The sequence below is a fragment of the Anser anser genome, assembly GCF_964211835.1.
Source record: "Anser anser genome assembly, chromosome: Z".
Lineage (NCBI taxonomy): Eukaryota > Metazoa > Chordata > Aves > Anseriformes > Anatidae > Anser > Anser anser.
The window spans coordinates 36,393,763-36,465,607 of record NC_139723.1 but is presented as its reverse complement, the minus strand read 5'-3'; the positions used below and the strand labels follow the sequence as shown (position 1 = coordinate 36,465,607).

Below are 71,845 nucleotides of genomic sequence, written 5' to 3'. Positions count from 1 at the left end.
GCTTTTGGCATAGCTGCCTTGGAGACAGAGGACATTAAACAGTTGTCTACCTTGCCTGGTCTCTCAGAGGACCCTTCTGTTGTGGGGTTGCTGAGGGTTGAAGAACAGCAAGTGCCGATCGCTACCACAACTGTGCACCAGCGGCAATATCGCACCAACCGAGACTCCCTGAGTCCCATCCATAAGCTAATTCGTCAACTGGAGAGCCAAGGAGTGATCAGCAAGACTCATTCACCTTTTAATAGTCCTATATGGCCAGTGCGAAAGTCTAATGGTGAGTGGAGACTAACAGTGGACTATCGTGGCCTGAACGAAGTCACGCCACCACTGAGTGCTGCAGTGCTGGACATGCTAGAACTCCAGTATGAACTGGAATCAAAGGCAGCCAAGTGGTATGCCACAATTGATATCGCTAATGCATTTTTCTCCATCCCTCTAGCAGCACAGTGCAGGCCACAGTTTGCTTTCACTTGGAGGGGAGTCCAATATACTTGGAATCGGCTGCCCCAGGGGTGGAAACACAGCCCTACCATTTGCCATGGACTGATCCAGTCTGCGCTGGAGCAGGGGGAAGCTCCTGAACACCTGCAGTACATCGATGACATCATTGTGTGGGGTGACACTGCAGAGGAAGTTTTCGAGAAAGGGAAGAAAATAGTCCAAATCCTTCTGAAGGCCGGTTTTGCCATAAAACAGAATAAAGTTAAAGGACCTGCACGAGAGATCCAGTTTTTAGGAATAAAATGGCAAGATGGACGTCGTCAAATCCCAATGGATGTGATCAACAAAATAACAGCTATGTCTCCACCAACTAGCAAAAAAGAAACACAAACTTTCCTAGGTGTCGTGGGGTTTTGGAGAATGCATATTCCAAATTACAGTCTGATTGTAAACCCGCTCTACCAAGTAACCCGTAAGAAGAATGCTTTTGAATGGGGCCCTGAGCAACGACAAGCCTTTGAACAAATTAAGCAGGAAATAGTTCATGCAGTAGCCCTCGGGCCAGTCCGAACAGGACCAGATGTAAAGAATGTGCTCTACACCGCAGCCGGGGAGAATGGTCCCACCTGGAGCCTCTGGCAGAAAGAACCTGGGGAAACTCGAGGTCGACCCCTGGGGTTTTGGAGTCGGGGATACAGAGGATCTGAAGCCCGCTATACTCCAACTGAAAAGGAGATATTGGCAGCATATGAAGGAGTTCGATCTGCTTCGGAAGTGGTCGGTACTGAAGCGCAGCTCCTCCTGGCACCCCGACTGCCGGTACTAGGCTGGATGTTCAAAGGAAGGGTCCCCTCTACACATCATGCAACTGATGCTACATGGAGCAAGTGGGTTGCACTGATTACTCAGCGGGCTCGAATAGGAAACCCCAGTCACCCAGGAATCTTGGAGGTGATTATGGACTGGCCAGAAGGCAAATACTTTGGGATATCATCAGAGGAGGAGGTGGTTCGTGCTGAAGAAGCCCCACTGTACAACAAGCTACCGGAAAATGAGAAGAAATATGCCTTGTTCACTGACGGGTCCTGTCGTATTGTGGGAAAGCATCGGAGATGGAAAGCTGCTGTATGGAGTCCTACACGATGAGTTGCAGAGGCTGCTGAGGGAGAAGGTGAATCGAGTCAGTTTGCAGAAGTGAAAGCCATTCAGCTGGCTTTAGATATTGCTGAACGAGAAAAGTGGCCAGTTCTCTATCTCTATACTGATTCATGGATGGTAGCAAATGCCCTGTGGGGGTGGTTACAGCAATGGAAGCAGAACAACTGGCAGCGCAGGGGCAAGCCCATCTGGGCTGCGGCATTGTGGCAAGATATTGCTGCCCGGGTAGAGAACCTGGTTGTAAAGGTACGCCATGTAGATGATCATGTGCCCAAGAATCAGGCTACTGAAGAACATCAAAACAACCAGCAGGTGGATCAGGCTGCTAAGATTGAAGTGACTCAGGTGGACCTGGACTGGCAACATAAAGGTGAATTATTTATAGCCCGATGGGCCCATGACACCTCAGGCCATCAAGGTAGAGATGCAACATACAGATGGGCTCGTGATCGAGGGGTGGACCTGACCATGGACACTATAGCACAGGTTATTCATGACTGTGAAACATGTGCTGCAATCAAGCAAGCCAAACGGTCAAAACCTCTTTGGTATGGAGGACGATGGCTGAAATATAAATATGGAGAGGCCTGGCAGATTGATTACATCACACTCCCTCAAACCCGCAACGGCAAGTGCCACGTACTTACAATGGTGGAAGCAACCACCGGATGGCTGGAAACATATCCTGTGCCCCATGCCACCGCCCGGAACACTATCCTGGGCCTTGAAAAGCAAGTCCTATGGCGACATGGCACCCCAGAGAGAATTGAGTCAGACAACGGGACTCATTTCCGAAACAACCTCATAGACACTTGGGCCAAAGAACATGGTATTGACTGGGTGTATCACATCCCCTATCATGCACCAGCCTCTGGAAAAGTTGAACGATACAATGGACTGTTGAAGACTACACTGAAAGCAATGGGTGCTGGGACATTCAAAAATTGGGATACACATTTGGCAAAGGCCACCTGGTTAGTCAATACCAGGGGATCTGCCAACCGAGCTGGACCTGCCCAATCAAACCTGTTACGCACTGTAGAAGGGGATAAAGTTCCTGTAGTGCACGTAAGAAACATGCTGGGTAAAACAGTCTGGGCTACTCCTGCCTCAGGAAAAGGCAAACACATTCGTGGAATTGCTTTTGCTCAGGGACCTGGATGCACTTGGTGGGTAAAGCAAAAGAATGGGGAGGTCCGGTGTGTACCTCAAGGGGGTTTGATACTGGGTGAGAATAGCCCATGAGTTGAATTGTAGTATGTTAATTATTATATAATACTGTATGTCATCACTACCACGATTGCTATATATCATAGATGAAAATGGCGATTAATTAGAATGTATTGGAAAGAGTGTAACCTGAGCATGACATAAATGGTATGGAATAAGGGGTGGATATCTGTCCTGGTTCCAGTTAGGACAGAGTTAATTGTCCCCTCCTAGTAGCTGGTAGGGTGCTATGTTTTGGATTAGGATGAGAAGAGCGCTGATAACATGCTGATGTTTTAATTGTTGCAGAGCAGTGTTTACACCAGGCCAAGGACTTTTCGGCTTCTCGCTCTGTCCTGTCAGCGAGCAGGCTGGGGGTGCAGCAGGAGCTGGGAGGGGACAGACCCAGGACAGCTGACCCAAACTGGCCAAAGGGGTATTCCATACCATCTGACGTCATGCTAAACAATATATAGGGGTGGCTGGCCGGGGTGGGGGGCCGGCTGCTCGGGGGTAGGCTGGGCATCGGTCAGCGGGTGGTGAGCAATTGCGTTGTGCATCACTTGTTTTCTTACACATTATTATTATTAATACTATTATCATTATCACTATTATTATTATTATTGTTATTATTATATTCCTGTCTTAATAAACTGTCTTTATCTCAACTCACCGGCTTCACTTTCCCGTTTCTCTCCCCCATCCCAGAGAGGGAAGGGGGAGGGTGAGCGAACGGCTGTGTGGTGTTTAGCTGCCAGCCGGGTTAAACCACAACAGCCCTTTTGGCACCCAACGTGGGGCTCGAAGGGTTGAGATATCGACAAAATTTGACCAGAGTGTGTTAAACTAAAATTGGTATAAGTATTGGACCTGCTTAATAGTTGCTAGTCACGATGTTGATTGCCTTAATCTCCAGTCTGCTGTACCTGTATTCCAAATTGAGTTTTATAGTGCGTTACTTTCTGTATGTGCTCCCTGTTGCACTGTTTATCCTTTCCGGGCCCTGGTTTAAGATTGTTATGGTACTGTGCGGTGCAACAATGGCTTATGAAATGATGAAATATCTGGTCACGACTTTAACCTGGTATTTGTACTCAGCACTGACGTCGACTCTATACTTTGGAACCCATATCTCGGAAACTATTAGCAATTACACCTATTGCCTGTTTTCGTTAGGGAGACAGTCTGTGAAGGGGACAGGGGAAGACATGTTTCCCTACCTGTTCACTCTCCCTTTCTCCTTCACCACTCTCTTATCCCCCGAGCTAGTTACGGTGTTTCTCCGAGATGTTGAATATCCTTGGGATACTCAGACCAGCCTGCTCTTGTTGTTATGTCTCCTGAATGCGCTTCAGGTTTTGTTGAGGGTTAAACAACTACTTAGGAATCTCATCCGGAGATCTGTCTTGAGGCGGGATAGTTGCGAGTGGCAGGGAGTGTGGGAGGATATGGGCAGGTTTCTAGAGCAGTGGTCACCTCCAGTGTTTTGGACATTCACCCCTGAACAACTGCAAAATCCTAAAAAGCTGGCAGAATGCTTGAAAAAAAGGTGTCATGACTCTGGCAGTTCCAAAGTGACACAAATCACTGTAGCGTGCTGGGGTCTGGCTTGTGCCTATCGAGCTGCAATTGATGCTACTAGCAACCTAGCTCCCGCTCCTGCAGCCGCTCCAGGTCCAGCTCCTGCAGCTGCTCCAGCTCCAGCTCCTGCAGCCGCTCCAGCTCCTGCAGCCGCTCCAGCTCCTGCAGCCGCTCCAGCTCCAGCTCCTGCAGCTGCTCCAGTTCCAGCTCCTGCAGCCGCTCCAGCTCCTGCAGCCGCTCCAGTTCCAGCTCCTGCAGCCGCTCCAGCTCCAGCTCCCGCAGCCGCTCCAGCCCCTGCAGCAGCTCCAGCTCCTGCAGCTGCTCCCACTCCTGTGGCTGGGTCAGAGAAACGAGCTGTAGCAGTGCAAGTTGACCCCGCAGAGGGTATTCCAACCCCTTTGGCAGACCCTGTGTCTGGGTTAGAGAAACGAGCTGTAGCAGTGCAAGTTGCCCCTGTAGACAAGGTGAAAAAATGGTATAGAGGCTCAGGTCGTTTAGAACGCAGACAGTCTTCTGCTAAGTCTGGGCATAGTGAAGACGAGGCTGGGCCATCAAAGGTGCAGGAGACTGAAGATGAGGATGAGGATGTCGAAAAATCAACAGTAACTACCCGGACTCTATACCAGCGTGAGCTACGAGAAGTGCGAAAAGATTTTGGTCGCTGTATAGGTGAGCAGCTTGTCACCTGGCTGCTCCGGTGCTGGGACACGGGAGCCAATTATGTGGAATTAGAGGGCAAGGAAGCCAGGCGGCTGGGATCCCTTGCTAGGGACGCATGCATTGACAAAGCAATTGGAGATGGAGCACGACCTCGCAGCCTCTGGAGGCGTCTCCTGTCAGCTGTGCAGGAAAGGTATCCCTTCAAGGAAGAACTTGTATGTCTACCAGGCAAATGGACCACCATGGAGAAGGGAATTCAGTACCTGAGGGAATTGGCCATACGGGAAGTCATTTATAAGGACCTAGACGACGCACAAACATCCACAGATCCAGATGCAGTCCGGTGTACACCACCCATGTGGCGGAAGTTTGTACGGAGTGCACCATCATCATATGCCAGCTCATTGGCAATACTAGCCTGGAAAGCGGAGGAGAATCCCCCAGTGAATGACGTGGCTAAATTACTCCGGCAGTACGAAGGAAATCTCTCCTCTTCCCTACAGGCCTGTGTCTCGGCTGTGGAGAAACTCTCTGAAGAGGTCCACCAACTTAAAGAGAATTTATCTTCCCCTCCACCTGAACGAACCAGTGTCCACCAGCTAAAAGAGAATGCTTTGGAGAAAATTTCTGAAAAGATCCACCAACTTGAAGAAAGATTATCTTCCCCTCCACCTGAACGAACCAGTGTCCACCAGCTAAAAGAGAATACTCTGGAGAAACTTTCTGAAAAGATCCACCAACTTGAAGAGAGATTATTTTCCTCCCCACCTGTACAAACCAGTGTCTCAGCTATTAGGGGTAAACGTTCATCTGTGCAAGGAAGACAATATGGTGGGCACACACACCGCGCCACCCTGTGGTTTTACCTACATGACCATGGAGAGGACATGAGAAAATGGGATGGAAAATCTACTGCGACCCTAGAGGCACGGGTACGTGAGTTGCAAAGGAAAACAATTGGGAAAAAGGAGTTCTCTGAAAAGTTTGCTGCTCCAACTTCCAGCAGGCAGTCCTTTAAACACAGAAACGAAGATTCTGACCAGGACTAGAGGGGCCCTGCCTCCAGCCAGGGGGAGGAAAGGGACAATCGAGTTTATTGGACTGTGTGGATTCGATGGCCTGGCACATCAGACACACAGAAGTATAAGGCTTTGGTAGACACCGGTGCACAATGTACTCTAATGCCATCAAGCTATAAAGGGCCAGAGCCCATCTGTATTTATGGTGTGACGGGGGGATCCCAGCAGTTAACTGTATTGGAGGCTGAAGTGAGTCTAACCGGTAATGAGTGGCAAAAGCACCGTATTGTGACTGGCCCAGATGCTCCGTGCATCCTTGGCATAGACTATCTTAGAAGAGGATATTTCAAGGACCCAAAAGGGTTCCGCTGGGCTTTTGGCATAGCTGCCTTGGAGACAGAGGACATTAAACAGTTGTCTACCTTGCCTGGTCTCTCAGAGGACCCTTCTGTTGTGGGGTTGCTGAGGGTTGAAGAACAGCAAGTGCCGATCGCTACCACAACTGTGCACCAGCGGCAATATCGCACCAACCGAGACTCCCTGAGTCCCATCCATAAGCTAATTCGTCAACTGGAGAGCCAAGGAGTGATCAGCAAGACTCATTCACCTTTTAATAGTCCTATATGGCCAGTGCGAAAGTCTAATGGTGAGTGGAGACTAACAGTGGACTATCGTGGCCTGAACGAAGTCACGCCACCACTGAGTGCTGCAGTGCTGGACATGCTAGAACTCCAGTATGAACTGGAATCAAAGGCAGCCAAGTGGTATGCCACAATTGATATCGCTAATGCATTTTTCTCCATCCCTCTAGCAGCACAGTGCAGGCCACAGTTTGCTTTCACTTGGAGGGGAGTCCAATATACTTGGAATCGGCTGCCCCAGGGGTGGAAACACAGCCCTACCATTTGCCATGGACTGATCCAGTCTGCGCTGGAGCAGGGGGAAGCTCCTGAACACCTGCAGTACATCGATGACATCATTGTGTGGGGTGACACTGCAGAGGAAGTTTTCGAGAAAGGGAAGAAAATAGTCCAAATCCTTCTGAAGGCCGGTTTTGCCATAAAACAGAATAAAGTTAAAGGACCTGCACGAGAGATCCAGTTTTTAGGAATAAAATGGCAAGATGGACGTCGTCAAATCCCAATGGATGTGATCAACAAAATAACAGCTATGTCTCCACCAACTAGCAAAAAAGAAACACAAACTTTCCTAGGTGTCGTGGGGTTTTGGAGAATGCATATTCCAAATTACAGTCTGATTGTAAACCCGCTCTACCAAGTAACCCGTAAGAAGAATGCTTTTGAATGGGGCCCTGAGCAACGACAAGCCTTTGAACAAATTAAGCAGGAAATAGTTCATGCAGTAGCCCTCGGGCCAGTCCGAACAGGACCAGATGTAAAGAATGTGCTCTACACCGCAGCCGGGGAGAATGGTCCCACCTGGAGCCTCTGGCAGAAAGAACCTGGGGAAACTCGAGGTCGACCCCTGGGGTTTTGGAGTCGGGGATACAGAGGATCTGAAGCCCGCTATACTCCAACTGAAAAGGAGATATTGGCAGCATATGAAGGAGTTCGATCTGCTTCGGAAGTGGTCGGTACTGAAGCGCAGCTCCTCCTGGCACCCCGACTGCCGGTACTAGGCTGGATGTTCAAAGGAAGGGTCCCCTCTACACATCATGCAACTGATGCTACATGGAGCAAGTGGGTTGCACTGATTACTCAGCGGGCTCGAATAGGAAACCCCAGTCACCCAGGAATCTTGGAGGTGATTATGGACTGGCCAGAAGGCAAATACTTTGGGATATCATCAGAGGAGGAGGTGGTTCGTGCTGAAGAAGCCCCACTGTACAACAAGCTACCGGAAAATGAGAAGAAATATGCCTTGTTCACTGACGGGTCCTGTCGTATTGTGGGAAAGCATCGGAGATGGAAAGCTGCTGTATGGAGTCCTACACGATGAGTTGCAGAGGCTGCTGAGGGAGAAGGTGAATCGAGTCAGTTTGCAGAAGTGAAAGCCATTCAGCTGGCTTTAGATATTGCTGAACGAGAAAAGTGGCCAGTTCTCTATCTCTATACTGATTCATGGATGGTAGCAAATGCCCTGTGGGGGTGGTTACAGCAATGGAAGCAGAACAACTGGCAGCGCAGGGGCAAGCCCATCTGGGCTGCGGCATTGTGGCAAGATATTGCTGCCCGGGTAGAGAACCTGGTTGTAAAGGTACGCCATGTAGATGATCATGTGCCCAAGAATCAGGCTACTGAAGAACATCAAAACAACCAGCAGGTGGATCAGGCTGCTAAGATTGAAGTGACTCAGGTGGACCTGGACTGGCAACATAAAGGTGAATTATTTATAGCCCGATGGGCCCATGACACCTCAGGCCATCAAGGTAGAGATGCAACATACAGATGGGCTCGTGATCGAGGGGTGGACCTGACCATGGACACTATAGCACAGGTTATTCATGACTGTGAAACATGTGCTGCAATCAAGCAAGCCAAACGGTCAAAACCTCTTTGGTATGGAGGACGATGGCTGAAATATAAATATGGAGAGGCCTGGCAGATTGATTACATCACACTCCCTCAAACCCGCAACGGCAAGTGCCACGTACTTACAATGGTGGAAGCAACCACCGGATGGCTGGAAACATATCCTGTGCCCCATGCCACCGCCCGGAACACTATCCTGGGCCTTGAAAAGCAAGTCCTATGGCGACATGGCACCCCAGAGAGAATTGAGTCAGACAACGGGACTCATTTCCGAAACAACCTCATAGACACTTGGGCCAAAGAACATGGTATTGACTGGGTGTATCACATCCCCTATCATGCACCAGCCTCTGGAAAAGTTGAACGATACAATGGACTGTTGAAGACTACACTGAAAGCAATGGGTGCTGGGACATTCAAAAATTGGGATACACATTTGGCAAAGGCCACCTGGTTAGTCAATACCAGGGGATCTGCCAACCGAGCTGGACCTGCCCAATCAAACCTGTTACGCACTGTAGAAGGGGATAAAGTTCCTGTAGTGCACGTAAGAAACATGCTGGGTAAAACAGTCTGGGCTACTCCTGCCTCAGGAAAAGGCAAACACATTCGTGGAATTGCTTTTGCTCAGGGACCTGGATGCACTTGGTGGGTAAAGCAAAAGAATGGGGAGGTCCGGTGTGTACCTCAAGGGGGTTTGATACTGGGTGAGAATAGCCCATGAGTTGAATTGTAGTATGTTAATTATTATATAATACTGTATGTCATCACTACCACGATTGCTATATATCATAGATGAAAATGGCGATTAATTAGAATGTATTGGAAAGAGTGTAACCTGAGCATGACATAAATGGTATGGAATAAGGGGTGGATATCTGTCCTGGTTCCAGTTAGGACAGAGTTAATTGTCCCCTCCTAGTAGCTGGTAGGGTGCTATGTTTTGGATTAGGATGAGAAGAGCGCTGATAACATGCTGATGTTTTAATTGTTGCAGAGCAGTGTTTACACCAGGCCAAGGACTTTTCGGCTTCTCGCTCTGTCCTGTCAGCGAGCAGGCTGGGGGTGCAGCAGGAGCTGGGAGGGGACAGACCCAGGACAGCTGACCCAAACTGGCCAAAGGGGTATTCCATACCATCTGACGTCATGCTAAACAATATATAGGGGTGGCTGGCCGGGGTGGGGGGCCGGCTGCTCGGGGGTAGGCTGGGCATCGGTCAGCGGGTGGTGAGCAATTGCGTTGTGCATCACTTGTTTTCTTACACATTATTATTATTAATACTATTATCATTATCACTATTATTATTATTATTGTTATTATTATATTCCTGTCTTAATAAACTGTCTTTATCTCAACTCACCGGCTTCACTTTCCCGTTTCTCTCCCCCATCCCAGAGAGGGAAGGGGGAGGGTGAGCGAACGGCTGTGTGGTATTTAGCTGCCAGCCGGGTTAAAACACAACAATCTTCTATCACGAAAGAAGGAATGGTTATTGTCACGGGGGACTCCCTTCTGAAAGGGACAGAGATTTGCCGTCTGGACCCAACCCACGGGGAAGTCTGCTGCTTCCCTGGGGCTCGGCTAAGAGACATTGCCAGGAACGTCACTCGCCTGCTACGGCCCTCTGACTACTACCCTCTACTGGTTTTTCAGGCTGGTAATGATGACGTAGGAAGGAGAAGTCCAAGAGCAATCAAAAGGGACTTCAGGACTTTGGGGTGTCTGGTTGAAGGATCAGGGGCACAAGTCGTGTTTGCCTCTGTCCTTCCGATAGGAGGGATCACCAAGGCTGTTGGAGTTTAAGAAGCATTTGGACTGTGCTCTTAGTCATATGGTCTGAATTTTTGGGTAGACCTGTGTGGTGCAAGGAGCTAGACTCGATGATCCTTATGGGTCCCTTCCAACTTGGGATATTCTATGATTCTACGATCCTACGATCAATGTTGACAGGCAGACTTGGCTCATCAAAACGTGACTTTGAGACTGGTGCCACCGGCAGAACTTTCGGCTTGTTGATCATGGGAAGGTCTCCGTGACACCCGGCCTGCTGGCACCAGATGGGATGCACCTCTCTCAGAGGGGGAAAAGGATTTTTGCCCAGGAGTTAGTGGGGCTGATAGATAGGGCTTTAAACTAGAGTTGAAGGTGGAAAGGGATAAAACCAGGCACGCCGGTGATAAGCTAAGGGATGGTGCGCTAGAATCAGAGGGACCGTGGGCTAGTGAGGTCCTTCGGTCTGCTCCATGAGGTGCTGCGTCCAATGAAGCACATTTGAATTGCTTCTACACAAACGCACGCAGTATGAGGGATAAAGTGGATGAGCTAGAAGTCTTGGCCCAGTCCCACAGCTACGACATCATCGGCATACGCGAAACCTGTTGGGATGAGTCCTGTGACTGGTGTGTTGCAATGGATGGTTACAGGCTCCTCAGGAGGGACAGGCAGGGCAGGCGAGGCGGTGGGGTGGCGCTGTACATAAAGGAGGGGCTGGACTGTGTGCGGCTTGCCGTTGGTGATGGCAAAGTTGAGAGCCTCCGGGTAAGGATAAAGGGACAAACAATTAAAGGGGATGTCGTCGTGGGAGTCTATTACAGACCACCCGGCCAGGACAACAACGCCGAAGAATTATTCCTTGAGGAACTAAGAAATACCTCGAGATCAGCTGCCCTTGTCCTAATGGGGGACTTCAACTTGCCAGACGTCAACTGGCATTACCACATGGCCGGCCCAAGCATGTCCAGGAGGTTCCTAAAGCACCTCTATGATAACTTCTTGGTGCAGGTGCTAAGGGAGGCAACTAGGAAAGGTGCCCTCCTAGATTGTTGCTGGAGACCAGAGAGGGTCTTGTGCGGGGTGTGGCAACTGGTGGCCGTCTTGGTCATAGTGACCATGAAGTGGTTGGGTTTAAAATTTTTGGTGACAGGAGGAAAACTGCCACCAAAACTTCAGCCCTGCATATGGGGAGAGCAGACTTCAGGCTGCTCAGGGAACTAGTCAGCAAGGTCCCCTGGGAAACTGCTTTTGAAGGCATTGGCGTCCATCAGGGCTGGTCAGTCTTTAAGCCCTGCCTCCTAAAAGCACACGATCAGGCAATTCCAAAACATCGCAAGTCAAGCAGGCGGCGCAGTAGGCTGGCTTGGATGACCACGGATCTTCTTCTGGAGCTTAGGCATAAAAAGAAAGTGCATGGCTGCTGGAAGCAGGGTCAGGCAACGTGGAAGGACTACAGGGATGCTGTTCACACTTGTAGGGAGAAAATTTGTGCGGCCAAAGCCCAACTGCAGTTGAAGTTGGCCAGCTCTGTGGGAGACCATTAAAAGGGCTTTTAAAAATATATGAATAGAAAAAGGAGGACCAGAGAAAACATAGGTCCACTACTTGTTGGGGATGGTCACCTCACAGACAAGGACACAGGCAAAGCAGAGACGTTTAATGCCTTCTTTGCCTCTGTCTTCAACGCTGATGATGGGCTTTGGGACCCCCGGTGCCCTGCGCTGGAGGACCATGACGGTGGGAACGATAAACTGCCAACCCACCCTGAACGTGTGCAGGATTTGCTGCTCCACCTGGATCCGTATAAGTCCACGGGTCCAGATGGGATTCATCCCAGGGTGCTTAGAGAGCTGGCTGACATCATCGCGGGCCCTCTCTCAATTATTTTTCAACGGTGTTGGGAATCTGGAGAGGTCCCAGTTGAGTGGAAGCTGGCAAATGTTGTACCAATTTTCAAGAAGGGCAGGAAAGAGGACCCTGGTAACTACAGGCCTGTCAGTCTCACATCAGTGCCTGGTAAAATTACGGAGCAGTTCATCCTGGGAGTTATTGAAGGGCACCTGGGGAACAATGCAGTCACCGGTCCCAGGCAGCATGGGTTCACGAGGGGTAGGTCCTGTTCGACAGATTTGATTTCCTTTTATGATAAGATCACCCATCTAGTCGATCAAGGGAAACCAGCTGATGTGATCTTTTTGGATTTCAGTAAAGCTTTTGACACAGTTTCCCATGGGATCCTACTGGACAAAACATCTAGCATACACCTGGACAAAACCATCGTACGATGCGTGAATAATTGGCTGATGGGTAGGGCTCAAAGATGTGTGGCAAATGGTTCCACATCAGGCTGCTGGCCGGTCACCAGTGGGGTCCCCCAGGGCTCCATTTTAGGGCCAGTTCTCTTCAATGTTTTTATAAACGATTTGGATGTAGGACTAGGTGTTTTGAGCACATTTGCTGATGATCCTAAACGTGGAGGAGTTGTTGACTCTGTTGAGGGTGGAAAGGCCTTGCAGAGAGGTCTGAACAGGTTGGAGAGCTGGGCGATCACCAACCGCATGAAGTTTAACAAGAGCAAGTGCCAGGACCTGCACCTGGGACAGGGAAACCCTGGCTATATGTACAGACTGGGCGACGAGACGCTGGAGAGCAGCCCCGCAGAGAGGGATCTGGGGGTTGTGGTTGATAGCAAGTTGAACAGGAGCCAGCAGTGTGCCCTGGCAGCCAGGAGGGCCAACTGTACCCTGGGGTGCATCAAGCACGGCATCACTAGTCGGTCAAGGGAAGTGATTGTCCCGCTCTACTCTGCGGTGGTGCAGCCCCACCTCCAGCACTCTGTGCAGTTCTGGGCACCACAGTATGAGTGTGAAAGACTCATGAGAGAAAGAGTGTGAAACCATGGCTTTTTATGTTGCCCTTTCCCTAAATCAAGCACCACGGCACCTGGCCCTCTGCTCCTACAGGGCTCGAAAGCCCTGCTCTGAACCCCACAGAGAAGGGAAGTGTGCTCGCCCAGGGGCTCTGGCCCTGAGGAGAGAGCCCAACGGGGCTGGGCCTTCTGCATCTGTAGGGCCTCTGCGTCTTGCTTTGGCTGCAATGAGCTCATTTGGAAACCCTGTCTCCATTTCACACTGGCGACGCTTTCCCTCCCTGGACTTCCGCATGTGTCCCTTTGCAGGCTTGTGACCCTTGTGCTCTGGGCTGGCTCCACTCGGGTCAGGAAAACCTCCATGCTCAGGGGTGACACCACCTTGCTAGAAAACCCACTCCTAAGCCTGACAGGACTTCTTGAGTGTCCTTTGGAACCCTGGGAGGACTTCTCTGTTTTTCCCTATCACCAGCCTGGACTTCTCCAGGCCCAGATCTGCCTCCGCTCCTCCTGCCAGCTACTGCTGGGAAGATCTCGTCCCCGTTGCAGTCATCCCATTCCCACAGGCTCCACGTTGTGCCCCTAAGCGTACTCTGCTCCATGCTGAACCAGTCCCGGTCCCACACCCTCCTCACGGGGTGAGTGCTCCAGCCCCACCGCATCAGTGCTCTCCCCTGAATTCCTCCAGCTTGTCGATGTCTCTCCCGCCCAGGACCCCAAAGAGGACACGATGCCCAGATGAGGCCTGATGGGTGCTAAGCAGAGGGGAACGCCCTGCTCCCTCCAGAGAGGGTCAAAATCAAGGAGATTCCTGAGGGCAAGGCAAGGGCTGCCATTAGCCTGCTGTGGGGAGAACCAGGGCAACGCGAGGGCTGGCCAGCTGTGCTGAAGTGTAGCAAGAGCAGTGTGAGGACTGTGTCGTGCAGCTTCAAAGGCAGGCACGAGGTTTTATGGAATGGACGCTCTTGCTTTATGGGCCCGGATGTGTCTGCCATGGCCAGGGTGATCTGATGGTGCACTGGGAAGACACGGCCAAGGCTGCAGTGACTGGTGGATAACACCAACGCCAAGATGAAGGCAAACATTTTGTTGGGCAGAGTGGTAAGTGACATTGTGCTAGACACAGACGCATGTGCTGGGGCCAGAGCGCTGCCAGAGCGAGCGCTGCGGGGCAGGACAGCCCATTGTGATGGCTCCGAGCGACGCACTGTGAGAGCCTGGAGCGACGGATTGTGACTGCGTGGCCCTCGCTGCTCATATGCGGGCGCAGAGTCCCACCCCGCCGGCTAGTGCCCGCACTCCAGCTGAGCGTTTACGCGAGGTCTGGAGTGAGGAGCAAGGTTGGCCTTGGTGCTGGTGTCGTGCTCTGGGAGTTGCTGCAGCAGCTCTCAGTGCCCTTCCCAGAGCCATCGGAGCTTCTTCCGCGGCCCTGCCTCGTTCGGGCCGTCGGGAGACCCAGGAGGAGTGCTCGCGGCAGCAGAGGTGAGCGCGGTGGGGACACCTTCCCCTGGGCAGCTGGAAGGGTTTCCTCCTTGGGGGACCTGCACAACTCTTCCAGCCGCCCCTGGCTCAGCCGATGACCATGGCCTCTTCTCTGCCTTTTGCAGCGTGACACCTGCTGCTGCAGCGCCGGTGAGAGGGAGCGGCTCGTCATCGCCAGTTCTCCCCAGCTCACCTCAGCAGGTGGAGAGCATGGCCACGGCACTGGACACCCGCTGTCCCATCTGTCTGGACAGCTGGGTGAACCCCAGCTATGTGGTGCCATGCCTCCACCGCTTCTGCTTTGAATGCATCCAGCGGTGGGCTGAGAGCAAGCCCGAGTGCCCCCTCTGCAAGAGGAGGGTGAGCTCCATCGTGCACTCGGTGCGGGCAGACAACAGGTTCAAGGAGCTCGTCATCCCACCACCTGCGGAGGCACCGGTCACCACCCAGCAGGCAGACGGAGCTCCTGCCCACCCAGCCTCCCGACCAGAGGCTGCAGGCCCAGTGCCCACAGCCACTGTGGGCGGCCTCCACCCCTTCGCCTGGGCGTCCCTGTTCCGGCTGTACCCTGCTGTGCTCCAGCCCCTGCTGCCCTGGCTGCGCCACGAGCTGGGGCAGCTCCTCGGGGATGACGGCAGGGCAGCCTCAGAAGCGCAGCGCAACGTCATCTCAGGCCTGCGCTTCTTTGGCCTGGACGAGGGGGCCCTCACCCTGCTCCTGAGGACCTCCCTGGGAAGGCAGACGGCCGGCTTCGTGCAGCGGCTCATTGCCACCGCCGTGCAGCGGTGCAGCGGGGAGGCCCAAAACATCCTGGGCCTGGGGGCCTCCCGCGCTGCCGGAGGACAGGGGGGCAGCCCTGCAGCAGTCCCCAGCCACACTGCCACATCGGTGGGGACACCATCAGCTGGCCCAGAGAGCTCGGAGGGAACCAACACAGAGGAGCTCCCTGGGACCTCAAATGCTGCCTTCCACGGGAGACCGAGCCGCCTTCCATCCGTCCCGGTTCCTGAGCCTAGAAATCAACAAGTGCCAGCGGAGGAACCAGAGGAGGCTGTGGCCGGTCCCTCCACTGCCGGCCAGGGCAGGGACCAAAGACGCAGGGGGCCCCGGCGAGCTGCAAAGAGGAGGGCCCCCACTTGCCAGGACTCTGCCCCACCCGCAAAGAGGCCACCCCGCCGGCGACACTAGGACAGTGCCCCAGGAGCTGGCCAAGCTGGGGCTGGGCCAGCAGATGGGGCACACGCCGGCAACCGGGGGGGGAGGGGGGAACAGGGAGGCTCACAGCAGTCTAAGGCTTTTAGACAAAGCAAATAAAGCCATGAAAACTGCAGAAAATGTCTGAGTATTTGTAACAACACACTTGGTGTCCCTGTCCCTACCCTCGCTGCTTTCTCCCCCTTTTCCTCCTGATACTCCCACCGCTTCCTCGTGTGTCCGCTGGACCCGAAGGCCAATGGGTTCAGACAGGTGGGAGAAGGGTACGTCGATGCAGCCCTTTGCAGGGCCAGCTGGGGTGTTGGTGCTGGCGTGCTTTTTCCCCACTTACAAGGCACTATTGAGTTGCTTCCCCAAAAACACATGCAACCCATTTCCAGGCCTGCACGTCTGCAGCTACGCTGTGTCCGGCCAAGGCAGGAACCCCAAGAAGTTCAACGAGGTGAAGGGCAAAGTCCTGCACCTGAGCAGGAACGACCCCAGGAAGCAGCACTTGCTGGGAGCTGTCCAGCTGGGGATAAGTGCTTTGCTGGGAAGGGTCTGGGGTCCTGCTGGACACCACCTTGGAACCATAGAATCACAGAATGGTTTGGGTTGGAAGGGACCCTCACGACCATCCAGTCACACCGCCCCTCCCACCATGCCCCGCCATGGGCATGAACAGTTTCCACTATGTCAGGAGGCCCAAAGCTCCATCCAACCTGGTCTTGTCCGCTTCCAGGGAAGGGGAATCCACAGCTTCTCTGAGCAACCCATGGCAGTGCTTCACCACCCTCTGAGCAAAGAATTTCTTCCTCAAGTCTGATCTAAATCTACCCCCTTTTAGCGTAGAACCGTCACCCCTTCTCCTATCACTGCCCTCCCTTGTAAAGCGTTTACCCCTCCAAAAAAATAAACAAATAAAACCCTCAGCAACCGGCACCGGGCAGAGCAATGCTGAGCAGGGAAGTGTATTGGGTTGACATGGCAAGGCCATGAAGGGGAGCGGCAGGGACGGCTTCTGTCAGAAGTGGGACGCAGCTGGCTCCCCCAAAAGGGACCCGCTGATGGCCAAAGCTGAGCCAGTGTGCAATGCGTAGGGTGCAGCTCAAGTTGCACCAGGCTTGCCTGTTAGGAAGAATTTCTTCATGGACAGGGTTCTCAAGCCTTGGAACGGGCTGCCCAGGGAAGTGGTGGAATCCCCATCTAACGGTCTTTTCTAACGGTCTTTTTCATCAGTGGTTGTATCCTGCTCGTGAAGAGCCCAGCCATGGTATCCACCCAGCAGAAAGCCATGGCCTCTACTTCTCTTGTGGCCTCTCCAGCCACAGCTACCAACGTGGCTACCCAGACGTAGGTCTTGGGGAAACACGCGGCCATCCAGGTCTTGGGTGCAGGGTGTGCCCGAGTCTTCTGTCAGTGTCTGACAGCAGCAGCGGTGGGTATGCCTGTGGGAGGTGTGCCCAGGTTGAAGAATTGCTCAGCTTGGTGGCAGAGCTTTGGGAGGAGGTGATGCTGAGGAGCATCAGGGAGTCAGAGAGGGAAATTGACTGGTGGAAGCATACTCTACCCACCCTGAGACAGATTCACGAGCCAGCCACCACACAAGAAACAAAGGTTCCCCCATCCCACCAGGCAGCCACTACACAAAAGACATAGTTTCCCCCATCCCACCAGACAGTAGGAGGGGACCTAGGTCAAGGGGGGGGAATGGAAGCAGGTTTTTGCTCGGGGTGGTAGGTGAGCCCTCTCCCTGCCCACCTCACCTTCCCGACTACCCTTCCGTAGGAGGTATGAGGCTCTAGAACTTGACGGTCAAAACAACGATGTAGATGAAAGCCCATCCCGGTTGGAAGGGGTGCCAAAGATAAGGCAGCCTACCCCCCGCGTCACTACATCTTTGTCCTGGTTCCAGTTAGGACAGAGTTAATTTTCCCCTCCTAGTAGCTGGTAGGGTGCTATGTTTTGGATTAGGATGAGAAGAGCGCTGATAACATGCTGATGTTTTAATTGTTGCAGAGCAGTGTTTACACCAGGCCAAGGACTTTTCGGCTTCTCGCTCTGTCCTGTCAGCGAGCAGGCTGGGGGTGCAGCAGGAGCTGGGAGGGGACAGACCCAGGACAGCTGACCCAAACTGGCCAAAGGGGTATTCCATACCATCTGACATCATGCTAAACAATATATAGGGGTGGCTGGCCGGGGTGGGGGGCCGGCTGCTCGGGGGTAGGCTGGGCATCGGTCAGCGGGTGGTGAGCAATTGCGTTGTGCATCACTTGTTTTCTTACACATTATTATTATTAATACTATTATCATTATCACTATTATTATTATTATTGTTATTATTATATTCCTGTCTTAATAAACTGTCTTTATCTCAACTCACCGGCTTCACTTTCCCGTTTCTCTCCCCCATCCCAGAGAGGGAAGGGGGAGGGTGAGCGAACGGCTGTGTGGTGTTTAGCTGCCAGCCGGGTTAAACCACAACAGCCCTTTTGGCACCCAACGTGGGGCTCGAAGGGTTGAGATATCGACAAAATTTGACCAGAGTGTGTTAAACTAAAATTGGTATAAGTATTGGACCTGCTTAATAGTTGCTAGTCACGATGTTGATTGCCTTAATCTCCAGTCTGCTGTACCTGTATTCCAAATTGAGTTTTATAGTGCGTTACTTTCTGTATGTGCTCCCTGTTGCACTGTTTATCCTTTCCGGGCCCTGGTTTAAGATTGTTATGGTACTGTGCGGTGTAACAATGGCTTATGAAATGATGAAATATCTGGTCACGACTTTAACCTGGTATTTGTACTCAGCACTGACGTCGACTCTATACTTTGGAACCCATATCTCGGAAACTATTAGCAATTACACCTATTGCCTGTTTTCGTTAGGGAGACAGTCTGTGAAGGGGACAGGGGAAGACATGTTTCCCTACCTGTTCACTCTCCCTTTCTCCTTCACCACTCTCTTATCCCCCGAGCTAGTTACGGTGTTTCTCCGAGATGTTGAATATCCTTGGGATACTCAGACCAGCCTGCTCTTGTTGTTATGTCTCCTGAATGCGCTTCAGGTTTTGTTGAGGGTTAAACAACTACTTAGGAATCTCATCCGGAGATCTGTCTTGAGGCGGGATAGTTGCGAGTGGCAGGGAGTGTGGGAGGATATGGGCAGGTTTCTAGAGCAGTGGTCACCTCCAGTGTTTTGGACATTCACCCCTGAACAACTGCAAAATCCTAAAAAGCTGGCAGAATGCTTGAAAAAAAGGTGTCATGACTCTGGCAGTTCCAAAGTGACACAAATCACTGTAGCGTGCTGGGGTCTGGCTTGTGCCTATCGAGCTGCAATTGATGCTACTAGCAACCTAGCTCCCGCTCCTGCAGCCGCTCCAGGTCCAGCTCCTGCAGCTGCTCCAGCTCCAGCTCCTGCAGCCGCTCCAGCTCCTGCAGCCGCTCCAGCTCCTGCAGCCGCTCCAGCTCCAGCTCCTGCAGCTGCTCCAGTTCCAGCTCCTGCAGCCGCTCCAGCTCCTGCAGCCGCTCCAGCTCCAGCTCCCGCAGCCGCTCCAGCCCCTGCAGCAGCTCCAGCTCCTGCAGCTGCTCCCACTCCTGTGGCTGGGTCAGAGAAACGAGCTGTAGCAGTGCAAGTTGACCCCGCAGAGGGTATTCCAACCCCTTTGGCAGACCCTGTGTCTGGGTTAGAGAAACGAGCTGTAGCAGTGCAAGTTGCCCCTGTAGACAAGGTGAAAAAATGGTATAGAGGCTCAGGTCGTTTAGAACGCAGACAGTCTTCTGCTAAGTCTGGGCATAGTGAAGACGAGGCTGGGCCATCAAAGGTGCAGGAGACTGAAGATGAGGATGAGGATGTCGAAAAATCAACAGTAACTACCCGGACTCTATACCAGCGTGAGCTACGAGAAGTGCGAAAAGATTTTGGTCGCTGTATAGGTGAGCAGCTTGTCACCTGGCTGCTCCGGTGCTGGGACACGGGAGCCAATTATGTGGAATTAGAGGGCAAGGAAGCCAGGCGGCTGGGATCCCTTGCTAGGGACGCATGCATTGACAAAGCAATTGGAGATGGAGCACGACCTCGCAGCCTCTGGAGGCGTCTCCTGTCAGCTGTGCAGGAAAGGTATCCCTTCAAGGAAGAACTTGTATGTCTACCAGGCAAATGGACCACCATGGAGAAGGGAATTCAGTACCTGAGGGAATTGGCCATACGGGAAGTCATTTATAAGGACCTAGACGACGCACAAACATCCACAGATCCAGATGCAGTCCGGTGTACACCACCCATGTGGCGGAAGTTTGTACGGAGTGCACCATCATCATATGCCAGCTCATTGGCAATACTAGCCTGGAAAGCGGAGGAGAATCCCCCAGTGAATGACGTGGCTAAATTACTCCGGCAGTACGAAGGAAATCTCTCCTCTTCCCTACAGGCCTGTGTCTCGGCTGTGGAGAAACTCTCTGAAGAGGTCCACCAACTTAAAGAGAATTTATCTTCTCCTCCACCTGAACGAACCAGTGTCCACCAGCTAAAAGAGAATGCTTTGGAGAAAATTTCTGAAAAGATCCACCAACTTGAAGAAAGATTATCTTCCCCTCCACCTGAACGAACCAGTGTCCACCAGCTAAAAGAGAATACTCTGGAGAAACTTTCTGAAAAGATCCACCAACTTGAAGAGAGATTATTTTCCTCCCCACCTGTACAAACCAGTGTCTCAGCTATTAGGGGTAAACGTTCATCTATGCAAGGAAGACAATATGGTGGGCACACACACCGCGCCACCCTGTGGTTTTACCTACATGACCATGGAGAGGACATGAGAAAATGGGATGGAAAATCTACTGCGACCCTAGAGGCACGGGTACGTGAGTTGCAAAGGAAAACAATTGGGAAAAAGGAGTTCTCTGAAAAGTTTGCTGCTCCAACTTCCAGCAGGCAGTCCTTTAAACACAGAAACGAAGATTCTGACCAGGACTAGAGGGGCCCTGCCTCCAGCCAGGGGGAGGAAAGGGACAATCGAGTTTATTGGACTGTGTGGATTCGATGGCCTGGCACATCAGACACACAGAAGTATAAGGCTTTGGTAGACACCGGTGCACAATGTACTCTAATGCCATCAAGCTATAAAGGGCCAGAGCCCATCTGTATTTATGGTGTGACGGGGGGATCCCAGCAGTTAACTGTATTGGAGGCTGAAGTGAGTCTAACCGGTAATGAGTGGCAAAAGCACCGTATTGTGACTGGCCCAGATGCTCCGTGCATCCTTGGCATAGACTATCTTAGAAGAGGATATTTCAAGGACCCAAAAGGGTTCCGCTGGGCTTTTGGCATAGCTGCCTTGGAGACAGAGGACATTAAACAGTTGTCTACCTTGCCTGGTCTCTCAGAGGACCCTTCTGTTGTGGGGTTGCTGAGGGTTGAAGAACAGCAAGTGCCGATCGCTACCACAACTGTGCACCAGCGGCAATATCGCACCAACCGAGACTCCCTGAGTCCCATCCATAAGCTAATTCGTCAACTGGAGAGCCAAGGAGTGATCAGCAAGACTCATTCACCTTTTAATAGTCCTATATGGCCAGTGCGAAAGTCTAATGGTGAGTGGAGACTAACAGTGGACTATCGTGGCCTGAACGAAGTCACGCCACCACTGAGTGCTGCAGTGCTGGACATGCTAGAACTCCAGTATGAACTGGAATCAAAGGCAGCCAAGTGGTATGCCACAATTGATATCGCTAATGCATTTTTCTCCATCCCTCTAGCAGCACAGTGCAGGCCACAGTTTGCTTTCACTTGGAGGGGAGTCCAATATACTTGGAATCGGCTGCCCCAGGGGTGGAAACACAGCCCTACCATTTGCCATGGACTGATCCAGTCTGCGCTGGAGCAGGGGGAAGCTCCTGAACACCTGCAGTACATCGATGACATCATTGTGTGGGGTGACACTGCAGAGGAAGTTTTCGAGAAAGGGAAGAAAATAGTCCAAATCCTTCTGAAGGCCGGTTTTGCCATAAAACAGAATAAAGTTAAAGGACCTGCACGAGAGATCCAGTTTTTAGGAATAAAATGGCAAGATGGACGTCGTCAAATCCCAATGGATGTGATCAACAAAATAACAGCTATGTCTCCACCAACTAGCAAAAAAGAAACACAAACTTTCCTAGGTGTCGTGGGGTTTTGGAGAATGCATATTCCAAATTACAGTCTGATTGTAAACCCGCTCTACCAAGTAACCCGTAAGAAGAATGCTTTTGAATGGGGCCCTGAGCAACGACAAGCCTTTGAACAAATTAAGCAGGAAATAGTTCATGCAGTAGCCCTCGGGCCAGTCCGAACAGGACCAGATGTAAAGAATGTGCTCTACACCGCAGCCGGGGAGAATGGTCCCACCTGGAGCCTCTGGCAGAAAGAACCTGGGGAAACTCGAGGTCGACCCCTGGGGTTTTGGAGTCGGGGATACAGAGGATCTGAAGCCCGCTATACTCCAACTGAAAAGGAGATATTGGCAGCATATGAAGGAGTTCGATCTGCTTCGGAAGTGGTCGGTACTGAAGCGCAGCTCCTCCTGGCACCCCGACTGCCGGTACTAGGCTGGATGTTCAAAGGAAGGGTCCCCTCTACACATCATGCAACTGATGCTACATGGAGCAAGTGGGTTGCACTGATTACTCAGCGGGCTCGAATAGGAAACCCCAGTCACCCAGGAATCTTGGAGGTGATTATGGACTGGCCAGAAGGCAAATACTTTGGGATATCATCAGAGGAGGAGGTGGTTCGTGCTGAAGAAGCCCCACTGTACAACAAGCTACCGGAAAATGAGAAGAAATATGCCTTGTTCACTGACGGGTCCTGTCGTATTGTGGGAAAGCATCGGAGATGGAAAGCTGCTGTATGGAGTCCTACACGATGAGTTGCAGAGGCTGCTGAGGGAGAAGGTGAATCGAGTCAGTTTGCAGAAGTGAAAGCCATTCAGCTGGCTTTAGATATTGCTGAACGAGAAAAGTGGCCAGTTCTCTATCTCTATACTGATTCATGGATGGTAGCAAATGCCCTGTGGGGGTGGTTACAGCAATGGAAGCAGAACAACTGGCAGCGCAGGGGCAAGCCCATCTGGGCTGCGGCATTGTGGCAAGATATTGCTGCCCGGGTAGAGAACCTGGTTGTAAAGGTACGCCATGTAGATGATCATGTGCCCAAGAATCAGGCTACTGAAGAACATCAAAACAACCAGCAGGTGGATCAGGCTGCTAAGATTGAAGTGACTCAGGTGGACCTGGACTGGCAACATAAAGGTGAATTATTTATAGCCCGATGGGCCCATGACACCTCAGGCCATCAAGGTAGAGATGCAACATACAGATGGGCTCGTGATCGAGGGGTGGACCTGACCATGGACACTATAGCACAGGTTATTCATGACTGTGAAACATGTGCTGCAATCAAGCAAGCCAAACGGTCAAAACCTCTTTGGTATGGAGGACGATGGCTGAAATATAAATATGGAGAGGCCTGGCAGATTGATTACATCACACTCCCTCAAACCCGCAACGGCAAGCGCCACGTACTTACAATGGTGGAAGCAACCACCGGATGGCTGGAAACATATCCTGTGCCCCATGCCACCGCCCGGAACACTATCCTGGGCCTTGAAAAGCAAGTCCTATGGCGACATGGCACCCCAGAGAGAATTGAGTCAGACAACGGGACTCATTTCCGAAACAACCTCATAGACACTTGGGCCAAAGAACATGGTATTGACTGGGTGTATCACATCCCCTATCATGCACCAGCCTCTGGAAAAGTTGAACGATACAATGGACTGTTGAAGACTACACTGAAAGCAATGGGTGCTGGGACATTCAAAAATTGGGATACACATTTGGCAAAGGCCACCTGGTTAGTCAATACCAGGGGATCTGCCAACCGAGCTGGACCTGCCCAATCAAACCTGTTACGCACTGTAGAAGGGGATAAAGTTCCTGTAGTGCACGTAAGAAACATGCTGGGTAAAACAGTCTGGGCTACTCCTGCCTCAGGAAAAGGCAAACACATTCGTGGAATTGCTTTTGCTCAGGGACCTGGATGCACTTGGTGGGTAAAGCAAAAGAATGGGGAGGTCCGGTGTGTACCTCAAGGGGGTTTGATACTGGGTGAGAATAGCCCATGAGTTGAATTGTAGTATGTTAATTATTATATAATACTGTATGTCATCACTACCACGATTGCTATATATCATAGATGAAAATGGCGATTAATTAGAATGTATTGGAAAGAGTGTAACCTGAGCATGACATAAATGGTATGGAATAAGGGGTGGATATCTGTCCTGGTTCCAGTTAGGACAGAGTTAATTGTCCCCTCCTAGTAGCTGGTAGGGTGCTATGTTTTGGATTAGGATGAGAAGAGCGCTGATAACATGCTGATGTTTTAATTGTTGCAGAGCAGTGTTTACACCAGGCCAAGGACTTTTCGGCTTCTCGCTCTGTCCTGTCAGCGAGCAGGCTGGGGGTGCAGCAGGAGCTGGGAGGGGACAGACCCAGGACAGCTGACCCAAACTGGCCAAAGGGGTATTCCATACCATCTGACGTCATGCTAAACAATATATAGGGGTGGCTGGCCGGGGTGGGGGGCCGGCTGCTCGGGGGTAGGCTGGGCATCGGTCAGCGGGTGGTGAGCAATTGCGTTGTGCATCACTTGTTTTCTTACACATTATTATTATTAATACTATTATCATTATCACTATTATTATTATTATTGTTATTATTATATTCCTGTCTTAATAAACTGTCTTTATCTCAACTCACCGGCTTCACTTTCCCGTTTCTCTCCCCCATCCCAGAGAGGGAAGGGGGAGGGTGAGCGAACGGCTGTGTGGTATTTAGCTGCCAGCCGGGTTAAAACACAACAATCTTCTATCACGAAAGAAGGAATGGTTATTGTCACGGGGGACTCCCTTCTGAAAGGGACAGAGATTTGCCGTCTGGACCCAACCCACGGGGAAGTCTGCTGCTTCCCTGGGGCTCGGCTAAGAGACATTGCCAGGAACGTCACTCGCCTGCTACGGCCCTCTGACTACTACCCTCTACTGGTTTTTCAGGCTGGTAATGATGACGTAGGAAGGAGAAGTCCAAGAGCAATCAAAAGGGACTTCAGGACTTTGGGGTGTCTGGTTGAAGGATCAGGGGCACAAGTCGTGTTTGCCTCTGTCCTTCCGATAGGAGGGATCACCAAGGCTGTTGGAGTTTAAGAAGCATTTGGACTGTGCTCTTAGTCATATGGTCTGAATTTTTGGGTAGACCTGTGTGGTGCAAGGAGCTAGACTCGATGATCCTTATGGGTCCCTTCCAACTTGGGATATTCTATGATTCTACGATCCTACGATCAATGTTGACAGGCAGACTTGGCTCATCAAAACGTGACTTTGAGACTGGTGCCACCGGCAGAACTTTCGGCTTGTTGATCATGGGAAGGTCTCCGTGACACCCGGCCTGCTGGCACCAGATGGGATGCACCTCTCTCAGAGGGGGAAAAGGATTTTTGCCCAGGAGTTAGTGGGGCTGATAGATAGGGCTTTAAACTAGAGTTGAAGGTGGAAAGGGATAAAACCAGGCACGCCGGTGATAAGCTAAGGGATGGTGCGCTAGAATCAGAGGGACCGTGGGCTAGTGAGGTCCTTCGGTCTGCTCCATGAGGTGCTGCGTCCAATGAAGCACATTTGAATTGCTTCTACACAAACGCACGCAGTATGAGGGATAAAGTGGATGAGCTAGAAGTCTTGGCCCAGTCCCACAGCTACGACATCATCGGCATACGCGAAACCTGTTGGGATGAGTCCTGTGACTGGTGTGTTGCAATGGATGGTTACAGGCTCCTCAGGAGGGACAGGCAGGGCAGGCGAGGCGGTGGGGTGGCGCTGTACATAAAGGAGGGGCTGGACTGTGTGCGGCTTGCCGTTGGTGATGGCAAAGTTGAGAGCCTCCGGGTAAGGATAAAGGGACAAACAATTAAAGGGGATGTCGTCGTGGGAGTCTATTACAGACCACCCGGCCAGGACAACAACGCCGAAGAATTATTCCTTGAGGAACTAAGAAATACCTCGAGATCAGCTGCCCTTGTCCTAATGGGGGACTTCAACTTGCCAGACGTCAACTGGCATTACCACATGGCCGGCCCAAGCATGTCCAGGAGGTTCCTAAAGCACCTCTATGATAACTTCTTGGTGCAGGTGCTAAGGGAGGCAACTAGGAAAGGTGCCCTCCTAGATTGTTGCTGGAGACCAGAGAGGGTCTTGTGCGGGGTGTGGCAACTGGTGGCCGTCTTGGTCATAGTGACCATGAAGTGGTTGGGTTTAAAATTTTTGGTGACAGGAGGAAAACTGCCACCAAAACTTCAGCCCTGCATATGGGGAGAGCAGACTTCAGGCTGCTCAGGGAACTAGTCAGCAAGGTCCCCTGGGAAACTGCTTTTGAAGGCATTGGCGTCCATCAGGGCTGGTCAGTCTTTAAGCCCTGCCTCCTAAAAGCACACGATCAGGCAATTCCAAAACATCGCAAGTCAAGCAGGCGGCGCAGTAGGCTGGCTTGGATGACCACGGATCTTCTTCTGGAGCTTAGGCATAAAAAGAAAGTGCATGGCTGCTGGAAGCAGGGTCAGGCAACGTGGAAGGACTACAGGGATGCTGTTCACACTTGTAGGGAGAAAATTTGTGCGGCCAAAGCCCAACTGCAGTTGAAGTTGGCCAGCTCTGTGGGAGACCATTAAAAGGGCTTTTAAAAATATATGAATAGAAAAAGGAGGACCAGAGAAAACATAGGTCCACTACTTGTTGGGGATGGTCACCTCACAGACAAGGACACAGGCAAAGCAGAGACGTTTAATGCCTTCTTTGCCTCTGTCTTCAACGCTGATGATGGGCTTTGGGACCCCCGGTGCCCTGCGCTGGAGGACCATGACGGTGGGAACGATAAACTGCCAACCCACCCTGAACGTGTGCAGGATTTGCTGCTCCACCTGGATCCGTATAAGTCCACGGGTCCAGATGGGATTCATCCCAGGGTGCTTAGAGAGCTGGCTGACATCATCGCGGGCCCTCTCTCAATTATTTTTCAACGGTGTTGGGAATCTGGAGAGGTCCCAGTTGAGTGGAAGCTGGCAAATGTTGTACCAATTTTCAAGAAGGGCAGGAAAGAGGACCCTGGTAACTACAGGCCTGTCAGTCTCACATCAGTGCCTGGTAAAATTACGGAGCAGTTCATCCTGGGAGTTATTGAAGGGCACCTGGGGAACAATGCAGTCACCGGTCCCAGGCAGCATGGGTTCACGAGGGGTAGGTCCTGTTCGACAGATTTGATTTCCTTTTATGATAAGATCACCCATCTAGTCGATCAAGGGAAACCAGCTGATGTGATCTTTTTGGATTTCAGTAAAGCTTTTGACACAGTTTCCCATGGGATCCTACTGGACAAAACATCTAGCATACACCTGGACAAAACCATCGTACGATGCGTGAATAATTGGCTGATGGGTAGGGCTCAAAGATGTGTGGCAAATGGTTCCACATCAGGCTGCTGGCCGGTCACCAGTGGGGTCCCCCAGGGCTCCATTTTAGGGCCAGTTCTCTTCAATGTTTTTATAAACGATTTGGATGTAGGACTAGGTGTTTTGAGCACATTTGCTGATGATCCTAAACGTGGAGGAGTTGTTGACTCTGTTGAGGGTGGAAAGGCCTTGCAGAGAGGTCTGAACAGGTTGGAGAGCTGGGCGATCACCAACCGCATGAAGTTTAACAAGAGCAAGTGCCAGGACCTGCACCTGGGACAGGGAAACCCTGGCTATATGTACAGACTGGGCGACGAGACGCTGGAGAGCAGCCCCGCAGAGAGGGATCTGGGGGTTGTGGTTGATAGCAAGTTGAACAGGAGCCAGCAGTGTGCCCTGGCAGCCAGGAGGGCCAACTGTACCCTGGGGTGCATCAAGCACGGCATCACTAGTCGGTCAAGGGAAGTGATTGTCCCGCTCTACTCTGCGGTGGTGCAGCCCCACCTCCAGCACTCTGTGCAGTTCTGGGCACCACAGTATGAGTGTGAAAGACTCATGAGAGAAAGAGTGTGAAACCATGGCTTTTTATGTTGCCCTTTCCCTAAATCAAGCACCACGGCACCTGGCCCTCTGCTCCTACAGGGCTCGAAAGCCCTGCTCTGAACCCCACAGAGAAGGGAAGTGTGCTCGCCCAGGGGCTCTGGCCCTGAGGAGAGAGCCCAACGGGGCTGGGCCTTCTGCATCTGTAGGGCCTCTGCGTCTTGCTTTGGCTGCAATGAGCTCATTTGGAAACCCTGTCTCCATTTCACACTGGCGACGCTTTCCCTCCCTGGACTTCCGCATGTGTCCCTTTGCAGGCTTGTGACCCTTGTGCTCTGGGCTGGCTCCACTCGGGTCAGGAAAACCTCCATGCTCAGGGGTGACACCACCTTGCTAGAAAACCCACTCCTAAGCCTGACAGGACTTCTTGAGTGTCCTTTGGAACCCTGGGAGGACTTCTCTGTTTTTCCCTATCACCAGCCTGGACTTCTCCAGGCCCAGATCTGCCTCCGCTCCTCCTGCCAGCTACTGCTGGGAAGATCTCGTCCCCGTTGCAGTCATCCCATTCCCACAGGCTCCACGTTGTGCCCCTAAGCGTACTCTGCTCCATGCTGAACCAGTCCCGGTCCCACACCCTCCTCACGGGGTGAGTGCTCCAGCCCCACCGCATCAGTGCTCTCCCCTGAATTCCTCCAGCTTGTCGATGTCTCTCCCGCCCAGGACCCCAAAGAGGACACGATGCCCAGATGAGGCCTGATGGGTGCTAAGCAGAGGGGAACGCCCTGCTCCCTCCAGAGAGGGTCAAAATCAAGGAGATTCCTGAGGGCAAGGCAAGGGCTGCCATTAGCCTGCTGTGGGGAGAACCAGGGCAACGCGAGGGCTGGCCAGCTGTGCTGAAGTGTAGCAAGAGCAGTGTGAGGACTGTGTCGTGCAGCTTCAAAGGCAGGCACGAGGTTTTATGGAATGGACGCTCTTGCTTTATGGGCCCGGATGTGTCTGCCATGGCCAGGGTGATCTGATGGTGCACTGGGAAGACACGGCCAAGGCTGCAGTGACTGGTGGATAACACCAACGCCAAGATGAAGGCAAACATTTTGTTGGGCAGAGTGGTAAGTGACATTGTGCTAGACACAGACGCATGTGCTGGGGCCAGAGCGCTGCCAGAGCGAGCGCTGCGGGGCAGGACGGCCCATTGTGATGGCTCCGAGCGATGCACTGTGAGAGCCTGGAGCGACGGATTGTGACTGCGTGGCCCTCGCTGCTCATATGCGGGCGCAGAGTCCCACCCCGCCGGCTAGTGCCCGCACTCCAGCTGAGCGTTTACGCGAGGTCTGGAGTGAGGAGCAAGGTTGGCCTTGGTGCTGGTGTCGTGCTCTGGGAGTTGCTGCAGCAGCTCTCAGTGCCCTTCCCAGAGCCATCGGAGCTTCTTCCGCGGCCCTGCCTCGTTCGGGCCGTCGGGAGACCCAGGAGGAGTGCTCGCGGCAGCAGAGGTGAGCGCGGTGGGGACACCTTCCCCTGGGCAGCTGGAAGGGTTTCCTCCTTGGGGGACCTGCACAACTCTTCCAGCCGCCCCTGGCTCAGCCGATGACCATGGCCTCTTCTCTGCCTTTTGCAGCGTGACACCTGCTGCTGCAGCGCCGGTGAGAGGGAGCGGCTCGTCATCGCCAGTTCTCCCCAGCTCACCTCAGCAGGTGGAGAGCATGGCCACGGCACTGGACACCCGCTGTCCCATCTGTCTGGACAGCTGGGTGAACCCCAGCTATGTGGTGCCATGCCTCCACCGCTTCTGCTTTGAATGCATCCAGCGGTGGGCTGAGAGCAAGCCCGAGTGCCCCCTCTGCAAGAGGAGGGTGAGCTCCATCGTGCACTCGGTGCGGGCAGACAACAGGTTCAAGGAGCTCGTCATCCCACCACCTGCGGAGGCACCGGTCACCACCCAGCAGGCAGACGGAGCTCCTGCCCACCCAGCCTCCCGACCAGAGGCTGCAGGCCCAGTGCCCACAGCCACTGTGGGCGGCCTCCACCCCTTCGCCTGGGCGTCCCTGTTCCGGCTGTACCCTGCTGTGCTCCAGCCCCTGCTGCCCTGGCTGCGCCACGAGCTGGGGCAGCTCCTCGGGGATGACGGCAGGGCAGCCTCAGAAGCGCAGCGCAACGTCATCTCAGGCCTGCGCTTCTTTGGCCTGGACGAGGGGGCCCTCACCCTGCTCCTGAGGACCTCCCTGGGAAGGCAGACGGCCGGCTTCGTGCAGCGGCTCATTGCCACCGCCGTGCAGCGGTGCAGCGGGGAGGCCCAAAACATCCTGGGCCTGGGGGCCTCCCGCGCTGCCGGAGGACAGGGGGGCAGCCCTGCAGCAGTCCCCAGCCACACTGCCACATCGGTGGGGACACCATCAGCTGGCCCAGAGAGCTCGGAGGGAACCAACGCAGAGGAGCTCCCTGGGACCTCAAATGCTGCCTTCCACGGGAGACCGAGCCGCCTTCCATCCGTCCCGGTTCCTGAGCCTAGAAATCAACAAGTGCCAGCGGAGGAACCAGAGGAGGCTGTGGCCGGTCCCTCCACTGCCGGCCAGGGCAGGGACCAAAGACGCAGGGGGCCCCGGCGAGCTGCAAAGAGGAGGGCCCCCACTTGCCAGGACTCTGCCCCACCCGCAAAGAGGCCACCCCGCCGGCGACACTAGGACAGTGCCCCAGGAGCTGGCCAAGCTGGGGCTGGGCCAGCAGATGGGGCACACGCCGGCAACCGGGGGGGGAGGGGGGAACAGGGAGGCTCACAGCAGTCTAAGGCTTTTAGACAAAGCAAATAAAGCCATGAAAACTGCAGAAAATGTCTGAGTATTTGTAACAACACACTTGGTGTCCCTGTCCCTACCCTCGCTGCTTTCTCCCCCTTTTCCTCCTGATACTCCCACCGCTTCCTCGTGTGTCCGCTGGACCCGAAGGCCAATGGGTTCAGACAGGTGGGAGAAGGGTACGTCGATGCAGCCCTTTGCAGGGCCAGCTGGGGTGTTGGTGCTGGCGTGCTTTTTCCCCACTTACAAGGCACTATTGAGTTGCTTCCCCAAAAACACATGCAACCCATTTCCAGGCCTGCACGTCTGCAGCTACGCTGTGTCCGGCCAAGGCAGGAACCCCAAGAAGTTCAACGAGGTGAAGGGCAAAGTCCTGCACCTGAGCAGGAACGACCCCAGGAAGCAGCACTTGCTGGGAGCTGTCCAGCTGGGGATAAGTGCTTTGCTGGGAAGGGTCTGGGGTCCTGCTGGACACCACCTTGGAACCATAGAATCACAGAATGGTTTGGGTTGGAAGGGACCCTCACGACCATCCAGTCACACCGCCCCTCCCACCATGCCCCGCCATGGGCATGAACAGTTTCCACTATGTCAGGAGGCCCAAAGCTCCATCCAACCTGGTCTTGTCCGCTTCCAGGGAAGGGGAATCCACAGCTTCTCTGAGCAACCCATGGCAGTGCTTCACCACCCTCTGAGCAAAGAATTTCTTCCTCAAGTCTGATCTAAATCTACCCCCTTTTAGCGTAGAACCGTCACCCCTTCTCCTATTTGAGGTTGGTCCTATTTTGACATATTTGAGGTTGTGGCCCTAAGAGACACGGTCTGGTGATGGGACTCCCTAGGTCGGGCTGATGGTTGGACCAGATGATCTTGTGGGTCTTTTCCAACCTGGAAGATTCTATGCTTCCACAACTGTGCGCACAGGCAGGGCGAGCAAGGAGAGCACTCACCGCTCTTTTCCATCAGTGCCCCAGGAGCTGGCGAAGCTGGGGCTGAGATGGCAGGTGGGACACATCCCGTCAACCCGGGGGGGGGACTGGAAGGCTCACAGCAGTCCAAGGCTTTTAGACAAAGCAAATAAAGCCATGAAATCTGTAGAAAATGTCTCAGTACTTGTAACAATACAGTTGGTGTCACTGTCTCTACCCTTGCTGTAAATGTTACTGCTGAGCATGGCACCTTACTGTATAACAGTATCATGGAATATCCAGTGGTTGAGGGAACCCGCAAAGATTGTAGAATCATTAAGGGTGGAAAAGACCTCCAAGATCATCTGGTCCGACCATCACCCTACCACCGATATCACCCACTAAACCGTGAACCTAACTTCCAGGTCCAGCCTTTCCTCAAACACACCCATATACAATGTCTCCACCACCTCCCTGGGCAACCCATTCCAATGGCTAACTACTCTACAGGAGTAGAAATATCTCCTAATTTCCATCCTGAAACTCCCCTGGCCATTCCCTCTAGTCCTATCACTAGTTATCTGTGAGAAGAGGCCGACCCCCAGCTCCCCACACCTTCCTTTCAGGCAGTTGTAGAGAGCAATGAGGTCTCCCATGAGCCTCCTCTTCTCCAGATTAAACAACCCCAGTTCCCTCAGCCGGAGCTCACAGGACTTGTGTTCCAGACCCTTCACCAGCTGCGTAGCCCTACTCTGGACACGCTCCAGGGCCTCGATGTCTTTCTTGTACCTGAGGGGTCCAAAGCTGAACAAAGTACTTGAAGTGATGCCTCACCAGAGCAGAGTACAGGGGGACAATCACCTACGCTATAGGCTACACTATTCCTGATAAAAGCCAGGATGCCGTTGGCCTTCTTGGCCACCTGAGTACACTGCTGGCTCATGTTCAGGTGAGCATCGATCAACACCCCCAGATCCTTTTCCTTTGCACAGCTTTCCCGCCACTCTGTCCTTCAGATTGTCAAAGTTCCTCTGGATAGCAACATGACCATCTGATGAGTCAGCCACTCTCTGCAGTTTCATGTGGTCTGCAAGTTTTCTGAGGGTGCATTCTATCACATTTTCCAGATTATTAACACAGATGTTAAGGAGAAGTGGAGCCATTATTGACCCCTGGGGTACTCTGCTCATTGCTGGTCTCCAGCTAGACTTTGACCACGACTCTCTGGATCCAGTCCTTCAGTCACTTTTTGATCCACCTCACCATTGGCTCATTCAGTCCATACTTCAACAGCTTCTCTACGAGGATCCTTGTTCCCCCTGCCCCCCACATTACAAGTAGCTTTTGAAAAACATAGCCCAAAATCTCTGATTGCACTAGGTGCTGACTGGCTGCCACTTCAAATTCTTCAAGTTTGCTAGTAAGGTCTTCAAATTTCATTTCTGGGAAAATGCTTTAGGCCCAGCATACAATCTTCTGTATCAAAAATTGCAGGTCTTCAGTCTGTGACATTACATATAAACAAAAAAGAATATATATGATGGTCAACCGTACCAAGAAACAATTCCAATCTAGTAAAGACATTTTCATGAACAAGATGACAGTAGACGAGGCTCTGCTCTATGTACTTGCTCACATACTCTAGCAGAAGTGGAGGTAGTCAAAAGAGTCATGGCAATTTTGTTTATTCAGTGTCTAGTATAAAACTATAATTTATCCTATTCCAATATTAGATTCTACATATATGAATGAGGTATACATGGTTTGAGGGGACAGGAATAAGCTCGGTAATTTCTGAGAACAACACTCGTGTCTCTCAAGTAGTTATATATATAGCTTATGAAGTTGGTGTTGACAAACTAGCACTGAGACAACACAGTAGGGAAAATATACACAAAAATAAAGAGCATTGTTTGAAGTTAGCTCTAATTTTTTTAAGTAACATATTTAAACATTTAGTTTTGTTGCATTACATAAAGGCAAAAGATTTTCCTGAACCCAGTGGAAGAATATAGTACTTCTTTTGCAGGTTCTGGTACCTTATAAGAAAACAGAATTAATTTTCCAGTTCATTGTAACCTCTCAGTAAGGTACATCACATTAGCATAAGGAAGCAAAGGAAATTGTTCATTTGTTGCAGAGGTATCCAAGTAGAAATCCTGACACACAACCTAGCTACAAAAATCCTGAGGATGCTATGTTGAGTAATTTAACATTAACAAGAACACAGAAAAGAGATAAATGAGGCAAACTCATATGCAAATTGGCTATTAAGAACTTCTTCACTTTAAGTTTGTCTTGTTTTGTTTTGTTTCTTTTTGTTTGTTTGTTTGTTTTTGTTTTAAAGCTAATCTGTTTTACCAAAAATTTAAAGCTAAGTAATGAATTATGCACTTTTACACAAATCCATCCACAGAGTTTGAAGAAAAAAATTAAGATGTTCAGAGCCTCATAAAACTGAATGCAGTGTAAATCAATCAATAAATCAATCAAACCTTTACATGCAGGGAACAGAAGTAAATTATCACTCAGTTAGGTCCACAAACAGTGGAGTGCTACGTGCTGCCTGGCACTGACTGCTGACGTACTGGCTTGCAATGGGAATCGTCAGAGGTGCCTTATATATTCAAATATATGTTTAAATGTTTCCGATTCTGTAGTATTTAAAACTGTGGAGCATTTAATTAACCATCCTTAAAGATTTAGTGCTTTTTTATTTACTTTTTTAAGAAAATTGTGTTGTGGGATTATGCCTTTTGAATTGCAAATTTAGGTTAAACATCTTATTAGTCTTCCTCACTAAAGGCATGTTATTCAAAGTTAATGCAAGCTATATTTATAGTTACATTTTTTTTTGTCAGAGTTGGGAATGTAAAAGTCTAGAAAAGCCTGCCAGGCTAGAAAAACAAAAGTGCAAAATAATGTCACATTCCCTCCAATGTTATTCAATAGCCTGAAAACCAATTATATGCCATAGGTTATTTGCTACTTGCACTCTGCACTAACTCAAGTCCTGGACACTCATTTTCATTATGTAATTGTACATTTCCATTTTTTTAACATGTGGGACATCTGGAAGTAATGTTGCCCACTGCCCTGAATGCAACATTAATGGGATAGTTGCATTAAAAAGGATATATGGAAATAGGATTGCACAGAAAACACACAGATATTGTGTGCAATTCTGAGACATTGCAGATGTGTCTGTGTTCAGCACAGCTCTCTTCTACTGCTGCACACATTGATATCTCAGAGGACAGAAATCAATAAGGCAATTATATTTACAGCAATGCAGTGCTACTGGCAAAATCCCTATGGTGCTGAGGGCAATAGATCAAGTACAGAAACTTCTGTGAGTCTCAGACCGGACAGCAACCACACTGCAGCTCAGCGTGCATTGATAGCATTATTAATTACCTTTAGGTTTTATGTAACTATCTTTTTTCCTTTTTTTATGAAGTAGTCTACCTTCACATCCTACTGGAAAGTATGCACAACTTTTTCTTTTTGCCCTCCACTATGCTGAGAAGTGTTACTCCATAAAGTACCCTACACTTTGCTGAGAAGTATTACTGTTTATTTTACTAATTATGAAGTTCATTTTGCCTAAAGTGAATATTAACTTCACTATTAGAAATGACAAATTATTTTCACATGTCAGCATTTGAAAGATTCAGAAGTCTGTGTGTTGCCTATTAATGTGTGTTCCCTTAGTTATGTTATAGACCCACAACCAGCAGAGTCATAATGCAGTAGCAGGGGAACGCTTGCACGGTATTGTGTTCTATAGTTCATTGTACTGTCCCACGAACAATTGCAGACACTCCATCCACTAGAACGTGGATGCTTTTTGACCATGCTGCTTTTGATGCAGCCCAGGATATGTTTGGAAAATTCTTCGAATGTGAAATACAACACATATTTTGGAAAGAAACACATGTCTTTCATACCATATTTTGAATAATTGGATTGTTCTATTGAGTTTCATATTCATCTTTATACATTTGAAGGTAAACACAAGCAGGATCTGATCTAGAAACCTCCCAATACCTTGAATCTCATTCTCAGACTTCTCTTAATGTTCAAAGGATCTTGAAGGTCTTGAACTGCTAACAACTCCATCCATCAATAACCATAGGCAGAACACAGCACAGTTACTGAAATCTGATACTGACAGATTTTAGTCATGTTTTCTTCAAATGTGTCAGAATTATTACTTCTGTTCTGCATTAGAATGTAAAAGGATAAATGATTGCAAAGGTACTTATGACACCTAATGTTTCAGAGGCCAAAATCATGCTTTCTTTTCTCAAATCCACTTGAAATGTGAGGAGTATTTCCTTAAGACCTGCTCACTAAATTTTCAGCTTTATAGTTCTGTCATTCAAAAGGAGCTGGCTCCTGAACTTTTGGCAGAATATGTAACAGTCCAAACCTGAAAGACACAATTGGTATTGTTAGGTATTGATAATATATACCCATTAGTACTATTGACGACAAGAGTAAGTAGCTATTAGTACATAAACGTGCTAGTTAACTTCTCATTAAGACTAATTCCCCACTGAGCTCTATAATTGTGCAGCAAAGCTGCTAGGTATTGCATGAAGCCAGCTTAAAACAATCTCAGGCATCCCTGTTCTTTGTTTCCATCATTTTTCTGCATGGAAGGATAATCTGATAGATAGATATCAAAGATGAAAAAAGAAAAAGAAAAAAAAAAGGGTCTTTCTTTTCCTCCCATTTTAGCACCCACAAAACCATTTACTTAGCCCTCTTTCCCCTTGTTTTCTTACATTTGCCTGTTGAGTTGCTCTGGGATTTCTGCCTCAGTATTGTTGCTTCTATCCCAGCCACAAACAGACTCAGTTGCTCACTCTGAAATGGTCACCCTCATTTAAATGTACGTGAGAAACAATCTCAGTTATCAGAGCCTACCCAGTTCTTGTTTCAATGTCTAAGGCAAATCTCTGAAAAAATAGTGAAAAATTAGCATGCATGAGAAAAAATAGCATACATTAGCTTGGATGTGGCATATGAAATAAGCACCTCCAGCATTACCTGTATGTAAACAAAATAACTGAAAATTATTACTAGAAGTGTTTCACAGTCTGGGCTGGTTTTGAGCAACATGTTAAGCCATGCTTTCATCAATATAACCAAAATTCCACCCAAACTCAGACCAGACATCATCCCTTACACTTCTCCATGTTCTTTAGGTATACTTTACTGACCAAGAAAAACAGTTTGTGGTTTATATTGGGTGTTCAGGGTCAGGATTTAAAGTTTGTAATTTTGGAACAAAATCCACCACCTGGGACTTCTGTTGTTTGAACCCTGCAAAGCACCATAAATTTGGTGGCTATGAAAGAAGACCCTTATCAATGTTTCCATTTCTTCCCAAGTAGAGAACCAAACTCTGGTGTGTTTATTAAGAGCGGTATATCATTACACGAGTTGTGAAAGAAGCTGTAGTGATTTTAGGACTGGTTTACAAAGAGTAATTAAAGAGTTGAGTAAGAGCACAAACAATAGCATCCTTTGTCATTATGTCATTGTCTCATATTTGTGACTGTTGTGGCTGAATTTTGTCAAAACATCATTAATGACACTGACACCCAAAGAGGCTACAGAGACCTCCCAGTCTTTGCTACAGCAGCCAGATGCCAGTGTGCAGTAGGTGCAACACTGAAAGGTGCACAGAACATTGTCTCATTATTTAGTGCCCTTTGCACATGCCAAAAAGGGTACACAGGGCCTCCTGAAATTGGAATATGTCCTTGCATTTATTCACTATAATCTGAACACTCTGTGACAAGCAGGCTTACTTAACTTCCCACCTGAATTTAAATAGTACATATTGGGTTTCTAGGCTGGTAAAACACTGAATGAAGCAGAGATGAGTGAAGCACAGCTGGAGGTCCCAACCAATTTGATTCACTATAATCCATACCACTGCATATATATATACGCATGTGTATGTGCTCAGAGACGACTTTGTAGCATTCTGTGAATAACAGAAAAGTGGTGAAGCAGAGTGAAACCTATTTCTTTTAGATAACTTTCCTAAGTGGGAGTCGTTTTCTTTCTCTGAATACACTGTATCTCATACACAGAGAATCAAGGTTTCTAAATGAAATCTGCATTTAATAGCTATTTGCATGCGTGTTTAATAACTACCATCATCTAGCAGACTTTACTGTAGTATTTGAAATGTTGCAAAGTGGAGCACAAGCCACAGGGTGCCGCTATTCCCGCTGTCAACCACTATTTTTCTGCATTTTATTGCCCAAGAAAGGACAATAGGAAACGTTGTAAACGGTGCTTAGAAATGCAGTTAGAAGAACCAAGGAACGATATGGCATCCTGATGACTCTCCCTGAGGAATTATGAGGTCTGTTATGATTGCTCCAGTACAATTAAAACCATTAGAAAGAGAAGTGAAATATGGCATAAGTGAAGCAACTACAGAAGGGAGTACAACTTACAGAGACGGATACTGACAGTTTCTAAAACAATTTTGGTTTATTTCCACTCCACCTTCACACAAACTTCTGATCGTTCCTTCTCCATCAGCTGCTGTAGAAGGTGGACAAACAGAAGATTATGCAACTCAGCTCACTGTATCGATTCTTTGAATCAATGAATTTATGGTGGTCATATTCCCCATCTTAGTTCTCAGCTAAAAACTTGAATCTTACCTACAATTCCCTTTCTGGGGTTCTGATGTCTGAAGAACAGGAACCAGTCATCAACACCTCCATGTGGCAATGCAAAACCAACAGTAAAGCCAAATATAAAATTACATATCAATGAACTTTGCAATGGATAAATACTGCTGTGTGTACTATCAGAATGGTAGTATCAAAATCTGATTGTGAAAAATGTTATGCCACTGAATTAGAATGCTTACTATACTGGCAGACAAGTTCAACATATTACTAAGAAGGGATGGAATATAGGTTATTTATTTAATTTCCTTAGTACTTACCATAAGATATTCAGTAGATATATTATCTGGATTTATAATCATAAGTTTTTCTAGCCCCCAAGCTCATCATTTCAATTTGTAAAGTGATACCAAATAGAAAAATTGATAACAAGTTATCTTGTGTGATAATTCTTACCATACAGTTATCACTATGTATCCAGAAAAATAAAAATATAAAAATACAAATGGTGGGGGAGGGTGGTGAACAAAACAAAATAAAAACCTTAACTGTCTTCAGCAAAGCATAATTTTAAAGGGGTCAGATTTTCAAACAAACTGCTCGGTACTTTCTGGAAATCACACCCTTGGAAATATGTTTTGTCTCCTTTGGATTCAAGAATTCTTTAGTTCTGACATGGGAAGTTTTCTTCCAATTCATGGGTAATATTTATATTTTAAAATTCAGTAACTGATAATGATCACTGATTACTTGCCATGTGAGTTATCCACAGGCTCCTCAGGAATATCAGATAGGTCAATGCAGTCGGTGCTATTACTGAAGACTGTAAGTATTTGAATAAAAAGATTTCAGAAAAGTTGGGAATAAAGTAAAACTCACTAAGATGTCCTGAATTTATGTTAAAGCCATATGATGTCAAAACACTGTAGACATATTAAGAATTCAAAAAAAAAAGAACATCAGATTTGTAACTGTATTTAAATACATGCTCAGTTTGAATTTTTAAGTGGATCCAAAATTTATTTATTTTAAAGATAATTTAATTGCCAGATGGTAACAGTTTAACTTATAGATTTTTTTTTTTTTTTTAGGGAATAAATCTGTGTTAATTAGAAGAAATTTCCTACAAACACAGCAGAAGGCCCTCAAAATGCCTGATTTGAATTGCCAATACAAGAGAATTAGAAATTTTCTGAAACTACTGTAATGTTTATAACATCTTAAACAATGTATTTTGCAGTTAACTCATTTTTACAAGTGTTGAGCTATAACTGTTAACACTTTAAAAACAGATGCAGTGTAGTCCACTCATTGCATAAAAATTCTTGTTTAAAAGGCTGGAGTTTTGCAGCCAGAAATCTTCTTTCATAAAATAGTTTTCAAAACTCTTCTCATTTCACTTTAAATAACTACTGAAGTGATACTGTTTACATAAAGCTGAGACTTCACATTTTCTTTTATTTGTCATCTGGTCTACTTTATTGTATTGACTGAATTCTTCAAGTATAGATCCTGTATCTGAGTCTGTTTGAAGTCCTCTAATTTGTTTCCGATATTTCCCATAAAAACAATTTTCAGTGATGCCATTGAACTGGTGACTTTAAGGATTCAAGGATTTTCAAGACTATTTCATTGCCAACTATGTAACCATCCAATTTTTCAGACAATGATAATTTATAACCAAAATAAAAGGTCTGCAATTCTGTCATTTTTTATCCATGCTAGCACATGCTAACTACAATTAAACTTAAAGACTGAAAGTACTTAAAACTTCGTCTTTATGAAAATGTGACAAATATTTAAAACATTCTGAAGCTCATTATAGTGAAGAATTGTTAATTAAAATTAAATATTACACCTACAAAATTTGATTGCTTATTTCAAAGTGCTTGATTACATTGCCTTACTAAAGAATCATAAGCATGTTTTAAAAGAACCATGTATCTGCTGGTTGTAGCCTTTGAATCATGGTATTTTGTTCTGTTCTGACAAAGTGGAAGTCCTTGAACAGATAACTACATACAAAGTCTTGAGGTTCAGTTTTGCTAACTGACAAGTACTCCACATTGCTGAAACCAAACCAAGTACTCCACTTTGCTGAAGCCAAAGGAACAGCACAACATAGCTTCTGAATCAAAACTGAACATCCTAGAAATACAAAGAAAACTTTCTGAAAGAGATTCTGAATGCTGTATCCCACTCATGCCAGTTTACTTTGGTCTTATAACAAAGAAAGTGACTACAATAAATTACTAGTGTACAGCTTGAGTTTGTCATGATCATAACAAATCCAGATGTTACTCCATTTGTTATTTTACTTCTTTGATCATTAGTATTGCATTGACATTGTAGATACCCAGCTATGAACTAGAAAAATCATGAGAAGCGGGAAGGGTGTGGTCTTTTTTTCTTGCTATGCGTCTTTCTCAATGTAAGTAAAATTTTCTTAACCTGTTACTTTCATCATGTCATATCTCTAGTTTCATTCAATCCATGACTCTTGCTTTTCTGCCATATCAAACACAAGTTAATTCTCCTTACTTACACAGCAGTTAAAGTTCTCCTGTTCTCTCTGATTTTTAATCTAATATAAGATTTTTGTATGTGTTCTGGCATTCATTTTCCTTTGATGATGGCTTGCTTGGTCATACTGACTGGCCACGTTTGGATAAAAAAGTGAAGCTAATTTTCTCTGACCTTCTATTTAGGATAGATGGTTTTTCACGTCAGTAGCAATAATCAAGTGTCACCATCATATAACACATCATGTAACTTCTCTGCAATGTGATCATAATCACAGCAACACCCAAGCACGTCTTAGCCCATCATCTGTCTGCCTATAGTACTGGGGCAGTATGGCCCCATATGTTAGAAAAAAAAAAAAGATTAATAGGTTAGCTTTGAATGCAGTTTGAGAGCTGATCCGTTCAGTGATCCATGCAGAATGGAATCATAGAATCACAGAATGGTTTGGCTTGGAAAAGACCTTAAAGACCATCTCATTCCAAGCCCCCTGCCATGGGCAGGGACACCTCCCACCGGACCAGGTTGCTCAAAGCCCCATCCAATCTGGCCTTGAACATTTCCAGGGATGGGGCATCCGCAGCTTCTCTGGGCGACCTGTTCCTGTGCCTCACCACCCTCAGAATTAAGAATTTCTTCCAAATATCTAATCTAAACCTACTTTCTTTTACTTTAAAACCATTATCCCTTGTCCTATCTCTACACCCCCTGAAAAAGAGTCCCTCCCCAGCTTTTCCGTAGGCCCCCTTTAGGTAATGGAAGGCCTGTATAAGGCCTGCCCAGAGCCTTCTCTTCTCCAGGCTGAAAAACCCCAGCTCCCTCAGCCTGTCTTCATAGGAGAGGTGCTCCAGACCCGTCATCATCTTTGCCATCTCCTCTGGACAAAAGCATTCCGTAACTGAATTTTGCTGCTGTGAGACCAAATCCTTGAGATTGTACAGCTAGATGATGAAGATTGTACAGCTCAACACATTTTTGGTAACAAGTTTTGCACAGAAAGTAAGAGTCCTCATCTGTTGTGAAATCATAGTAACATCATGTTTAGCTAAATGACATTATATTGAAAGGCATGAAAACAATGGCCTTTTCATCTTGGCAATCCAACTTTAAACACAAATAATAAGTTTACCTATACTGCTGTTGCCTAAGTCAAGAAGTAGAGTAAACAAGCATAGGCTGAACTCATGTTAATTCTGCTACAAGAGACTGCTACAAGAAACAAACATTGTGTTTAAAGATTGTGTTTAAAGATTCTCAGGCTACAGAAATTGTTGTTGTGTAGATAACCCCAAAGACAGACACATCCACAAATCTGGAAACTAGCTTCTTCCTTTCTATTCTCCCCTGCCTGACCACAATGCATTAATGGTCCTGCAGGCTTTTGCAGCAAAACCCGTGGATCATCACCCTGAGGTCTTGGCCCAATAAAGCAGGTGCTGAAATATATATATATTTTACAAAGAAAAAACGAAAAATCCAAGTAAAGGGTCCAGAAGAGAATGATGAAGCCATTGTTTCATGCCTTTTGGTAATTACTTAAGAGACAAAATAGTAAAGCCACTGTTTAACTATTCTTATCCCTTCAAGTTGCTCTGCTGAGATGACAAGATCTTTTTGGATTTGAAGATGCAGAGTTTTCCATTTATTCATCTTCCAAACTTACTGTTGGAAGTAAAACCTTCTAGCATAAATAAAAAGACATCCCCAGACATGGAAATCCCTTCTGCAGTTGAACTACCATGCGTAAATATGTTTTATTACAACTCCTTTACCTGAAAATAAGTAACACAACTGATGTGTTAATGCGGGGCTGGTGCTGAGCCACAGCCTGGTGATGCAGAAAGAGCTGAGTGATACATCCAGACATCAAATGGTGAGGGGCATGGGGAGGGGATGCTCGCCTTGGCAGGTGGAAAAAGGAGCACGCTCCCATCCCCTCCTGAGGAGCAAGATCGTGAGACTTCCCTGACGGCTGCATGGCACCTTAGTTAGTACTGTAGCTTGTATGGTTCAGTACTTTTATTACACAGTGAGAAGGTAAAATGAATCAGATTACCCAATGATTAAAACAAACTACACATTGAATAGGTGACTTTCCATACCAGAACTAAACTCTGTGCTGTTCCTCTGCATCTTTCAATTTTAAGTCGGAGACCAGTTTTTCACACGTTTTTAAATCGGCACAAAACATTATGATACCACTGCTGTGAATTGATACAAAATGCTTATCCAAAAAATCCATGGCTTCAGAGGAGGTGGGTTACAGAGTGGATTATGAGAGCAATTCTTCACCATGTAGCAGAGGAGAAAATAGTACTGAGAAATAAAATATTTTTTCATGTGTGCAAGTGATGAGTTTGCAGTATGACACAAGGAAAAGCTCTTTTTCTTTAGCAGATCAATCTATCGAAAATGCATGAAGACATTTCTAGGAAAAAAATATATGAATGTATAGGAGTAAACCCAAATCTTCACTTTATAATGCCAGACAACTACTACTTGTTAATGCACCACTTATGTGTAATCAAAGAAATAGTATGTGATGGGAACACTTTGGTTAGAAAAAATGGTTGCTGAGACCTTCACATAATTTACAGAGGATATATGGAGCAAAATTATATACATTATTTCACTGTCCTCTTATTCTACAAGTGTGCGATCTTGGAGATGAGGGGCTTGGGACATTTACTACAACCATTTATCACAGCTGCCTTAAAATTAATTGAAGAAAAAGCTAGTGCTTATCCTAGATTCCATAAAAACTTCTGTCTTCTGTCCTACAAATACTCACCATTGAGCTAGTATGTGTGTAAAAAAGCTGTTAAACACAAACATGCTCAACTCTTTTAGCATTCACAACTAACACACCATGATTCTTTTCAGTGCTACATGCAAATGAATGGTCTGACCGAAGCTCTTGGAAGAGAATGGAAAGAATGATGTCAATTTCCAGTGGGCCCTGGCTCAGGCTTTAACCAAATGCCCTGACAATGCAAAATGTGAAGATATCATAGCAGTCATCACAGTGATGTTCTAATAGGAATGGTTAGATGTAAAACTTAAGTCCAAAGTGCTGTCCAAACCACTATTATGCAACACTTGATTTATGTGTCAGTATATCTAATGTTCTGGTGATCACTGGACTAACAGGCAGTGGAAGTTCATATGCAGGCAATTCTCTAACTTTCACTTCTGTAGGTCATTAAAGCAAATGAAAATGCTCTACAGCTGACATTCATCATTTAAAGAAACACATCATGTTTTTTGAATATATTTCTCAAGCTGCATTGCCTCAGGGTAAGTTCTCTAACTGCCATTTCTTGCAATTACACCTTACTGCAAGAAATTGCTATAATCTTACATCTAAATTTACTTCTCTAAAATATTTTCCTGACATTCCCCTAGTCTTTCAGTTACTGAACCTCTGACACTGTGATTGTTCTCAGAATGTGTTACATTTTTCATTATTTAAATTAATTGTGCCTTCAGAGTTTCACACGTAAACTTGGGGTGGTGACTCCTGGATATGAGGGCTCATTGCACCACATACAAAGCGATGCCCTCCCAAATAAGAAAGACGGACAGAGATTTTCAGTGGGCAGGCAGGAGTGCAGCGCCTTTCTCCTTTTCCCACTACGTAGCTCAGGCTAAGGACAATGGTCCCACCAGCTACCTGTGGTCCACAGTTAATTCTGGGCAGCTTTCATCCCAGGCTTCCTTCTTCCTTGTCTTACAGCCTCGGCCAGCCATGCCAGGACCCAGTATACCCAGATATGCCCCCAGGGGGTCTGAGGCTGCCTTCTTGAGAGGCAACAGAACTGGCCAGTGATCCCTGTCCCCAACAGCAAGGGCATGTCACACCCGATGCTCAGTCTGACCCGTGGATGCTGCCTGCACGGGGTGGCGCCAGGCCTGGGCTGTGCTCACGGTACCCACCGTACACAGGCACCACCTGGAAAGCTGCTGGTGGCACAGGAAGGCCCAACAGTGGTTAAATGAGGCGGACAAGTGGGCACCAGTGTCCTGACCATGCTTTGTTCAGCAGGGCTGGCACAGTCTGAGAGCACCCTGCAAGCACAGGAGCTGCAGTCTCCAACAGAAGGCTTTGGGGAAACCTGAACAGCAGCACCTAATGTACCAGAAACCTTCTAGTGAGAGGCACTGAGGATTTCTGAGAAGGAAAAGGTATATTTCTTTCTGGCATGAACTTCAACAGAGAGTACTTCAGCCCTAAAAAAGTAAATAGCTGTAGCTTCCCATACAAGAATACTATTTTTATTTATTTATTTATTTTACTTTCAAGCTTTAACTTTAAAGCTTCAGGTTTGGCTATTATGTGGCTGTTTCACATAATGACTTGCAAATCACAAATGGCCTAATAGAGATGACAGCCAATCCTGACAGTATCCAGACTCTCTGCTGACAGTGCCAATTGGCTCTTTGTGTATAGGAGGGCAAAGAATAAAGCGTCAAAAGCACTATCATACATATACTACAATCTTAATTTAAAGTGCATCAGAAAATGTAAATTATATTAAATAATATTTAAGATAAATTGTGATGTCAAAGTAATTTTAAAATCCTCTCCACAGATACTACACCTATTTTTTTACTTTCTTGTTTGAAGAGAGGAGTACACAATACATCTTCTAACAGCTCAATGCTGCTGCATTTTAAATACGGTATTTAATAAATGTTCCTATACAAACAAACCATGCGAAGTAGTGAAGAGCATATTGTGATATATACCAGATATAAAACTGTGAAGCTGTACATAAAGTCAAAATACTAGGGAAATAAAAAAGAAATCTGGAAGAGTACCTAATTGAAGGCCATTAGGAATAGCAATCCATCACAACATGAGTTCTTTTTAGTCTGAAATTGTGGAAGCAAGTCCAGACATTGTTTAAAGAATACACAAAAAAAAAAAAAAAAAATTACAGAAAGACTTGTCCACCGTAGCAGGATGCTTATGCAGCAAATTTAACCATTGAGCCATGGCTGACCTTGATATTTAAAGACATCCTATGCACCAGAATGAAAAATAAGATGGGGTTGCACTACTTCCAGATTTCAGAACATGTTTTATATAGTAAACTGCACAGCAATCCATCATGTTCCTAAGCATAGTGATAGTGACTCAAATTCTAAGGTAATAACTCTTTCAGCATCTGTAACATTTTTCTTCTCAAATAACTACAAACATTAAAGAGGATGCATCACATAACTAAAACTGAAAATGAAACTGAGTATGAAAACTGAAAGTATCTCTGTGCTGAACTATCCACAGCGATGTACCAAAAACCTGCCAAAGCAAAACCAGCCAATTACACAACACTTTAATCCTAGATGCTCTTTGCAGAAAGTTGTAGCATAAGGAATCATCTTTTTCCATTTCTTTTCTTTCTTTTTTTTTTTTTCTCAGATTATAAATAAACTGGATTAAGGTTGAAACCAGCCCACACCAGATACACCTAAACACAGAACAAATGAACATAAGAGGCAATATAAGACTGAAAGCTGTTGAAAAATATTTTTATCTTGAAAATGGCATACGCAATCAAATTAATGTTGTTCTGAACAGTTGCATTAGCAGTGTCAATTAGCGGTTTGATAAATAACTGAACTGATTTAAGCAATATGGCAATCACCTTGAAGTTAGGGAATGAACATGGCCAGTGCACAGCCTAGCTTCAGCAGCTGTTCTATTTGAATAAACAGGCCAGGCTGGGGACTGTATGCCCGTCTCGTTCAGTTTCTTCTGGAAATCCAATATACAGACCCCAGATTAGGTTAGACTCCTTTTTGGAGTGAGAGGCACAAAATCAATCTGGCATCTGAGACATCAACATGCTTTCCTCTTTATTTATCCTTGCTTTTTAACCAGACTCCTCTGAATGTATCCTCTCCACAAAAAGTCTTCCTTCCACCCCCTTTTCAGCATTTAAAGGCCCCAGTCCTTTCCACCCCATCCGTGACATAAGGTTTCCTAAACGAGCACTAAAGGCACAGTTCTGCACCATGAAGCATGAACCAGGTGCAGACCAGAGCTAAGACTCCCTGGGGAAGAGCGAGGTGTGAGCCAGTTCACCCACTGCCTCAAGTGAGACTGTACAGGTCTGGCTTACACCAGTACCGAACACCCAAGCCTGACACTGGATTTTCTGCTTCTGACACAAAAATGAACAGCCAGAGTTAGCTGCCAGCATTACACCTCTCTTGAACTGAAGGGATTAAGATAAGGCTTGGAAATGAGTCACTGGTAGCTGACTAATCCTCAGCAGACACATTAGTTTACTCTGCTAGTTAATTAGGTATGTCACGTTGGCAGGGTAAGACTGCTCTCCTGCAGGCTTTCCTGCTGCATGCTGATGTGTTTCTCCTAGCACAGATGAGGAGAGGAAGCTGACTTGAATTTGTACCCCAAAAGGTTTGTCTCCCTCTCTCAGCACAGGAATAACTACAAAAGCACGGCTGAACCCCTGAGAGAAATACAGCAACTCAAGGAACATGATCCTACAGCTTTCATTCCCCAGAGGTGAACACTTGTTATTTTTTTATTTAAAACACTTCCCTGGCAAAAGAAAAACCAATACACCTGGAAACTAAAACACTACCCATTTCTGTACATAGACAAATATCAAAAGATCCCAGGGCCCTCTCTTGTGGACAAGTATCTGGCTCAATAGAAAGGACAAAAAGGTCATGGTTTCAGACAAGAATGTGGCAATTCATTTCAGTAGAGAAAGACTTCTCATGAGTGTCAGCTTGATAGCTTTTTTAGATTAACCTCTTTTCTACTTAATTGAATCCAATTGTGATAATTTGTAATGTGCAAACTACATTTACAATTTAGTTTGGACTTACTCATATACTCCAAAATATTATTGCTAATCCCTGCTTCATATCATCCACTAATTTGCTTAGCATCCATAACATGTAATGCTTCAAGTTGTAAATAGAAGAAGTGGAGTGTTGTGCTTAGAAAGGATCTCTGTAGTGTCCCACTCTTCTTCCCCACTTTCCTCCCAGTCACGAATATAGTTGGTGTCTGCATTAAATGTTAAAAGGTTAAAAGGTAGAAAGGTAGAAATGAAGGAAGGAAGGAAGAAAAAGAAAGAGAAAGAGAAAGAAAAAGAAAGAGAGAGAGAGAAAGAAATAAAGAGAGAGAGGAAGAAAGAGGAAGGAAGGAGGGAGGGAGGGAGGGAGAGAAAAATCACATCTTTTTTAAAAAAATCTATTTTATCTATATTGCAGCTGCTTGAGTCACAGGAAAGTGGATAGTCTCACTAAAACTGAATTACCTACCGATAAAGAGACAGTTTAGGTCCACTGCTTCCTTTTGTTACATCAGACTTATTTCACTTTCAAAGGAAATAAATTGAATTAAAGCTCGCTTACTCAACCTGAAGCCAGTTAAGCAGCATGAGCAAAAGTGCTGCAGGGTCAGCCCTTTGCTTAGGGCAAATTTTATGTCTTTCTGTCTAAGCTGCCTGCAATTTCTCCGTGTATTTTCCCCACACCTTTCTGATTCCTTTATGGTATGTTTATGAACCTTTGTGATTTCTATGTGCTTTAATGATACATACTGGTAATGTTTTTGTTTGTTTGTGTGTGTGTGTGTTTGTTTGTTTGGGGGTTTGGTTTTGGTTGGTTTTGTTTGTTTGTTTGTTTGTTGTGATTGTTTTATCCAGAGGTATTCCCTCCTCATCCTGAGCGGGTTGCCAGCACCCGGGTGCTGAGCGGGCAGGAGGAGAAGACAGTGAGGCAGCCGGCTGCTTTTCCATACAGACCCGCCGCGAATAACCCTTTTTTTTTTAATTATTGTTCCTCACACGATGGGGGCGGCGAGAGGCGGCAGCCCCGGTGCTGCCAGCAGGCGGCGGCCGAGCGGCGCCATGCCCCGCCACCTCCCGCCGGGCCGAGGCCTGGCGTCCTTGGCGGGCAGGGCGCGGAGCGGGGCCGGCCTGGCCGCCCGCCGGTCTCCGGCGGCAAGGTGGGTGTCGCGGCACGGGCCTCGCCGCCTCGCCGGGGCTCACAGGAGGCGCCGGGCCGGGCCGGGCCGCGGGGGCTTGTGAATGAGCCTGCCGTGCTGCGGCCGCGGGGCAGGCCGCGGGTGGGCTGATGGCGGCCGCCGTGTTGGAGGAGCCATCGGCAGAGGGCGGTGGCGGCGCAGGAGCGGCCGGCGGGGGCTGTCGGGGGCAGCCGGGCTTTAAAACGTCTTTAAAAGGCGTTTAAATGTAGAGCTTAGTGGTATGGGTTAGTGGAGGACTTGTTAGTGTTAGGTCGGAGGTTGGACTCGGTGATCTTGGAGGGCTCTTCCAACCTAGATGATTCTGTGAAATGGATAGAGATTGACGTACAGCGTCACCACACAGAAGCACGCAGTGTTATCAAAGATGTTCTTGAATTTTGAGTTGACATAAAAGCCTTTGGAGTTAGTGTAAAAAACCCAAAAACTTTGTAATTGCATGCCTTCACAAAAAGGTTACGTGCCACAAAAAGGTCAACGTCTTCCTGTATTTCACATGCCTCCTCTGGAAGGCTGGTGGGTAAAAGCCTTGTGGGGATCTCAGCAACCACATCCTTTGGCTTTCCTACTCACAGGTCTCTTGCTGTGGCACATTATTTTGTTGTTCGCCATTTCCCTGGTAAGTATCAAACCGAAAAGAACAGACTGCCAGCAAGTTCACTCTCTTTGATGGCCATAGCTGGTTTTGAAACAGGAACTGCAGAAAAAGATTGTTTTAAGCTGCCATTCACTTGGACCATCAGCCTGTATTCTCACATTTGCATCTACTTGCTTTTCTGCTTTTTTATAAGCTGTTTCTTTGTCACGCTAGAATGAGGATTAAACAGAGAGTAGGAGTCAGCAGTATAGACAAAGTTTCTTTAAGACAAACAGCTAGGAAATGTTTAGGACAGGACTGAGTTCCATTTTAGACAATTTTTTTTCATGTTGCTGATGTGTTACAGTTATCTTGCAGAAAGAGGTTTGATTTCCCCAGGAGGCCTGATCAATTGGGAACTTCACATTAGGGTTACGAAATGAAATGCTACATCAATGTACACTGTATACAGACAAATGCCTGGAAATCAAAGAGGATGTAATCTTGTCTAAAAACATTGATAGTAATGTGTATAAAACATTCAGAAACACATAGCACGAGTATATTGGTGACTTGAAGCTAAGACTATTTAAGAGTATATAGCATCATTAAAAGCACATAGTTGGGGAAAAGTCAGCCATACTTACCTTTCAATGATTGATGCTAACCTAAGGTTTTTACAGGTAATTATCTCATCCAAATAACAGCTAGATTTAGTCTCACATTTTATTTTTGCAGCAGGCCAGAATTTATTAGGTGGTGGAAATTGTGTTAATAGGCAATGAATCCATTTTGGCTTTGCGAAATGCACCCTGGGCCAAGTTTAGATTTACAAGCATCATTTGTTAAATCATTGTGTACAATTGTATTATAGGGGAGGCAGAGCTTTTCAGTTTACAAACATCCTTTCTTTTTACATTTACATGTTAATTCTGTCTCTCAAACAAGTCTTCATAATTACTTGGAGGTAGGCTAAGGAGAAGTCCAGAATAATGACGTTCGAAGATTTTATGTTTGCTTTTAGCAGTTTAGTCCTTGTGACAGCAGACAGATAAGATGCAAATGTGAACAGGATGTGAACGCCACTGGGCACCTCTGAGATGCTTCCCTTTCTTTTTGTCAGCCATGAAACTGGCATGCAAATGATCCATGAGGCTGGAGCTCTGCCTTCCAGCTCTGTGCAGGCCAGTGTTGGGAACCCAGTGGTTCACGTGATGCCGTTCAGATAAATTGAGCTGCTGCAGTAGGTTTGCCTGATGAATGCTGGGATATTCCCTTTCATCAGCTCCTGATCAATAGCAGCTATGCTTAACCTTTCACAATACTAGAAGCCTTCAGGGTTCCTGCAGCACCACAGCTCTTTGGTTTTATCCAAAACCTTTTTATTTAACCCAACAAAACTAGTAAATCCTACTGATTTAAAAGCAAATTTCTGCTGGAGCAGAACCTTAGTTGCAGTCCTGAGAAGCTCAAGTTGCTCTGTGCTAGGACCTTGCTTTAGCCCAGGTTAAATGCAGCTTTTCCGACTGCTCTTCTTCATAATGTTGCTGTCTGCCAGCTGTGGGCTTCAGAGATGTGGGGAAGCCAAGCTCTTATTTTCTGTGCTGTGGCAACATGATACCCTCTGACGATATCTCACCCCCCTCAGGGCTAGATGTCTCAAACTTCTTTGTGGTGGTGGAAGAGCAGAGCATGTCTCAGGCTTGGACTGAGTCTGGTGTCATTTTATAAATCGGGATTAGTCCTTAGATTCTTTTTGTAACTGCCATTACAGTATGGCCTTAGCATCATTCTCCAGAGGTGAATAAATTGACAGCCAGGGTTCTGTTTTCCTTAGATTATTCATAAAAACATTCAGACAGATGCATGCAAATTCTGGAAATGACAGACTCTTGTTTCAGTAGTAGTACTGGTCAATGGGGATTTGCTTCTGAATTCTCAAGGTAGTGTTGCTTATGATTATTTGAAATTGTTGGGGGAGTAATGCACTGCACTAGCTTCTTTATTCTTGTGAGATCCTGAAGCTTAGGTATCGATACTGTTTTGTCCATTACCTTTAGCTGGTGTTTTGACAGGAGCAGTCCCACTGGGCTCTCATTTGTCCAAGGATGGAGGGATCTAAAAAGTGGAGATAAAGGAGGGAACCAGAGTCATCTTATACACATAATGTATGTATGTGGGGGAATAAGATCCGTGGAAACCTAGGCTTTACTCGTTCTGCTGGTCACAGGACAATTTGAGGAGCATTTCACTTGTTTTGAGGGAACAAAATGTGTCATGCTAAGCTGGCAACTAAAGTATTCCTTTAAAAACTTGTCAGAATGCAAACTGTTTGTTTTGACATTTTTATCTTGCACATGAGCTGGCCAACATGCTGCACTTTGTTATGCCAAAAGTGCACCCTCTCTGGGCAGCTATTTGCTGTGGACCTAAGCATTTCTAAATATGACTGAGGCTAGTCACTGTCATTCAGATTAGCATTTTTTTTCCAAAATACTCAAAGCTGATTTTTGTATTTGTGTATTTGCTATGTAAAATCCTGGACAATTAGATTTCCAGCTGGCTAAGTGAAACACGTGCACTGCCGTGCACCCTGAGGAATAGCAGCGTGTGCTGTGCCGGTCACCTGCCGCCTTGCAGGGACAGCAGGCGCGCTGCGCTGCCCCTGCAGCTGACTCTCAAACTGGTGCCAAGCGTGACGCCTGGAGCTGAAGAACCCTTTTTGGCCCAAGGTAGACGGTAAACCCAAACACAGAAACCTGTTTGTTGCAGAACATTCCATTTTAAACAACATTTTCTATGTGGTCAGAAGAAAAAAAAAAAAGGAAAAATAATTATATGTATATATTTCCTAGCATCTGAAATTTGACCATCCTAGTTACAATTTTCAATGCATAAAAAGTTTTTTTTGTATTTGTTTTGTTTAAACTTTTTCTGGAAACGTGGCAGGGCACCCTTACCCACGTCCCATGGAAAAATGGGTGGCCCTAAGGCAGGTAGAGTAGGGTCAAGTCGCATGTTTGATTTTTGTCGTGATTGTTGCGTAGAAACATAGCTGAAGATTAGAGCTGAAGATAGTGAGCATTGCGCAGAAACGTAGCCTTAAGTTTAGGCTCCACTGCAATGTTTTGTTCTGTAGTAGATATGCTGGTTAAACTGTTTCTCTTAAAACATATAATACTGTATAATATCAGTACTGAGAAATCCAGTGAAAGCGCTGGGCTCTTTGTTGCTGCACATCCTAAAACATGCTTATCAATTGCAACAGTTCTTTTCTTCTACATTATACCTCATGCTTAAGGAGCTCAAACGTGTAACGTATGCTCTCATGTTATGTTTGTGATCAGCTGTAGTTACTAAAACTTCAGGCAAGTTGTGCTTGGACAGAAATTGAACAGAAACGATTTGGCTTTATGTAAAAGCAACTTGATTGCCACAGTGTAGACTGTGTATCATCTCTGCCCACTTTTCTCAGTGCAGTCTCCCTTTCGCTTCTGTTTTTTGCCTCCGAGACCCAGAATGTCTTGTAAAGATCCTGTTAAGATGCAGCCTGGGAGGAAGCACTGTTGTTATTAGTGTTACTTGGAATAGATGACTTCAAGACTCCAGTATGGCACCCTTCAACAACACTACTTTTAATCAGCTTTCTTAAACTACCCCGAAGAAACCGCAAACAAATCAACATCTTTCATAAATTAATTTGCAGTTGCATTATGGACTCAGGGCAACGTGCATGTATTTAATATTGCTGAGTTAAAATGTCTTGGCTACAGCTTTTCTTTTGCTGCAGGAAGCATTATTTTAATATTCCGATTAGGTAGAGATTAGTTGTTTGATGGAATAATTTTAAGTAGAATATGTCAAGCACTGTAGCAAGATTACAGAGGTTCAAAGCATTCACTTTGCATTTTGTTAATATCATGTAATTCTTACTGGCACATATCGAGTTGAAACACCGTAATGCATTTATGTCAGCATCGATGTTACAGAATTTAAAAGAGGCATTTCAGCAAGAAAGTATAATGTTTCTTAGATGGAGCTACAGTTCCGGAGCTACCCCAAGTTCTTTCTGGCCAATCACATACTGACGTATTTTTCTGACTAATATATTGATACTGTGAACATAAAAATGCTGTGAAAATGGTTTGATTGTGTACTTTAGAACTGTTCCACATTAATTTTAAAATTAAATTTCATGAGTTTTAACTTACCACAAAACAATTAAACTACACATTTTATTTTCCTTAACAGGACAATGGTGTTTTGTTTTCTAAGCAAAACTGTGCATCTAGCAAGATATTCATCCAGTCTACTGGGGAGACAACTGTGTTCAGCCAGTGCAAATAAGCCAGTGTTGACTTTGTTCACCAAGGTAAAAGTAGTTTACAAAATAAAGCTAGGCAAGACTGCATATATATCAGCTTTGATATATGTGAATCCCAGATGAAGCAGCTTGGCTTTTTGTGTAGTATTGGGCATTCTGCTTTGGGGATGTCTTTTACTCTAGGCTTTACAGCACACTCCTCTCACAAAGGAATAGTTACAAGCAACAAATGGAGACTTCAAGACTGATGAATCTCAGTGATGTGGTCCATTTTCTAGTGGAAAATTGTTCTGTAACTACCAGTGTTTTATCCTGGAAATGGACATCACAGATGAGTTTTCATACCTAATCTGCTCAGGACAAGCATGAGCAGTCAAAGCAGGCTCTTCAAAGCACTCACGTTTAATTTCAGTGCTAACTGTGAGACTGAAAATATATCAAAGCAGTATTGATAGTGTATGAAGAAAAAGAAAATTCTGCTTCACTCTCTTTTTGCTTTATTGGCTCTGTAAAGCTAACAGGAATAAAATACAGAAAAAAGCTTTGTCTATGGCCTGAGCAGTTATTCTTAAGCGTATGTGATGATCAGGAATGGTCATCTGTGAACTGTCACCTTCCACAAATTGTTATTAAGGGCCTACATTGTCTGCAGAGGTCTTCTCCACTTTTAGTCAAGATGGCACACTGCAGTCTGTGCTGTGTTTGTATGGTTCACATAGCCATTGGGGTCTTTGAGAGGAGAAAAGCTAAAAATACAAAGCTCTGAGAATGTTGAAATCAGTATGGAGGTATTCGTTGATGATGGATTTGATTAAAATGATTTCCTTCTCCTGCACAATGTTTGTTCATTCCATCCCTAGCCATAAAGGAATGTTTGAACTAAGTAATGTAGGAATAGATTTAAAAAAAAAAAACCAAAAAACTTTACTAGTTGTTTCTCAATCGGTGGAATACATTCTTTAAGATGTACTATACTTTAAAGTTAAAGGTCTCTTCTCTCCCTGCCTGATTCAGCATCAGTTCACTCACAGTCAGAATGTGATAAAGTAGGGAATAATGAGCTTAGCTTTGGGTTAATAATTGGAAAAAAGCTCTTTTGTATCATTTTGTGTCATAAAATTTTGAACTAGTAAAACTGTGTGAAATCAAATTTTCTGGGAGCAGAGTTCAAGTAGTTCTCTAAACTGACCTCTTTGGTTGAACATCTTTTTAATGTAAAATGTTTTTTATGTCTGATATTACTGGCAGATGCAAAGCAAAATGCAGACTGCTTTAAATTTAGTCAGCACTCTTAGTTAATGCTACTTAACTACATTTTTCCTTTCTTTGTATTTTTAAGAATAAGGAGGAAAAGGCAGGAGAGAGTTATGGCTTCTGTGACCTCTTCAGGCTGGTAGATGCTAGCCCTGCCAAATGGGTTCCCCTCTCACGGACTCTGTTTATGCCAACACACATGTATTCATATAACAACTGCTCCAGGATTAAGGGAAAAAAATTTTTTTTTTTTTGCAAGATTACTGTAAGTCAGATCAGTTCTGCTGCCTAGCTTTACTTGCAGCTTTATGAGTACTTACGCCAGCACAAAAGAAGCGGTGGCAGGAAGATGGGCTTGCTTCGTTCAGCATCAGTGCCAGCTTAAAATGAGCACAAAACTTCAGTCTAAGTATGCAGCATAAATGAGAATTATCTGTAGAAATAAAACTGTGTCTTCCACCATGTGTACGTTCTAACAGATTTAGCTAACAGCCCAACAGTGGTCACTTTAGGAAGGGATTTTTACTACCTCAGCAACAGGAGTCCCACTTGCCACTGTAACGTACCTCTCAGATGGGAGATTTTCTGAGACAGCTTCATCCAGGCAGCCCTTTTACAAATTAAGATAAAGTCATGGCAGAGACCTACTTTTGGGCACTCTTGTGCTGAAAATGTGTAATAATATAAATGGACCTTTAAACAAATTTCACTGTTCATTGAAATAGTTTACTGTCTGATTTTAAACCAGCTCCAATCTTGTTAGTGCCACATAGTGCTAAGGGTTGTCAACAAAGCAAGAGTAAAAGCATATTATTTGCTAAGAGTCAACTTAGTTTTTTAAATGCTTTTGTGTGACTGTTAGAACACTTTCCACAAACCCCAGGAGAACCGTGTACATCCTGCTCTCACTGTAAGGAGCCTGACACTTTACAAAACAGGTTTTTGGGGCATTTGTCTCCATCACTGATGCATACCTTTGAGTCTTTAGTATATCAGTCCCTGCAAAAGCAACAAGAACTAGCAGGAATACAGGACTGTTGAACTTTGGCATCTTGCATAGGTTTTCAGAGTGTAAGGATTTGTCTGTGTATGAAAGACAGTTTAGATCAGATGTGAATTAAAAGTAGAGTACTTAATCCAAATTAATTCACACATGGGAAATAAGAAATAACTATTTCAGATTAACTCTGTGTGTAAAGAAGATTTTAAGTTGAAGGGAGAGAAGTAAATACTTCCCAGCTGTGAGTGCTATTTCATGGCAGAGGGATGGAGCCACCATATTCGCCGCCGTATACTTTGTTATGTGAGTTGTAGGCCAAATGCTGCTACTACTGAATGCTGAAGCAACATGCCTTCATGTTCTTCAGATATGCATTGCTCTAACAATCATGATGCATGATCAGCAAAAGACAGCTGTATAACTGTAGTGGAAGTCTAGGGAATTTTCAAAAAGGAGAGGTTTTATTGGAAAATCTGACCCCGTCACAGGTCAAAGCTGTTTTCCAGTTCACCTTGGTGGAGGTTCACTATCCTCCCAGCTGTGCAGGTTGGAAGTGATTGTGCTTAATTCCTATGAGGCAAACTCAACCATGTTATTTTAACTTACCTTTTTTTTTTTTTTTTTTCTGTTTGAACTGCCCGCAGTGACTTGATCTGAAGCAGACTAGGAGTTAGTCATGTTGACTCCCTCATTCCCCTTCTGACAAGAGCAGTACCAGCAGTTGTTTCCAGCTGGAGATGGCAACCCATTCAATACCCATTGCTGCTTTGCTGCTGAAGTATACTGGGGGTGGGGATTTTGTGCCCTTTGCTTTTAGAATAGCAGTTGAAAACTGTTAATTTGTACCATGAGAAAAATAACAGCGAATGTATAAATTTTGTTGGTGAAGCAAGAGTAGTTTTTCATTTCATCCATTCTGCACTGATAAAGATTTAGAAGCAGTAAGACATAGGAGAGAAATGGGAGAGGGAACCCACATTTACAGTAATGACCAATCCTGTCTGTTATGTCACTTGACGCTATAAATGATCTGTGTTCTACTGCGTGCTTTAAGATGGTCTGAATGTTTTCCTTTAGAAACCTTGCCCTCTCTGTGATGAAGCAAAAGAAGTGCTCGAGCCATATAAGAGAAGGGTAATGTATTGTAATACTGTACAGTTCATACAGAGAAAGAATAGCTAATCAGGATTCTTTCTTTGTGAAAGAAAATTGCTTGGATTTATTTTCATCCAGTATTCTTTCATGGGTGACCTCTTCAAGACAATTTCAGCTCTGATTTCCATAAAACTCATTATCCAAAAACATTTTGCAGCAATGCTACTCTAATATCTATTGGCAAACTAAACCAACATACACTTAATTGCAAAAGTTTTTAGAACCGCTGTGTTTATAAATACTATTTCCCTTGCTGATAGAAGAGTTTGCAACTCTTATGAGGCATGTAATGATATCATTCGGGAAGGATGCTGGTATTGATGCGGGGCTTCAAATATTTGAACTATATTTGTTACAGCTTTTGCTGTTCTTCAACCAAGTTTTGATGTCTTTCTTGAAAGAAGAAGTTGTTAGTAGCAACATTAAAGAGGTGTTGCACTCTGCAGCTTAACATGAAGCTATTGTGTTTCCAGCTGTATGTTTGTTGTAGCTAATGCTCAAAGGAGAGTGGTTCTGCACAGGGATTCAAAAATACCTTGCTGGACTAAAGCAAGAGTCATTTGCAGATACCCAGCCAAAGACTTTGGCTGCTTATTTTTTGTACCCACAAAATGGGTAATTGTCTGCAACTTGGAAGAATAAATCCAAAAGCACAATGAACACAGTGCATTTCTGAGAAAGAAATGATCAAAAGACAATCAGATACTGTTTTTCAGTGTTTAGTATGTACTAACATATTTCGTTTCTGTCACAGTTTATTTTGCAGGAGGTGGATATTACCCTTCCAGAGAACTCTGCATGGTACGATAAGTACAAATATGACATACCTGTTTTCCATTTAAATGGAAAGTTCCTAATGAAGCATCGAGTAGACATTCAAAAGTTTGAAGACCAGCTTTCAAAGCTGGAGTTGCATAATGACAGAAACCATTGAAGAAAATGAAACTGTTCTCATGTGATTCTGAAAGGACTGTGCAAAAATAAATGGCATAAATAAAACAGTGTTAATTATCTGGCCTTACTTTTATTAGAACTTAAGGTACTCCTGTCCTAAAAAAAATGGAGTGACTTATATTTTATTTTGTATTAGTCAACCATACACGTAGCCCCATTAGCAGCCTTTACTGTGCCTACTGCATCTGCTGTTATCCTGGAATGGCTTTTCATTGACAAAATAAATGTTGCTCCCTAGCAGCAGATAAAATGAAATATGCATTGAGATTGTTAGTACATGCAAGTTGCAAGTCTTTAAGAGGCATGAAGAAATTGAGGAGTGTATCCTAAATGCTGATTTTGAAATGAGGAAGAGGGCTGTAAATGTACTGTAAATGAAAAGGACATCTGATTAAGGACAGCACACTCTCAGTGAAACAGTCATACCTCTAAAACAATCAGCACAATTTGATATAGCTCTTACGCATATGCGAACACCAAATGGTTTATTTTTCTTCTCGTGGGATGAACGTATTGCACTTAAGTCTATTGTATCTACTACAGCAAGCTTTTGGCTTAGTATTTGAATTAATCCCAGTCACTTCTGAGAAAGAAATAAGAAAAATAAAGTGTAATAGAGCCAAAAGAAGCAAATCTGTAATGAAAACAACATTTGTTAACTCCAAACTGATTTCTACTAGTGCCACTGATTTCAGACTATAAAATGGAAGCAAGAAACCCAAAGAGTTTCTTTAAAATTTTCCTAGCCTAAGACAATGGGAATTCTCACTTACATTCCAATTACATTCTAAAACAAAAGCCATGCTAATACACTGTCTTCTGGTCTGCGTAGGGATGCTTGTGGCGTAATTCTCCATCATTACAAACCCAGTGAGCAGAGAAACCTTGTTTCTCTAATTGTGTTATGGGAACAGCGGTTGGGCCTCTGGGCTAGAGTTCTGTGGTAATTCAGTCCAGTCTTTATGTTTTCTGACAGAAAGAAATCACATTTAGTTTCACTCTGCAACACAACTGCAAATCCATTTATCATTTGGCAACAACATCCTTTCATGGAGGGGTGCTGCAGTTCTGTTAGTGCATTATTGGTGATGAAAAAATGTAAAGTGGACAGACAGAATGCCTAAGTTAAATTTCAGGAGCAGGAGAAAGGCAAATTAATAAGTCAACTGTTCTAAGCTGAATAGTCTGTAATATACACCGAAGAAAGCTCTACTTAAGCTCTACTTAATAGAACTTCCTAAACAGAAGCTAATCCATACCTGCTGCGTTTCTATTCTTTCTGTCATTGTAATATTCAATCTTCTCTACTTACTAAGAATTTAAACAACAGATGTGGTCTTCACAGGGAGAAAAATCCAGACACAAAACGTAGTTAGGACAGCAAATTGAAATGCACTAGGATTCATTACAGACTTAAGCTTTTGAGGTATGGTTCAATAAGAAACCAGCTAATCTTCTATTGTGAAAGTAGGCAGTCCTGTTATGGTCCCATCCTGCAGTGTCTTCAGCATTTGACAGATTGTTTGCTGCCCAATGATGATGAATTTTGCAAGATGAAATTTTTCAGGGGGGCGAGAAATTAGAACTTTCTTCCAGTTCAGCAGCTTGAATCTGCTCTGCACAGGGTCTGAAAATATCTGAGTGTTGCCAGAACAGAGATCTATGCTCTTCATAGAGCTTTAGTAAGTTCAGGAACATCATCGAACTACACCCTGAGATTTGCTTCACAGGACTTCAGAAAACTTCATTTCATAGTACTTCCTTCTCCTCAAGAAGACTGCAGAAAGAGAAAAGTATCAGTCCAGAGGTGGATGTACTAGGTTTGCAAGAACTCAAGAGCCAGCTTAGAAGTTTAAGCATCTCATTAAACCTGTTTCAACTTTTTATCAGCAACTCTGACTGACTGTTTGGTCCAAGACTGAAATTATAGCCAACTGTTCCTTCTAAAGGAAAGCAGTCTTCCTGACTTTATGTAACCATTTTATACTTTCTGTAACCTTACTTTACCTCTAGATCCTGGCTTTTTTGCCCTGGTGTCATCGTTTACATTATAGATGAATAGTAAGTTGTGGAGACTTAAAAAACAAGCTGAAACTTCTCAGGAGTAAGTGACTGAACTCCAGTAACACAACAAAGTATTAAATGTAATGCTTTCACCAACAGGAGGAAAAAAAAAAAAGTATACTTTATGCAGTATATAATACTGCAGTTAAATTTCTAAGTTAAGTTTACCACAAGTTACTGTTAAATAACGTGTGTGAATTTTCTCCATATCAGCAAGCAAGTGCCATTTTCTTTCTTTCTATAATCTGAGATGGTTTCAGAGGGCCCTGGTTCTTCCTTGCTGAGATTTTGTAATAAAATGACCGGCATATAGTGCTTTTCAGGCATACATCAAGCACTTTTCTAAAATACACCATTATTATCTCAAAGATAAAGAGAACAGAAGTCATGCAGACTTGCCCCATTTCCTAATATACAACACTGACAGTGGCTGGAATAGCCATCATAGAGCAATTTTCCGTTATTTTTAATGTGGCTCGCTTTGGGGAAAAAAAAAAAAAAAAAAAAAAAAAGGAGGTCAAAAGCAAGCTTCTTAATCATACAGTAGATGATGAATCTTTTGTTCCTTATTCATTTGGACTGTGGAGGTTTTCTTCTGTAGTCACTGTCAGATTTTTTTTTCCTTTATTTTGTAACATGAATGATAACAGGATTTGTATAATAGCTTTTGTCCGTGGTGGAGACTTTATCAGTGAGATGGAAGTTTTCTATTTTGGCTGTAGGTGCTGGCTGTCTATAATGTAGAGACAAGGGGTGACTGCCTCTTCCAACTCTTCTTTCTCTTTAAAATCAAACACAACCATGTATTGTGTGTGCCTCATCAATTTTCGTTTTCAATACAAGTCTGTGAGAAAGGTCATTGTAGACCTATGTGCAAGCAACAGGCCCAGACAACTGGGTAGATGTTCTGTGGTGTGGAAAGATCACTTCCAACCCTGGATCTTAAAATCCCATCATAGCCTTCCAAAGCCAAAATATGGGATATAATTCCCAAACCTTCCAGCAGTATCTGAGAAGACACTGCTATTCTGCTCTTTCAAGGGAGTGGCGTCCCTCTTCTCATCAGTTTGGGCGTAAAGACAGGAAATGGGAACATATGAATATGAAGCACTGGTAGCACGCCTCAGACAAAGAGCTGAGCTATAATCATTGCCAGGTAAAAGCCCTGAAGTACAAGCTGATGAGCAAGGGGCTGGTAGTAAGTTTTAGACCACAGGTTCTACTGCAGGATTCTCATTGCAAATTTAGGTTGTGTCAAGGTTGCAGATGTTACTCCCTCCTCTGTTATCTTCACTATTCTCCCTAAGTGGGAGAACCTCAGTAGGACCAGAGTTTTGCCTCAAACAGTTAACTATTTCGCACTTCCTTTGGCATACAAGGAGACTGAGTAAATGCTTGTGTGACTTAGCATGACTAGTGGGTCTGTCACTTTCATCTACCAAATACAAGAAGGTACAAATCATATGCAAACTTGTTTTCCTCTGTTTCATATATAATAAAAGCAATAGGCTCCCAGCACATGCATCTCTCTTAGTCAAATGTGTTAAAATGTAACTTCAAAATGAGAAGGCATATGCCCCTGCTGAATATGTGTTTATGGAGGCATATGCAACTTTGTGAAAACTAGCAATTTACTCTTCTGACAGTGAACATTGGCAGGAATGCAAAGCTCCATAATGTACTAGCCCTGCAATGTAAAAAGAGATGAACTTACTTCCTATTTCTGGCCAGTTGAAAAGCACATACACAATGTCCTGTCTTCCTCCAGTAACTATAAATAACAAATACCCACCAGGCTCATTTGTTTTATGTTCTACTGACTCTTTATTTGTGTCTTCAAATTACACATGGCCCATAGAAGGGATTGTCTCATTTCTCTAAGTGAAGCACTTCTAGGACAGTGTCCTCCCATATACATGATACACAATCCCAGATTTCCCTCCTGTCTGCTCAAAGAAAACTTTCAATAAAGTATCATTCTAGTCTATATTGTGTTTCTCACACTGCTATTAGCATCTAACACCCAAGTCATTAAGTTCTGTGTATGCAAGACTGAAATCTAGTCATGGCAATCCGTATTAATTACAAGAGCAGCAATGTGCAGAAGCAAACAGGCACATGTGCAAGTGTTAGCAAGATAGTGTTAGCTCCTATTTTCGTTCAGTGAGAGCATAAGTTTCTAGTAAGTTTTGCCCTATACTGTATCATCTGCTTTTATATCATCCTGCTGGCAAGAGGGTTCTGTCCTATTCTTGAGAAGTTATTGGACCTTGAATATCCAAACCTGAGTTGCGGCTGGGCAAGACTGGAGCTGTGAGATACACCTGAACAAGAAAGTTTCAGCAGTTAGGGAAGAGTACTCCATCTGGATACTGACTTGTGCCTCCTTGGCAAAAAGCACGGTAAGAAAAACAAAACTGTCCTCTGATCCCCACTTCTCATAGCATTTCAAATCATAGTCTTGTTCCTCATCTTTATCTTCAGGTGTTACATGGCACATGCCCAAGATATCTCAAAAGGTAAATTGAGTTTGTCCAGGAGGCAAATATTCTCAGGTGTCTGTTTTGCCTGTGGAATGAACTGCAGAAACTGAGGGTGCTCCACGTTTTTCTATTCTGGAATATATACAGTTGATCAAAACTACACAGAATATAAAATAAAACCCTTCCAATTAAACACAAATCTTACTGAAATGAGACACAGCTACATTCGTTTCTAGGGAGAAGATGCCAGAACAATGTATGATACGCATTACTGGGAAGCACCTACATTTTATGGTGATGTGTGTGTCTAGAACCGTCAGCTTTAGTTCTGGAACTTACTTCATACCATATGTTTTTAGATTGTCACTTAAGTGATAATCCCATTAAGAAATGAGATTTAGAGCACATAATCATGTATCAGCACAGTTCTTTTCCTTCTCTTCTCCCTTTCCTCTCCGTCTCTTTTCAGGAATGTTTAGCCCATGGACCAGTTTGACAAAGTGATCCAACAGAATTTTATTCAGCTATTACATTCCTGCAAGTTTCCTGAAGATCTGCTTTCTGGAAGGTGACAGAAATCTCTGCATCAATGCCCCCAGTGGGGGAAAATCACTCTGAACAAAGCCACCGTACATTATGGCCAGCTGGCTGCTCCCAAGTTAGTAGCAGAAGGGTAGCTCTACACTGACCATTAAATTTAACATCTTTCATCCAGAAAGCATATCATAGCAAATATGCCATGGAACTGTACTGCTGTGGTGGAAGAAGGTTTATGGGACAGAGGACACAAACCTGATGGTAACCAGCTTCATTAATTAATTCTGTTTTTCACAAATCAACCAGTGTAGTTGGAGACAAGTGCTTGAAGTGCTTGCTTGCACTGTAAAATTCAGAGGCTTAAAAATGTGAGCAGGGACCACATTTATACACATAGATTTAAAGGGTCTATAGATTTAAGCTTCTACCCTAGGAGGTGAGGCATCCATTTCAACAGTGGCTCCACCATGACTCATCATATCTGTCTGCAAGACTGGGTACTCAGTGATTTTATTAATGTTCACACTCCAGTGAACATCTACATTTCTGCTTCATTTAATTCACCTGCGTTACAGCAAGGCTGAATGACTCCAATACCACTGTCAGGTCCTATCCTCTTATTTCAGTATACAGGTAGCACCTGTGTGCAGCTTACATTTCCACCTGGAAGAACACCTATGTCATTGGAGGGGAACACACAGTCAGGTGCAAAGATAGCTGATTTTTGCTTGTTTGTTTGTCTGTTTGTTTGTTAAGGGTTTTTTTTCCCCCCACTGGGCTGAAGGCAGGCTAATATAATCAGGCTTCTAGCAAAATTTAAGTATATCCTGGTGTTTTAATGCACAATTATATGCAGCCCAGAAAGCCAACCATATCCTGGCTGCATCAAAAGCAGCGTGGCCAGCAGGGCTGGGGAGGTGATTGTCCCCCTCTGCTCTGCTCTTGTGAGACCCCACCAGGAGCACTGCGTTCTGCTCTGGGGCCCCCAGCACAGAAAGGACATGGACATATTAGAACGAGTCCAGAGGAGGGCCAGGAGGATGGTCAGAGGGGTGGAGCACTTCTGTGAAGACTGGCTGAGGGAGCTGGGGTTCAGCTTGGAGAAAGAAAGGCTCCGGGGAGACCTTATAGCAGCCTTCCAATACCTAAAGGAGGTGACAAGAAAGGTGGGGAGGAACTCTTTGTCAGGGGGTGTAGGGATACGACAAGTGTAATGATCTTAAACTTAAGAAAGGTAGATTTAGATAAGATATTTGGAAGAAATTTTTAATTCTGAGGGTGGTGAGGCACAGGTTGCCCAGAGAAGTTGTGGATGCCCCATCTCTGGAAGTGTTCAAGGCCAGGCTGGATGGGGGTTTGGGCAACCTGGTCTGGTGGGAAGTGTCCCTGCATGTTGCAGGGGGTTGGAATTAGATGGTCTTGAAGGTCCCTTCCAACCCAAACCATTCTATGATTAAGAGAACACAACAGGTATTACATCAGCTCTGCGATGCTCATTTGTTTTTGAACAAACAGCATGGCTGTTTGGGAAAGTTAACGAATGGAGATCTATAATTTAATAATAATAATAATAATAAAGTTTCAAGCATGTACGTTTTTTTCATGTTTCTTTTAGGTTTTCAGGTTTGCTGTCTCAAAACTCAGAATCATCATTTTAGATACAGCTTTAGATTAATTTTTTTATTACTTGGGTGTTTTCCTTGACATCAACACCTACTTCACAGGCGTAGAGATGCAGCTGGCCTCAGAAAAGCTGTAAGACCTTTAAGACCACTGAGAGCAAGGGTTTTGAGGTTTTAAATTTTTTGCAATGAGAAGCTGATCCGAGCCTGGGCCTGGCACCGCTCCCCTTCGCACCAAGGTCAGCAGCTGCATCAGTACCTCAGGGCTCCCCCTTGCTCCAGGGCAGGCCGCAGACCAGGGCAGCAGCGGGGGCCATGCAAGGCCCCATCGGTGGAGTAGTAGCAGCCAGAGACGGGGAGCAGCGGGCAGCCCAGCTGGCAGCATGGCGAGAGCGGATCTGTGTGGTCACTGCCACCTGCCCGCGGCTGGAGATGGGGCCCAGCCACCTGAGTGCTGAGAGCTCTGGCCACATGGCTGTGTCCCCTCAGAAAAGAAAAGAAAAACACACAGACCCTCAGAGGCTGTAATGAGCCCTAGCCGTCCATGAGGTTCAGCCTCCTTCTGCCTATTTTTTTTTTTTGTAGTAGTAGTAGCCAGGGTTTGTGTGTCTCTTGCGGATATAAGGGCTTATGAAACTACACAGTACCATCTGCAGAGTGTGGAGGAGTTTAGCTTTCCATGTCCACAGATTCTTGAACTTCATTTTAACCCTCTGTTGCATTCATCTTTAGACGTGGGCTGTTAGCAATGTGTGCAAGAGGTACACAGGGTGATCTCTAATTCAGGCTCTACAGAGTGATCCAGCCGCTTCAAAATCCTGAAATCAGCGAAAGCAGAGGACACTTACCTATTAGAAGCGGCTTTTTTTTTGGGGGGGGGAGGGGGCTGTATCTGACAACCACTGACGGGTTTGGGTCTTGGTTTATTCCTGTGTTACAGATAGTCTGAGATGTGTGCTCTGTACGGTTTAAAATGTCATTGACATTTTAATAATTGGTAATGGCTTAGTCTTGTTTCTTCTGCTTTCCTGAATTCGTCTGCTGTGGGTCACCAGTGACTACTTTCAGCAGCAATCAGAGAAAATACTTTGGATCTGGTGTCTGGGTGTCCTCAGCCCCACACAGGGCTGGAAAAGTGGTACCTGGTGGAGTGCTGGTGGCCACTGGGACTTCCCCTGTGATTCAGCTTGTCGAATGGTTCTGCTTTTCCCTCTTGGATGAACCTTGCCGTAGAGCATGCATCAAAATAGCCAGGCTGTGTGAGCAGCTAATTTAGGCTTTGGGAGCATTTCAACATGGCATAGGGCAGTGAGCATTGTGCTATGCAAGAGAGCTCCTTCAAAGATAGCACAGCTAACTGATGCAGGTATGGTAGCACATTCTGTGTTGTAGCTGCAAATTTACTTGTAAAATTCCTCCTTCCACCACTGGTTAGGTGCAGATACTGAGATGCTGACCATAAGGGCCCTACCCAAGATGAGTCATTTGGATGGCTGGGTGGTAGAGAGAAACACTCTTTTTGTTGCATCCTCTTTTGGCACTGCTGCAGTTGGATTAGCTTCAGCTGTCTCATATGCAGGTGAAGATTAAGGAGGTAACAGGAGCTATATAACAAGGCCCTATAGCAGAGCCATGCCAAAAGTACCTCAGCTAGTGTTACAGTGTCCTAGGTAGGGGGCAGCCCCCTGCCTGTGTGACAGACAAGAGGAGAAAACATGGAAAATAAGGGGGAAGCCAGGGAGGCAATTTTCAAGCTTGCTCAGTTGCTCTTCCCCCCAGCAGGGGACCAGTGTGGCGTGTGAATGACATAGGAAATCATGGAGAGAAAAAGCCGATCCTGCTTTGCTGAACCTCTGGCTGCAGCACTGGGTATGGATGAGCAAGCTCAGGTACTGGCCTTGCTTTTATCCCGGTGACATGAATCTTCACACATGCTTATTTATCTTCTGTATTTAGGTGCCTATGTGTACTTCTGATGCCAAAGCCGACTCTCATAACACTAGTTGTAATGTGTACATTGCATGACACTGTAAGGTAGAGCTGCACTGAAGAGCATCAGAACGAAAAGTAGGAAAGAGGAAACACTGGGATGATGCTACTGAAACATGTTTTTTCTAAAAAGCAAATGGATACACTTGCTGCTCTCTCTCTTAAAACACCTTTCTGAATTTGTACAGAGTATTACTTCTTGCATTTCTGCAGTAGATACAAACTCTTTCAGAGGTGTGCATAATATTGGAACTTCATCTACATTTGAAAACACAGCTAGCAGCTGCATAGGTTGCTCTCTGCAATTAGTTTTTCCCCAGGTCCCTTGATGCAAGCCTTAAAGGGGTTGTTTTTGCCAACCTTTAGAACAGATTTATCCTCAGACCATTATTGATTGAATGATATATTACCCTAAAGATGATTCCAGATAACCAGGGCAAGCCCAGAAGAGCCATTGTGGGCATCCTTTGTTTAAAATAGAACATAGATTATATGCTGAGGAAAAGTGTGTGAGAGCATTAGAAAGGCAGGCACAACAGATTTCCTCTGCAGAGGGGCTGTCTTCCTTTCCTTCTGAAAGCTGGCAGGAAGAAATACGGCTGCTGCTTACAGTCACCATTTTAGGGAAAGGAAGAATATTAATGACACTGTGCAGGAAGGCTTGTCACAAAATCGAAGTGCTGAAAATCACCAAAGTGGCAATACAAAGTAGAACACTTATCAAGGAATTCAAGCTTCACCTGTATGTCATCCTCGCTGTGTCAGTCCACTGAGTACAGCAGTTATTCCTCCCTTCCCTTATTATGATATAACCCTTCCCACCATGCAGAGTCTTGAACCTATCTTTCTTTGCATTACTGAACCTGTTTTTGCATAAATGTAAAGTAACAGGAAGGAAAAAGAGCTAGTGACTCTCACTTTCCTCTCAGTTAAGCTTCATGAAAGGCACTATAGACCAGAATTAATTATTAATTCCAATTTCTGTCTTGAAGATATTGATGATATTTTTAATTCCAGTTTGAGGCCTCTTCAGTTTCTTTTTTCTTTTCCTTTTTTTTTTTTTGTTTTTGTTTGTTTGTTTGTTTGTTGTTTTTTACTGCAGCAGCAAAGCTCTTAAACACATCTATTTTTTAAGCCTATCAGCAGTCTCTTTGACTTAATTCAGCTGAATATCCTGGGGTGGCTGTGGGCAATCATTTAGTATAAAACTCTCACTGGTCTGGTGAGAGTCTAAGTTGCTGGGGTTTTGTTGGGTTTTGGGGGGAGGAGGTGGGAAGGAGAGAGGGAAGAGCTGTTTCTTCCTGAAGACTAACAAGTCTCTGCATAGCTCTCCTGCGTAAACTCTCCAAACAGGACTTCTTATTTTATTAAAAATTCAGTTATCTTGACACTTGTTTCCATCCTGAAGTTAAGGTCTTTGGTACAAAGAAAATCCATCCATCCATCCGTCCGTCTGTTTGTCCATCCATCTATCCATAAAAAACAAATCCATCTCGGCCCAACAGGCTCTTTGAGCACCCTTGCTCTCCTCTCACGAGCGGGATGCAGGGAGTTCAGGGCTTAGGTGCTCACAGATTGTTGGCCCCCAGAAACTAAATGCTTAGATTCAGTTTAAAAAGACCCAAGACAAAATGCCTCATTCATTTTTTCCCAATAAAAGGATGTGTCAAAAATATGTGGGATCCTGTGGGAGAACATCATTTTAAAAACACTCTGTTTTTGACATGAAAATCATTTGTTCAAAATAGTTTTACAAGGCCTTGCTTCCCCATTGAAAAAATCTCAAGAACAGCATTTTAAAGTGGAATCTAAGATGGTAACACCCACACAACACTGAATTGTAAGAAAACCACATGTTAAGTGTGTCTCAGGTATGTCTCTTTCTGACCTGGAATATGTCTGTGTCCCCAGTCTTGCTACCTTAGCATCCTTACACACTTCCATGTCTTCACCCTTTTTCTGCCTGGACGCCGTGCACTTCTATTTTTCCATGTGGCCAGTATTTGCCTTCCACTTTTTCTTCCCTTGCCAAAATGTAGATGGTAGAGCCGATATCTTTGCTGACATCATCGTCCTGATTTTGTGTTTTGCTCTCTCTGCTCTTTGTCTGTCTGTACTCTGTAACCAATATGGGACAAGGACTTCAGTATTTCCTCTGTGTTTGTGCAGTGCTTGGTGTGGTAGAGCTTCATACTTAGCCAACTGCATGTGCTACTCTAATAAGTGTGGTGGTAGCTCTGACTGTGTCAGGGATATTTAATAAAATTGATATAAACTTCCACATGTTCTCTATTTTTGTCCCCTCATTTGCTGCTTGTTTTGAATTGTGTCCCCTTCTCAGCAGCATGGCTTTATATAAAAACAAAATAAAGAAAAACTTTTATTACATTGGGAAATAGCAAACAGAGTTATTACACGGGCCTTCTTGTGCTTGGGACTACTGAATCACATAAAGAACTTTTCAATGCCCAAGAAATTTGTACTTATAAGACAGAAAAGAAATAATCAAGCATCATGAACAGGCTGATGTGTTTTCCACAGTACAACAGGCATGGTGGGAAGCAGGCCTCCTGCACTGTCTGTGCACGAGGGCTGCTTACCTGTGTTGTAGGGTGAACACACACTGGAGGTAAGCTGGCGGAGAAACTGGGAGAAACTACACCATGAGAGCAGTCTAGGGCTGTTCCTTAACTGGTTCCTCAAAAACTCCTTATTTTGCTGTGATGGAACCAGTTTTGAAGCCTTGTTGGAATCCGAACAGGGTGTGTGCACCAAACTCAGGTCCAGGCTCTGTGCTTGTCTCTTCACCCCTTGAAGAAGGTGAGCCTTCAAACAGTGTCCTGTTGGATCAGCTGGGGCAGTCAAGAAATAACTACTGACAGCCCAAATACTCTGATTCTCATGGTGAGCATTACAGAGAGCATGTTATGTAGACTAGCCCTATAAACACACAGTTGTTGAAGGGCCCCATTCCCATCATAATTAAGACCTTCAGAAAACTATCAGTGCTGGAAAGATTCAGACCACGAGGGGGAGAAATGCCGTTTGTCCCCATGTTGTGTATGACAGGCAAAGGCTGAAACTTAGCATGCAGGTCCATGTTGGTTTAAACCAGCCTGATCCATGGTGCTGTGGTATTGCCATCAGGTAAATGAAAGAGTACGTTGGTGTGCCTTGGGCCAAAGGCTGGTGCTCAGACAGCTCTGTGTTGAGATGGCTCGTGGAGGTACACCAAAAAACTGCTATTTTATTCTCTGGTGGGACTGGTTTGGGGCTAATTTAGCACCCAGTTGGGTCACTGTAAGTTACCATTGATAGGGAAAGAGCATAAGCCACTACCAGGATTGTAAGAGGGAGGGAGGGACTGTAGCTGTAGCATGCTGTGAATTGGCTTTCATGGGAGGCCTATGGCCCAAGTGACTGCTGGATGTCACTTGGAAAATTTCTGTCTCCTGGGACCTTAACACTTTGATCACTGGCTATGGCTGCTTATTTCTTCTTTGTTTTGTTTTGTTTTGTTTTCCTCTTGGAAGTGATGTTATTTAGAAGTGAGTTGCAGCATGCTGACAGATAGGAAGTCTGTTCTCAAATCCAAATTGCCCAGAGCAAAGCAGTGGCTAATAACATTGTCCACATGGTGTTCATGAACAAGACAGATAAAGGCCTTGCCGCTTCTTGTTTGCCACAGAAAGCAAGGCAGAGAGCTGGCAGCCTCATAGCTCGGATGTGGAAGTTGCTCAGCTCTACAAAACGTGGCAATTTAACGAGGTTGGGCAAGCTCAGGCCGAGGTTTTGGGTTAGGCCGTAAGCAACTGTGGTGTACTTGAGCTCCTGAATTGCTCTTTGTGCCAGCTGGGTTTTGTCTCAATAGGATTGGAAATAGTGCTTATTTGCTGGTGAAAACCACAGGTTGCTTAAGGACTTGTGCAAGCACAGCCTGTCCGTGAGCCTCGTGGGTAGGGGTAGGTCCTTGGTAGAGACAGGCATTTATCTGCTGGCTCTCCCTGTGCTCAGAGCTGGGGGGCAGCAACTCCCCCAGAAGCAGTACAGCTGCACCAGCCTGCAGCCCTGCCCAGGATGGCGAGTCCTGTCCCTCTGGGTATGTTTTAGGAGTTTTTTGCAGGTAGGGGCAAAATCGTTTTCTCTTTAATCCGGGCTGACCTACAGTCATCATTACCTCATATTCATTTGTGTGCCAAAAAGCAGTCAAATGGTTGCGGCTTGGCTGGGAGGATTAGGTGGATCGAGTTTCCTCTGCCTGCAACCGCTTGCGCAAATGGTGCCTGTGCAGAGCAGCCTACAGCTGCAAGCTGCAGGGTGCTTACCCTGCGGTGAGCATGAAACCCTGCGGACCTGCTGTCACCTGCAGCTGGACCAGTGGGTCATGCAGTAAAGGGACGGTGTGAAAGACAGCCCTGGCCATAGCCAGAAGTGACCATTTTACCTCTAACCAAAGCATCATTTTCACATCCCAGACCTTTAAAGCAAAACCCGTGGAAAGCCCAGTGATGTGCATGTACAGATGCAACTCTGAAATATCGAAGAGTTTTGCAGTTGTCATTGCAAACATCAGATTTTTTGGAGAAGGTTTCCCTACATGGTGGCAGAGGCTGCAGTGCTTCGGCAGCAAGGCAGGACAAAACCTTGACCCAGACTAGCGTGTTTTCCTGCTCCCCGCCCCAGTGCAAGTAAATTGTCCTGGTTTTGGTCTCCTCCTCAGGTTATTTCATCATGGTATTGTTGGCGTGCTGCTGTCAGGCAGGTTCTTACAAGCTAAATTTTAAACCGGCCACAACTGTGTAAATGATACTTGATACGAAGATGTAACAGGTTCCCACCTAATACCAATGAGTTTGTTATATTTTGTTCTGGGAAGTACTGCTTACTAACATGTCCGTTTCCTGAACAGCCTTCATATTGTCACTCAGTTTGGTTTCCTTATACTGCAGGTCATTATCGTTCACAGTATCAGACCAATTCCTGCTGGTGAAACACAGTGCTTGACACTGCATCA

At 45.9% G+C, this 71,845-nt stretch overlaps 1 protein-coding gene and 1 long non-coding RNA gene across 3 annotated transcripts; one reads left to right on the top strand and one right to left on the bottom strand.

Moving 5' to 3' along the window:
- Positions 1–35,348: 35,348 nt before the first annotated feature.
- Positions 35,349–48,376, bottom strand: LOC310890319. The gene is made up of 5 exons (XR_014577174.1): positions 48,149–48,376; positions 38,348–38,404; positions 38,135–38,225; positions 36,443–36,616; positions 35,349–36,084 (listed from the first exon to the last, which is right to left on the bottom strand). It is a non-coding gene; the product is annotated as an uncharacterized lncRNA (long non-coding RNA).
- A 326-nt stretch (positions 48,377–48,702) lies between these two features.
- On the top strand, positions 48,703–58,181 carry LOC310890317 (glutaredoxin-like protein C5orf63 homolog). 2 transcript variants are annotated; one of them, XM_083819172.1, is made up of 5 exons: positions 48,755–48,836; positions 49,448–49,491; positions 53,701–53,821; positions 57,105–57,161; positions 57,937–58,181. In XM_083819172.1, exons 3-5 carry the CDS (start codon positions 53,705–53,707, stop codon positions 58,114–58,116), a joined length of 354 nt encoding a protein of 117 aa, XP_083675298.1. In that variant the 5' UTR covers positions 48,755–48,836; positions 49,448–49,491; positions 53,701–53,704; the 3' UTR covers positions 58,117–58,181. The 2 variants fall into 2 exon arrangements, with proteins under 2 accessions (XP_083675297.1, XP_083675298.1); XM_083819171.1 differs by lacking the exon at positions 49,448–49,491 and having other exon boundaries at positions 48,703–48,836.
- The last annotated feature ends 13,664 nt before the right edge of the window (positions 58,182–71,845 follow it).

Coding starts and splice junctions, on each gene's coding strand:
- LOC310890317 (XM_083819171.1), top strand. CDS start 48,739: ATGCCCCGCCACCTCCCGCCGGGCCGAGGCCTGGCGTCCTTGGCGGGC. Junction 48,837..53,700: donor CGCCGGTCTCCGGCGGCAAG/GTGGGTGTCGCG, acceptor TTTCCTTAACAG/GACAATGGTGTTTTGTTTTC. Junction 57,162..57,936: donor TCGAGCCATATAAGAGAAGG/GTAATGTATTGT, acceptor TTTCTGTCACAG/TTTATTTTGCAGGAGGTGGA.